This window comes from Nuphar pumila, chromosome 5, assembly GCF_984573655.1.
Source record: "Nuphar pumila chromosome 5, dmNupPumi1.hap1.1, whole genome shotgun sequence".
Taxonomy (NCBI): Eukaryota; Viridiplantae; Streptophyta; class Magnoliopsida; order Nymphaeales; family Nymphaeaceae; genus Nuphar; species Nuphar pumila.
In genome coordinates this window covers 132,288,817-132,360,905 of record NC_143253.1, presented here as the reverse complement: position 1 = coordinate 132,360,905, position 72,089 = coordinate 132,288,817, and the positions used below count along the sequence as shown (strand labels likewise).

Genomic DNA, 72,089 nt, shown 5'->3' with positions numbered 1-72,089 from the left:
TAGAATGCATTGTAATACTTGATGTGAATGATTTCAATTATCTGAATGTATTATAATTTATGCAATTAACGAATGATTTGAATTAGTGCAATACTTGATGTCAATGATTTGAATTATTTGAATGCATTGCAATGCTTGATGTGAATGACTTGAATGCATTGTAATACTTGATGTGAATTATTTGAATGTATTGTATGACATATGTTATTTGTTAGAATATGGTTCGTGGAGGTTATAGTGGTCGCTCATCCAGTAGTAGCCAGGCTCAACCTTCATCTTCACGGGCTCCTGTGATAGGTATATCATATAACTAATTAGATGCTTGATTAGTTCAAATGCACATTCTGAGAATTTCTAATGTATTTTTTTACAGATGATGTTGTGCCTGTACACGACCCACCTACACCAGTTGATCGCACAAGTCAACAGCCAACACAGGAAACAGGGTCTTCTCAGGCTGGCACAAGAAGACTCATTCGAATAGTGTATATCGATAATCGACCGTAAGTATTTTGTTTTCAATTATTGCATATCTTTTAAATATTTTATATTGATATTTACTGTGTAACAATTCATGTGCAGCACGAGGTTTGAGCCACAAGAAGTAGTACAGGAGATTAGGAATTCACTTCTTCAACATCTACCAGGACCAGTTGCTCAATGGAAAGAGTACCCAAAGGAGGTGTTAGACAGATTGTGGTCCTCATTCATGGTATACAGTTGTTGCTCATAGTTAATGTGTTTCATATTTAATTTATTTAAGCAATGTCTACTAACTTTCTGAAAATATTTGTAGGCTTCGAATCGCTTTGCAACTACGATGGAAGAAAATGATGCAAGGAAGGTGTGGCAGAAGGTGGCTGCCAATCGATTTGCAGACATGTTGCACACTATGAAGACTGCAGCAAAAAAAGCATCTGGCGTAGTAGATGATCCATTACTGTGGAAGGGCCACGGTCCTATTACTATCAGGAGAGATTACTGGGATGAAATGTGCGATAAGTGGGCGGGAGATGCATTTAAAAATCGCTCTGCGAAGGCTTCACAAAATCGATCGAAGATGCCCGAAGCCCATCTACACACAGGTGGATCTAAGACATTTGGGAGCCACCTAAAGAAAATGGTAACTCATCAATATATAATATTAATTTTATAAGTATTGTTGCAAACTTGTGTACTAAATCTTTTGTCATTTAACTTCGCAGGAAGCAGAAAAAGGAGGCAGTGTACCATATAAGGATGTGTTTGTAGAAACACATAAACGGAAGACCACGGGAGTCTTCGTATCAGAGAAGGCGAGAACGACAACGGTATGTATTAATTCTATTAATAATCATTGCAATATATATGCAAGTTATCATAATGTTATCATTAATTATTAATGAATACTTTAAACATTATTTTGTAGGAGGCATATGAGCAACAGATGGTAGAGCGATATGGCGAAGACGCTACTCAGCATCCATCATTTGATCCTACAGCATGGGTGACTGCAGCAGGTGAACCCAAAAAAGGTCGCGTGTTCGGGTTTGGGAGTAATATGAACACTTCACCAGTTATTGGTTCTTCCAGTTACGGCTCACCGACTTCTTGCGCCGACATAAGCTCCAAGCAGCCGACTATTCTTTCCGATGATGATGTACGCGAGATCATTAATGAATCACTGAATAACTACTTCCAATACACTGTCGCCCCCTTTCTCCGAAATGAGATCAAGGCTGCTGTTCAGGATAGGGGATCTTCGATTCCAGGTCCCTCTCAGGTATAATCACATATATAGTTTTTTTGACTGTCTTAAAGCACATCTGAGCATGGTAGAATCACATATAGAGTTTTTCTAGATGCCTTAGAACACATATGAACATGCTATAATCACATATTCAATTTTTTTACTGCCTTAGCACACATATGAGCATGATAGAATCACATATAAAGTTGTTTTGCCTGCCTTAGAGCACGTATGAGCATGCTATATTCACATATTCAATTTTTTTATCGCCTTAGCACACATACAAGCATGATCGAATCACATATATAGTTTTTTGCCTGCCTTAAAGCACATCTGAGCATGGTAGAATCACATATAGAGTTTTTTTATATGCCTTAGAACACATATGAACATGCTATAATCACATATTCAATTTTTTGACTGCCTTAGCACACATATGAGCATGATAGAATCATATATATATATATATAACTTTTTGTCTGCCTTAGAACACATATGAGCATGATAGAATCACATATAAAGTTTTTTTGATTGCATTAGAACACATATGAGCATGCTATAATCACATATTCAGTTTTTTGACTGCCTAAGAACACATATGAGCATATTATAATCACATATTCAGTTTTTTGACTGCCTTAGCACACATATGAGCATGCTATAATAACATATAGAGTTTTTTAACTGCCTTAGAACACATATGAACATGTTATATATAATTTATGATAGAATCACATATAAAATTTTTGGCTTTGCCTGCCTTAGAGCACATATGAGCATACTATATTCATATATTCAATTTTTTTACTGCCTTAGCACACATACGAGCATGATCGAATCACATATATAGTTTTTTGTCTGCCTTAAAGCACATCTGAGCATGGTAGAATCACATATAGAGTTTTTTTAGATGCCTTAGAACACATATGAACATGCTATAATCACATATTCAATTTTTTGACTGCCTTAGCACACATATGAGCATGATAGAATCACATATAGAGTTTTTTTATTGCCTTAGATCACACATGAGCACATGATAGAATCACATATAGTGTGTAATTTATTTTATTATATTTTGTTTATCAATACTGACTGTTCTTTTCTTGTGTAGGCTGCTAGCGATAATCAGGGTAGTGGAGCTGAAGGGACAGATAAAGACAATGAACAAGAAGACGCACAAAATCTTGGCGATGATTAGAGGACTGTGTTGAAGAAGTTCTATTTTTTTATTTTTCCTAAATGTAATTGTTGAATTGTAAATAATTAAACTTCTTAATTTTAAGGTGGAACGATTAATTATTGTAGATACTTGTTATATGAATTTTTTTGTGTGGTTTGTTTTTTATTTACAGGAAATATAAATTATACAGGAAATAGAAATTGTACAGTTCTCGGTAATTAATTTTTAAATAATTTTTTTTGATTTTTTTTCGTGTTTGCGATGGATTAGCGACGGATGATTCCGTCGCTATTCATATTAATCTAGCGACGGCATAACGACGGAATTAAATCCGTCGCCAAGCCGTGGTCGCCGTTTAGTACCGGCGGATTGGCGACGGAATATAGCGCTCGTTATTCTGTCGCAATTAGCGACGGACCTGGCGACGAAATAATTCCGTCGCCAGTTAGCGTCGAAATATTCGCGACGTAAGCATACTGTCGCCTCGTTGTCGCTAATCCGTCGCTAACATGGTCGCTAACCATGTTAGCGACGGAATGTGGTTGTCGCTAATCTACTGCTTTGTTGTAGTGTTGCCCATAACCAGAACCGGACCCAGTCCCTTGTCCATAACCAGACCCCGAGTCAGAACCTTAGCCATAGCCTGATCCAGAACCAGAGCCTTGCCCGGATCCTGAACCATAACCAGACCCTTGTCCTAGCCCAAACCCTGAGCCAGAACCTTGGTCATAGTCTATTCCAGACCCAGAGCCTTGCCCATAACCTGAACCAGAACCAGAACCTTGTCCTAAACCAGACCCTGAGGCAGAACCTTGGCCATAGCCTGATCCAGATCCAGAGCCTTGACCATAACCAGAACCTTGTCCTAAACCAGACCCTGAGAGCCAAAACCCTGGTTATAGCCTGATCCAGACCCTGAGCCTTGACCATACCCTGAACCCGAACCCGAACCCGAACCTTGCCCAGTACCAACACCTGAACCATACCCAGAGCCCTGCCCATAACCTGACCCCGACCCAGACCCTTGTCCATGACCCAAAGCCGAACTTGAACCCTGCCCAGAACCTGAGCCGCTTTTGTAACCACTTCCTTCACCATAACCTGGACTAGAGCCCCGGCTGTGACCTGAGCAACAACCAAATCCAGTTCCAGAACCAGAACCAGAACCGCCTGCACCTAGACCTAGCCCTAAACCAGCACCTACGCCAACACCCACACCACCCAAGTTCAGGCCCAACTCCTTTCTTGCAATGCGGCTGTGTGTGTGTGGATGGCTGACAAAGAAAGGGTAAGCACACACAGTAGGGCCCTCAAGCACCTCATCTTGCTTGACAAGGAAATTGAAAGAGAAGCGAATGAACAACTTTTAAGAGTTGAGAGTGAGAGTGTGAAACGCTCGTGTTGGTGAGAGAATGCATTAGGTTAGAGGGAGTATGTGCTATTTATAGTTTCGAGTGTTCGTTGGAGAAATTTTGTCACCATTTATCAAGGTACGTGGCAACCTCAGCTTTTTTTCAGGAGTGCTCTTATTTTATTCAAGGGAGGGATTTGGTTCAGTCTGGCCGGTGCAGTTTGGTTGTGGCTTGGTTGGTTTGGTTCCAAGTGGGAGAATCTTCTTTATTTGGTATGCAGCCACGTTTGCCTTCAACAATTTTTTGAGGTTAAAGTAAATCTCTCTCTCTCTCTCTCTCTCTCTCTCTATATATATATATATATATATATATATATATATATATATATATATATATATCCTCAATATCACATTTTGTCTAAACCATACTTTAACCACACATGAAAATAATGTTTTCATCCCAACACGAGGTTTCCAAGCAGAGCCTTAATGTTTTTACTAGCTTCCTCCAGTAAGGGCTACTTCAGAGTCTCTGACTTCATGCACGAAAGAGGACCATGAGTTGATAGGTGATGACCATGATACTATCAGTGGACTCTGATGGAAGAGGTGACTGTCTTCACACTAGTTGCAGTGGTGGAACAAGAATGAGCTGGAGTATGATGCTGATGATGCATGCACTTTTTTTTTTTTGAGATAATCCAAAGGATAAACCCCCCCATCGACCGCACATCGGCTGGCCTCTGGTTGGTAAAACTCTTGAGGTCTCCCTATCCACGGGGAATATATCTGGCCTTAACCTTATGGCAAGGGATGCCACCTGTGGGTTTCGAACTTGTGATGTTTCAGCGACTCAATGACATTCACAAGTTGCCCCTATCAGATGAGCGGAGCCCCTGTGGGCATGCATGGTATATACATACAGTTGATAGTGATGATGGATGATAACGAGGCATACCATGCATTTCTGATACATAACAAACATGCAACAAATTGATGGGACACTAGTGATAAATAGGGATGGCAGTGGGGCGGGGCGGGGGACAAGGTTTCCACCCCCGCCCCGCCTCAAAATTTTATCCTCCACCCCCATCCCGCCTCCGCGGCGGGGATGGATTTTATCCTCCACCCCCGCCTCCATCCCCGTTTCATACCCTTCATCCCCGGTCCAAACGGGGATGAGGCGGGGCGGGGCGGGGATATTGCGGGGAAAAGTGGTCGGGGTGGGGCGGGGATCGTGGCGGGGACGGGGCGGGGAAAAGTGCACGTCCACCCCCGCCCCGCCTCCGTGGCGGGGATGGATTTTATCCTCCACCCCCGCCTCCATCCCCGTTTCATACCCTTCATCCCCGCCCCAAATGGGGCGAGGCGGGGCCCCGCTTTCCCCCGGTCCACTGCCATCCCTAGTGATAAACTTTGCACTGAGATATCAATCTCAGGCATTTCCTGTAACAACCACAATTTTTTACTTTTTTTGTGATATATTAAATAAAAATGTTTCTTAGTTAAAATTTTATAAAACAGGTTTTGGATGATTTTCTTGAAAACTATGTTCAATTTCAAGGAATACAATAGGGTTAAGGGAAAAATCATAATTTTAAAAGCTCATTTTATAAGTTTCAAAACTGTGGTTGCACTCGTATAAAAAAAATGAGAAAGATGGTCTTTATTTCAATAAAAACGTTGAAACAAATTCGACGCTCAGCAAGATTTAGAGGTAAAAATGGTAATTTCAGGAAAGTTTTAGGGTCATTTTTGACCTAAAGTTCATATTGGTCTAAGTTCAGCACTGACTGTCTCAGGGATATACAAGTCATTACATTTGACCTAAGGATATATTGATAAATTTTTTTTTTTTTAGAAAGTAATTAAACTAAACCTAACTAGCTAGGACCAAGTAATGATTTGGGTTTGAACTAGGTCGCATAGGACCCAGCCCAAACCCAAAACCCACAATACATAAGCCTTATAAGTGTTACCCCTTTCACCAAGTGTTGACTTCATTGAACACTTGGTAAAAGCAAGTCACCATGTGTTGAATAAAAATAAACACATGGTACCCCCTTGCCACCTCACTCCCCTACTCTCCCTTTATAAATAGCGTTAAGCCCCCCTCTTTTAACCCTCATTATCTCATACGAGCTCTCCCACTCCCCCCCTCTCTAATTCTCTTTCTCACTCTCAGCTGCATCGTCACCAAGCCCTAGCCACCTTGCTATCTTCACCATTGCAGCTACATCAATGTACAAAACTCGAGTTTTTGCACAAACATCTAAGCACCCGCATACACAGATCCTTTTCATATGCAAATACATGCATATAAGGTAGATTTTTATACCAAAGGCTTGTAATTCTACATGTTATTTTATAAACTAGATTAAAAATTTTGATTTTGCAAAATTAGTTGGTATTACATTTCTCAAAAATCGACTCGTACCCACAATGGATTGATTCCCTATTTATAGCAAGGGTCGACACCTGTAATAGGGAGTTAACCCCTGTTTCTTTCCCTTTTGAAACTGGCAGGGTCAACTTATGCTTTGTAGGAGTTGACCACTGCAGTTCAAAACTCTCCTTCCTTCTGCAACTCAGACTCACTGCAAGAGTCGACACCTGCTTTCCAGAGGTCGACCCCTACAGTTAACATAACATGCAAGAGTCGACCCTTGCTCTGCAGGAGTCGACACCTACATGTTCTGATCTTTTGGCAGTGTCGACCTTTTCTCTGCATGAATCAATACCTGCAAGTTTGTATCATCTTCTGGCAAGTGTCGATCCCTGCTCTGCAGAAGTCGACACCTACAACTTTTCTAACTCACTGGCAAGTGTCGACCCCTACTGTGCAGGAGTTGATACCTGTATTTTGCTTGACTTTCTGGTATTGTCAACCTCTGCTCTGCAGGAGTTGACACCAACAAATTTTTTAAACTTCGAGCAGTGTTGACCCCTACTCTGTAGGAGTCAACACTTGCAAACTTTTTTACTTTCTGGTAGTGTTGACCCCTACTCTTCAGGAGTCAACACTTTACTCCTGCTCTATAGGACCTCTATAGGACTCGACACCTGTAAGTTCAGATCTTCTGGCAGTGTCAACTCCTGTGGGTATTGACCTTCTTGCAGTGTTGACCCCTGCTATGTTAGGAGTCGACCCCTGCAAATCTTGATCTTTTGAAAAGGGTTGACTCCTGCGAACAAGGGTCGACCCCTTGAAATTCTGACCTTCAAGAGGGTCAACTCCTGTAATGATAAGTTGACTCCTACTCCATCAAATATTCGTATAACACGCCCTCTTTTGAAAAATTAAGTGTGATGAATTGTATGTCTTACTTCATCTGCAATAGCCCACATAAAATCATGAATTCCCATATTATATTTCATGCTTGTATATAATTGTTTATCAGTTTTCACAATTATCATTCCATGCTTGCATAAATGATGAGATCAACCATCAAGTTAGGGTTCACGAAATCCCAAGGGCCATATGAATACTTATATACGTAAAGCCCAAGAATTATGATATGCAAATATATGTTTGGCTTAAGACATATCTAAGGTTAAAAAAAACACAATAATGTCAATTGAATATTATATTGTGTGCATGACATATGATTTGTATTTTGTTCACTCGTATACATGATATATGTATCCGCCTTCATATGCAAAATGCTCGAAAAAGAGCTTATGACGCATGATCAATTATGAATGATAAATAAGGCATACATACACACACAAGCACTTAAAGTGATTTGCCTTCGCAGGTGAAGTGCTTATAGTTACCAGATCAATTACTGAATGGGCGGGTGTATATCCTAAACATTTGATTACCTAGAAGAGGTATGCGGGCTATTAAGCCCTAGAATGCTTACGAGAGACATTTGTAATGAAAAGTTTCATATTAAAGAAAAAACCATGTTACCCATTTAGCTTTGTGTTTACCTTAGATATGTTAAGTTACAACTCAGATCGACATTATTGTCAATGAAAACATGCTTCTTGAGTGACAATAACTCGATGTCCCTGGTCATCGGTGGTAGGGGACATGATCTACCACAAGTATAATATTAGGTTAGTAGTTTTCACATTTCTGCAGAAGGGTGCATTCTTATTAAAACACGCATTGGAAAAATCTCGCTCGATCATTATAATGTCTCCTATGACTTTTGTAGCAGGTTAGTTATATGGGTGACTAAAATATATAGAATAATAAACTCTTGTATAGTCTTGGTCCTGAATCGAAACCAATTCTGTGAGTACCCATAGGAGGTTAAGTATTGAAACAAATACTTTCATTCTCACAACGATTATTATTGTAAATACCTACTTGATGAAATGTGATTCCTGACTTGCATGTTTTAACTATATTCATGTTTTTATGCTTTAACTGTACTCATATTTCTTTGTAATCATGCTTTATTTGAAATGACGTACCAGGTTTTCACCAATCTAACCCTTTAAAGGAAATTTTTAGGTGGTTAGCTCATGGGCAATGGATGACATGAGACAGAGGAAAGTATCATGGGTTAGCTCAAGGTGTTTTTTATTTATATATTGCTTTGACCCTACATTTTTGTAAAATGAATTCTATTATAAATAATATTTTAGACTTTTTAACTTATCTGATTTTCGTGAATGATTCTCACCTCAGAGTTTGTTTAACTCCAAGGTTAAAATAATTGTTTTTTCATAGATTAAAGGTTAAAAAAAATCAAACTTTTAGATACCCTTCAGCCATCTTCACTTTATGATAATTCTATATATATATATATATATATATATATATATATATATATATATATATATATATATATATATATATATATATATATATATATTACTAATTAACGAGCCTATATGAGCAGGGCGGAGACGAACATTGGTTGATCATGCCAAAGTTTGCCGATTCTATTTCACTAGCAGCCTTAATTACGTGTCAACATTCATCTGATAGGCATCATTTATGCTCCACCATACTCCCATCAAGCCCATGAAGTGAGAATCATTGACGTGCTGTCAAAAGCTGACAGTAGTGTGTTAGTACATGAGAAGGTTCAGGGAAAATAACTGAACCATACACGTGTCACGTACCAACCAAAATGTAGTAGTGCTCACACATGCAGCCATGCATTCTCAGCCACAAATTTCACGAATTTGTGTCATACTAGTAAGAAAAGTCCAACCACCCACTTAAGACTGCCCTAGCAATATTGGGAACATGGTGCAAGGACACTTTCTACGTGTTACTTCCTTTAACCTAACATTTTTTATTTCCAATATGAATCATTAAGCCTATCAAAAGAATATGAATCTACAAACGTCTCGTCCCATTTGATTCCTTGTCCAAAGCAGTCGGTCATATACAACACAATCTCATTTAGTTAGTATTCAATACTTAGGTGAAGCCTTTTCTGTGCCTCTCTGTCAACTTTCTTGTGGCTCCTCTCAACTCAACAGTGCTTGAATCCCACTTTTTTAGAAAGATCCAGTCCTGTAGTTCGGTGGTCTTGGGGTGGGACCGGCTGCAGGTATAGGTTACGTCACAGGGATACGTTACTTTGATCATGTGTCCCCGTTGACACCGGTGGGCGAGATGATTCGGACATTGACACATACTGATATTATTTTAATACATTCTTATAATTGTTAATATTTTTTAGTAATATAGCCATAAAACATATTTTAAACACTAAAATATCAAAAAATAATATTTAGTTGATAAAAAAAATCATATCTCCATCTTTTTCTTCTATGAAGGACAGAGGAACCTTACTTAGAATCAGATACCTAGTCGTGTCGTGTCGTGACGATGTAAGCCCGTAACACACCCATTGCCTCGCAAAGAGTCACGATGAGCAAGAACTTTTTGCTTGCCCTCATTAATGCAAGGGGCGAGGACACTCATGAAAATGAAACCCTGGTTCACGGTCTAGTGGCCAAGGCCCACTCCACTGCAGCAAACCCCTTGGAGGGTAGGGCTGAGAAATCAGATGAGCCATTCGTGGCTCAACTCATGTTCGGCTTGTAAAGAGCTCGTTTAAAGTCATAAATATTCTTGGCAAGCTCGATCATGAACCACCAATGTTCAGCTTGTTAATTAATAATAAATATATTTTACATGTATTATTGTATATCATATGGCGAAGATGGTCGAAGTGTTTTGGCTTGCACGTAAATAAGTTTAAAATTCAAATCCAATTATAAGTTTGAAACAATTATTTGTTTTGTGAATGAATCAGTTGGCGCTTAGCTTAGTAGGTTTAGGGACTAAATTTATTATTTTTAATTTTCAAGTATATATATTGTAAATGAGTTAGCTTGTGCTCGGTTGGTTTAGTTCAAATTAACTTTTCATGAGACAAAGTTCTGCTCCGCTCGACATAAGAAATAAGCCAAGTCTCACCCTCTATTCGGTTCATTTATCAGCCCTAGATGAAAGTTCAGGCTCAAGTTTGGGTTAGGTTAAGGTTCGAGCTCAAACTTGGCTTCTGATCGATTCTGGCTCCACTTTCTGGCTGAGGTTCAAGTGTTGGTAGGGCTGCCAATGGATTAGGTATCTTAAACATCAAGATGCACCTCCCAAATAACTTGTTGTTAGACTTGGGTAATGTCTGGTCGAGAAAAATGAAATTCCATTACAAGAAAAATACTAATTAGCGATGAAAATTTGTGATGGATTTTTTTCGTCGCAAATTTGCGACAGATTAGCGAGAGAAAACTATCTGTCGCTAACATACAAAATATTTGCAAAATTAGCGACGAAAATATCTTTCTCGCTAAATCCGTTGCTAATTAGCGATGGATTAGCGACAATATTTTTTCAGCACCAAAACACTACAAAAAAATGCTAATTAGCGACGGAATTAGCGAGAGAATTTTTCTGTGGCTAATCTGTCGCTAATTAGCGATGGAAAAATTCACTCGCTAATTTCGTCGCTATTTTTTTATTTAAACCGTCCCACCTGAGGCGCAAAATTTTCCCTCCCCCCGTTCGAAATTTACACCAGCTGAGATTTAAACCGTTCCACTTACCAGACTGGAGGGCTTCCTTGACTTCTCGAACGAGGATGACTATGTGGCGGAGGAACGCGAGGAAGAAGAGGAGTCGAAGTCGCCCGCCGACGCTGGAGGATGAGGTCGGCCCGATCTCTCCGGTTCGGTATGTGGTTTTTTTTTCGAGCATGGTTTTCCGTTTTTGGCCTAATGATTTTGTTGAAAGTTATGGTTGCAGGTTGACGAACAAGCATTGCGGACATCACAGACGACCCCGCAATGGCAGGCTGGGCCGAAAAAGCAGAGAACTAAGTCGGGAGGGCACTGGAGAGTGCACCGGAGAACATGCCCGAGAACACGTCGATTTTGTGCAAATGACCATGCCGGAGAATGAGCTAGCAGGGAGAACCCATCGGTTTTGTGCAAAAGACCACGTCAGAGTACACACCAATTCTATGCAAAAGACCACGTCAGAGAACACGTTGGAGACCATGTCGGTTCTGTGAAAAAAAATTACTCCCTGCTGGAGAACGCGCTGACAGGGAGCAAATTTTTTTTTTTTTTTTTTTAAAAGTTAGCGATGGATATTATCCATCGCTAATTTAAAATAGCAAAGGACTCACGACGGATCATGTCAGTCGCTAATCCATCATAAATTTGTGACAAAAGTAGCGATGTATAAGTTTTGTCGCTACTTAGCATCAAAAATTCTGCGATGAAATCTATCCGTCTCTAATCCGACGCTAATCCGTCGCTAAACTGTTTAGCGACGGATTAGCATCGAATTAGCGACGAATTTAGGTTGTCGCTAATCCACAGGTTTCTTGTAGTGTCCCAAACCTGACTCATTTACTCATCTAACGAGCATTTAAGCTAGGAGTGTCAATGGGTAGGATTTGGTTTAGACCCAGGTGAAACCAGACTTGGACCCGAATTTTGGGTATGGTATTGGGTCTAGACCTGGGTCTAATTGGGTCCACTATAAGAAAAACCATACCCGGACCCGAAAAGAACACCATGAACCAGATCCAGTCCATACCCAAAAAAAATAATTTTTATCATTTTTACATCGAAAAAATATGGGTTTTAATCAAAACTTGGTTCGGGTTCGAGTCTGGTTCATGGACTTTTCAGGTCCATGTATTACACTACAAGGATGATAAAGCAATAATGTCAAAAGTGGTGACTCGTTTCTAACAAGACAAAATCTCATTGTTATTGATAAAACAATAACGACAAGATTGTTGTCCTCACTAATTGATAGATAATAATAGGGACATAAATATCTCACCATTATTACTCTATTACGTCCATGAATCTCGTTGTTATTAGCTTATTAATAACGGTGAGCTAGATATCTCCTGGAATGCCTTGTCTTTGCACACGTCTCATTGTTATAGGTTTTACTCTATAACAACAGTAGTTATATCATCGCTATAAGATTTCAGTGATAATTATGTTATCGTTATAGAGTTTATAAATAACAACGAGATTACTTGACCGTTAGATGTTGTTATTAAAACACTTTATGACTATATTTAACAACCAGAAGATTTCACTATTATAGATCAATAACGGCAACAATTATGTTGCCGTTATAGTCTTTCAATCTATAACGACAATAGTTATATTGCCATTACAGAGTTTATAAAAGGGGCCCTATGGTCTCTTTTCATATTTCTCTCTTTGCGATCACTCTTTCTCTCTTTCTCTTTAATCTATCTCTAACCCTCCACCCTTCGGATCACCATCAGACCACTGGCTGCCTCTACTCGATGTCGAATTTCAGTCACCCTCCATGGAGTCATCGTCAACCATCTCCTTCCTCCAGCTCTCTCTCTAACCCTCTACCCATCGGACCACCGCCAACCATCTCCTCCCTCCAGTTTGCTACCTCCCACACTTGAATCTCTCTCTCTCTCTCTCTCTCTCTCTCTCTCTCTCTATATATATATATATATATATATATATATATATATATATATATATATATATATAACCCTCCACCCGTTGGGCCACCATTATAAGTAATTTTTTTGTTTCTTTCTCAATCAACATTAAACATGATTTCAGGCTTGATTTTAGTTAGAAATTTAAGGTTTTATTTTTTTTAATTAGTATATCTATGAGTGATATTACTAGGATTTAAGAATTTGGTTTGTTTTTTTTTAATGACATTAATGTTGATCTATGGTTTTAGTTTTTTTATTGTGTTTTTTTAATTATTATTAAACATGAATTCATAAGTAATGAATGCTTGATTTTACTTAGAATATTAGTATTCAGGTGAATCAACCCAATGTTGTCAATGTTGTATCCAACTTTCAATCATTTTTTGAAAACTATTTAGGTGAATCAACCAATTTCGATTTGAAGCTATTTTTTTATAGTAAAGTTGGGGTTATGCAAACCACTACCCATTTATTGATGAGAAGAGAAAACGTTACAAGTCTTGAAAGGAGGGAGACCAATTAGGAGGTTTGTCTTTCCAACATCGATCATCTCCAAGAACAACCATCCGATATAAAAGTCTTGGAATGTAAAGAGTTGTACTCTTTGGGAACAAAAGATTTTGAAATATCTAGACCAATACAAAGACTTGAGGAGTGTCTCCTTTGTGGAACCTAGATGTCCTTGCCCTTCAACATGGTTATTCAAAATCCAAACCAAATCACATTTTTATTATTATTTTTCTAGCATAATGTATGATATGGTTTTTTTAGTCTATTTTTAAATAACATAAATGTTTAATTAGGCTTTTAAGGTTTTTTATTTTTTTAATTAGCATTAGGCATGCAATGAGTGTTTGATTTTAGTCAGAATATTAATGTTTTTTAATGAATGTAAATCCATGATTTTTTAGATATTAGGGTATTGGTTTGCATTCTTTCAAATGATGTAAATGTTTAATTATAATTTTTTGGTTTTTTGTGTTATTTTTTCTTTTTATATACCAATAAGTAAGATTCCATTTATGAATAAATGATTTTGGTTATTACTTATCAAACCCCTAAATCTATAATTTTTGTTATAATTTAAGTTTTTTATTTGGTTCTTAAATACCATGAATATATAATTAGGTATATTTGTATTTTTTAATCAACATTAAACATGAATCTATGAATGCATGTTTGATGTTGGTTAAAATTTTAGAGGTTTTATATTTATTTTTCAAAGTATTCAAATATATGCTCATTTATCATATGCAATTGAGGAAGGGCATATAAATTAAGAAACTCTAACTAAATAATAGAAGTTGGTTGCTGAAACTGGGAAGGAGGATAAGGAACCTATTTGATCACTATGGTTAGAGAGTGTAAATCTCCTTTGGCTTGGACACTCCTACTCTCTCTCTCTCTTTATATATACATGTATATATCCACTAGAATATGTTAACTGAAATATGTGTATCATAGTGTGAACTTGGCATTTCGACACCTTTTCAAATAACATTTTTTGTTATGTTTTATTCTAGATTTTTTGATGTTACCTTCATGAGATGATCCTGCAAGAGAATACTGTACAATGGCCGATAATGTACCATTATGACGGTTAGGATTGTGATGTGTGTTATGTGAACATATTCTTGGAGGTGCACTGCATAGATTTAAAGAACATATTTCAGGTCTTCATCACGATATACATCCATGTCCTTCTCCATCCATTCCTAACATTTTTCATGATGGTGTTATTATTAGATTATAATCAATTAGAAGAAAAAGAATATTGCAATAATGCAAAGAAGAACTTTCAACCATTGTTTCAGATTCTAAAGATGATGATGATGGCCCACTTGTCATAAGAATGACTCAAGATAAAGAGATCATCACAAAATGGTTGGATGCAACAATGAGCAAATATGTTCTTAATATTTTGCAAATAGACTATAAAAGATAGTTTAGTTTTAGGATCTTTATAGTTTAGAGATGAAGATCAACATTTAAGACATTCGTTAAATGAATTTTTTTTGTTATCATGAACTCTTAGTAGTTTAGTTATGACTTATGATATTTTAGTATGACTTGGATGCATATTTAATATTGTTAAGGCTTTAATTGTGTTTAAATTATGTAGTTGCCTACTTGCCTTTTATTTGCATTGTAATCTTAGCTTAAGTGAAAACTGGAAAAAAATAAAACCTCACACAAAGGTAATTGGGAATAGTAATCTAATATAAGTTTTAAAGGACAGTAAACTAATATAAGTTCTTATCTAGATTTGTTGTATTTTCAAATCATTTTTTTCGTCTTTATTTTTTTTTAGTTTTCTTGGTCTTTCTTGTGCATGCATGTGTTTATCCATATCTAAACTCTATTTATTTACTTATTTGTGATCTAATGGTTTTGATTCTCCTGTGATGGGTGTATACATTTTTTAAACTTTCTTTGTTTACTTGTTTATGTGAATATTAGAAGTGTATATATGTTTGTTACAGGCTTGGAGAGGATATATGGGTTTGGATTTGAAGTGTGTTTGTTTTTAAACAATTTAAATTCGCTTTGTTTACTTGTTTATGTGAATATTAGAAGTGTATATGTTTATTGTTGGCTTAAAGAGGATGTAGGGAGTTTGTATTTGAAGTGTGTGTTTTTAAAGTGTGTTTGTTTTTAGAATTTCTAAATTATCTTTGTTTACTTGTTTATGTGAATTTTAGAAGTGTATATGTTTGTTGCAAGCTTGGAGAGGATGTTGGGGGTGTAGGGGGTTTGCATTTGAAGCGTGTTTATTTTTAGAATTTATAAACTCTCTTTGTTTACTTAGTTATATGAATATTAGAAGTGTATATGTTTGTTGCAAGCTTGGAGAAGATGTAGGAGGTTTGTATTTAAAGTGTGCTTGTTTTTAGAATTTTAAACTATCTTTGTTTACTTGTTTATATGAATATTAGAAGTGTATATGTTTGTTGCAGACTTAGAGAGGATGTAGAGGGTTTGTATTTAAAGTATTTATTTTTAGAATTTCTAAACTCTCTTTGTTTACTTGTTTATGTGAATATTAGAAGTGTATATGTTTCGTGTAGGTTTAAAGATGACGTAGGGGGCGTAGGGGTTTCTAGTTGAAATGTTTTTGTTTTTAGAATTTCTAAACTCTCTTTATTTACTTGTTTATATAAATATTATAGGTGTATATGTTTGTTGCAGGCTTGGAGAGGATGTAAGGGGTGTAGGGAGTTTGTATTTGAAGTGTTTATTTTTAGAATTTCTAAACTCTTTTTGTCTACTTATTTATGTGAATATTAGAATGTAAAAAAAAATTGATAACCAATATTTAATTTTGTAGTTTGCAAGTTTATAGTCTATAACAACGAGATCTCTGTCTCCCCGTTATGGTCTATAACAATGAGGTACTCTCGTCATTATAGCTTATAACGACGAAAGTATCTCGCTATTATAACATACAAGTAGCATATAATGGATATTGCCATTATATCTTATCTTATCGTTAAAACAACCTTGACATTAAAGATTGTCACACTATTATTGGTGTTCCCAGTTTTGGCCAGATTCTTCACATGTGTTGGTTCACCCTTTAGCGATGAACTATAAATGTCAATGTTATTACTCAACAAAGGCCAGTTTTTTTTTTATAACTTATCAGCAAGAATTATCACTGTAATAGGTCTATAGCGAAGAGAAATAGGGCAATAGAGGCCAAATATGTTGACACTATTGACCTGCATCCTTGTAGTGTTAATCAGACCTTTGGATCAGAATTCAGGTCTTAAATTGAGTCTCATTATTTATCACCATACCAAGACCCTATAGGGTTTGGTTCGGGTCAGGTCAGGGTAAACGCAACCCGTTGACACCCCTAATTGAAACTGCATATGTCGGTAGCAAAAATCAAAGCTCTCATACCTAACCCACATTACCCGGTTGTTCAGGTCGACTTGTATAACATTCTATTCGGCATTTTTATGCCCATGCCCTATTAATTGGATTCAGGTGAGGTTGGGTGCTATCAACACAGTTTTGGACCAATGCTTCTTGGACATGCCAGGCAGCATTTGTCCAGGAACCTTGAGTTGCATCCCGACTCATAGGTTCTACCATGACCTGATGAAAACAAGCAGGTGGGACGTTGTTTGTCCTGTCTGGGACACGCCCTGCATTGCATATCAAACATATGACATCGCCTGGGCAGGGACCAGTCTGTCCCCGCCCAGTGTGTCCTGCCATTCAAACACGCCCTAAGTAAATGTACGCGGGGTCATTGGCTCACAAGTTGGTTTGCATTCAAGCTCATGCTAAGCTCAAGGGCAAGGTTAAAACCCAGTAGGCTTACCCTTTTGGCTTGCACAAGGAGTGATCTGGATACGGTCATGATTGATTCTCGTCCGAGTCTGAATCCGATTGGGTTAGACTCTATGATGCCTATATCGAGTCTATGACAATGTGGATGGACATGACTCAGGCTATGACTCGGGGTTATCGGAGCGGACATGGGCCACATGGTCAGAGAGAGAGAGAGAGAGAGAGAGAGAGAGAGAGAGAGAGAGAGAGAGAGAGAGAGAGAAGAATTCCGTGTGCACCCCACTGTATGAGGTACTGGATTTGAGAAATAGGAAGGGTGAAGAGAGGAGTTGGATCCCCTCTTATTACCCTTACTATCTCTCCACCCCTCTTTTCCCAGCCCATCTTCCTCCCAACATTGGCTTCTAAACGGAGCCTAAATCTCTTTATGTTCTCACTTGATCTTTAAGAGTTCAAATTATAAAAAGGGTTAAAATTGATGGTAAAAGTGGGGTTACAAAACTAAAAACTTTACCATTTGAATTAGGGCTGGACAATGAGCAGGGCCGGGTCAGCCCAGCCCGTTTGGGCTGGTCGTTGACGGTCAGGGCCTGGGTTTGATACAAAATACACAACTTTCCCATTAGGCTCATGGGCCCAATTGAGATCAATCGGGTAGGATTGCAAGTCATCATATATCCACAATATTTCTCATTCATTTTCTTGAATTCATAGGTTCTTTAAAAAAAAATTGAAAATTACAAAAGAAAAGATGGGATCAAAGATGGATTCAATTTTTGAATCACATATTTTTGATCATATATATATATCCATGATTAATATGGCACGGTGCTAAATGACATTTTAGGGTTTTTTCAAAATGCTGACCGTACAGATGTGATCTATATATGTTTATTTTTATAAGAATTACTTCTTAGAGCATTTGATTATGATGCATGGATAGGTTTATATGAGGTTTCAAAATTCAATTTTTGAGGCTCTAAATACCATTTTCTCATCCAAAATGCATGATCCAAATGTCGGTCTCCATCTATACTATCAGAATTTTCAAAAAACACAGAAAATCCAATAAAATGATTCATTCAGCACCATGCCATATTTAGCACATGTACACACACAGTGTATCATCGGACACGCTGGGGCATCCAACGCTGGTCGAACACACACTGATCATGTCCATTTTTTTATTAAAACACGATCACGACCGCTACTAAAGGTCACTGTTTATACAAAACACATGTTCCCGCAGCTGATCTTGCGCAATCAGCAGCGACAACACGTCTGATGTATATCATCAGACACTAAAGTGTGATGATACACTCTTCTATATATATATATATATATATATATATATATATATAAAGCCCACGGCCCATTAGCCTGAGGTGAGGGCTGGCCTGACCCGACCCGACCCTTGATTTTGTCAGGTTCAGGTCATACCCTCTTCTGAAAACTAGGCCCAAGCCCGACCCATTTGGGCTGGTCCATAGGACACCCGCGGGCCGCCCAACTCATTGTCCAGCCCTAATTTGAAGAACTACCTCTGGTTTCCCTTAAAATACCACTCCGAGATAGAAAAAAGACCAAAGAAAGTTGACTTCGTCTCTAAATGAACTATCTTTTTAATGATTTTTACATAAAAAAAGTAAAAATGGCTGATTCAGTTCGATTTGCTTCAAAGTCCGAATCAACTGATTCTTTGAAATGTTTTGAAAAATCGATTCAGATCTGATACCAATACTGACAACATTGTACAAAATGATGATTGCTTGAGTGTTCTTTCCAGTATCCCGTGTTTGAATACTTGGAGCAAGCAACCCATACATAAGTAGTAATGGAGGTTGCTACCTTAAGTGGGTCAGGACCCAAACATTATTGATTCAAGTGTCAAACCCTAACAAGTAGACCATATTGAACACATCTCTGATATCAGATTGTGTGAAAACAACTTCCACCTGTAAGATCTCAATTTGAAACTTATAGTAAAACTAGGCCCATGTTTAGGTTTGACAATGGGTTAGGTATGTTCGGGTTTGATTCTTGTGAGCTAAACTCATGATGCCTTGGCCTGATTCAGGTTCAGTTGCGTTCAGGTATTTAAAACCTATCTCTGAACACGAACCAACTGGATCTAGGCCGGTTTTAATACTGACTCGAGTTATCTCATAAAACCCACATATTTGTGCATCCCTTGCTGCCAAGCTGAATATCTGGGTGTTCATTTTTTGTTTTTTAAAGGCAAGCTGGGTTAGGCAGACCCCTACCAGATATCTCTTAAGCCCCATGTGGCAGAGGGATTCGAACCTGGGCCTTCAGCTTGGCAGGACCCTGCTTACCACATGGGATACCACCTTGGTGGTTTGAAGCTGGGTGTTTTTCTTGGTGGGCAAGGGGGACATGGGGTTTTGTGTTAATGAATACGATGAGAAAGGTGTTTTTTTTTTCTTTTCGTTATTAAAAAAGAAAAGCCCAAAATTGTGTAAAAATATAAAAAGAAAATATTTAAAAAACTCATAACAAACCATATATTTCATTTATTAGCAATTTATTTGATAGATTAATTATCCTAAAAAATGCATCATTATATCACATATACATAAAACTACAGATATATGTAACAAATAGATAAAAAGTCATCGGATTTTGGGATAGTTTGGGTTGGACTGTGTTTAGAACAGCTAGGGATATAATGGTTCGGGTTTGGGTCAGATAGTCAACCAATTACGAGCCATTTGATTGGATTCGACATACAAAACTTCATCCAACTTGGATTCAATTTTAGTTTTTCTAAACTTGAATCGAATCTGTCCAAGTCAAAGTCCTATAAAATCCGATCTGTATCATTTTGTGCTGTGGGATGGGTCGGGTCTGGAACTATTAAAGTTAATTCAAAAAGTCTGTCGAAAAAAAAAGTTCATTAAAAAAGTGCCTTTTAAACTTTTTTGTTCAAGTATATATATATATATATATATATATATATATATATATATATATATATATATATATATATTTATAATGAATGTGTCGCCAACATTATGAAAAAACTGACGCTTTTTCCTTTAAATTTATAAGTCTTGTTGAAAAAGTTATCTTATGGTCGTTGTCTTGCCAGTGTAAAACCAGTGGGCTTACCCTTGCATTTTTTGCTAACATTTTTTTAATTCTGATCATTGCTGTTGTGAAATGTGATTGCACCCGATTGGCCACAAATCTCATTCTCAAGAAAATCTGGACAGAAAAAGAAAAATCATGCAATATGTTCTTAACAAAACTTTGTTTTTCTCGAGCAAATCTCAAGAAAATGTCAGCATATATAAAAGTATTATAAATCGAGAAATGTTAAGGAAAATAGAAATACTACTAAAACATTTTAACGTCTTATCGCATTAATATCGTGATAGCAAGAGCGATAATTTTTTTTCAGGAATAGTGACATTTGGAAAATACCGTATTTATAACACCACAACGGATTTTAACTGACCACAATAAAAAAGTTCGTTATGTTGAAAATATCTCCGATATTTCTTGCGCAGATCACCTGACATATAACGCGTTCCTTCCATCGCTTCTATTTATGTTCTTCTATTTATTCATTTTCTGTTTTGACGATTTTGTCCCAACCCGTCGCGTTTTCTTTCCGCCACCCATTCTCTCTCTTTCCGCATAAACCCTACGACCGCTCTCTCTCCAATCGTTAGTGTTCTTTGCAACTTCTTCGGAGTGCTCGCCGACGAATTTTGTCCACCGTAAGATCTCTCTCTCTCTCTCTCGCGCGCGCGCGCATGATTAGAATATGTGTATTGGTTTCATATAATCGAAAATAAGAACATCAGGAAACCCTCTGATTCCGAAGAAGCCACGCATCAGAATGTTATCAGTTTCCCCAATATGTTGTTTTCCCTCTGCCCCTTTTGATGTAGCTCTTCTGTAGTTTCGTGTACTCGATTGGTGAGTTTTCTACTGATAAAGTCACCTTGTTGTGGGAGTTGTTTGTTGAGGCAAGTTGGTATTGGACACCCATCCACCTTTATTTTTTTACATTGATGAGATGACTTCATAGAAGTTGATGTGTAGTTGGTCATTTGTAATTCTCCTTTACTATGGCTACTCGATTGATTTGTTGTATGCTTAAGGTTTAGCGGTGAAAAGGGAGTTGCAGTCTGCAATGTTAGATTGAGATTAGCTGAGAGTTTTGAAGCAAAAACTTTTGCTTTAGATTATGGTCAATACTTATTGGTTAATCACTTTGTCTAATGACCATGTGGTGTCATGTTAGTGGGGTGTACCTGGACTGCATACACTTTGAATGCTTCAGTATACATTTGTTTCTTGGTGTTGATTTGGTATTATTCATCATGTCAAGCAGTACAGTATCCTAGCCATTGACACCATGCTGTGTGAGTGTACCGATTGGGAGATGCACTTTTGGAGGAGGTGGGGGAACTATTATGAGCCACTAATTGAGTTGACACGGAGACATTCACTGCCCTCTTCTTTAGTTTCTTAAGGCCAGTTACAGTTAGGACTATATAAAACAGAGGTTGCGACAAAAGGGCTGTTAGCCATCCATTTTAATAAAATAGGGGCAGCAACTCCATCTTTAACATAAATAACCCTCTCTTCTCGACAAGGCAAATGCCGTAGATACAGTTACTCACAATGTAACCAGTGGTACTGGAGTCTGTGATCCTTTTATAATTGTGATGGGCACAAAAAGAAAGACTAGCATATAACTCTGGAAGTGGTCCACATCATGGCTTACACACATCTTCACATCTAGAAGGCACTCCTGTATAATGCATAATAGGATTTCTTTTTATGGTTAGGCTTAATTTTAGCCGTACATCCATTCCCTAGTCTGAACAAAGAAGCTATGTTTGTACTGTGGTGGACATCTAGAGTAGTGAAAATGTGGGTGTCTACTCTGAGTTATGGCAAAAAGCTTATGAACATTTTTATTTTTGAGAAGTTTGAACTTTCCATGATAACCTAGAGATCACCTCTATGAAGAGGTGGTTTCATACAAGTTGAAGAAGCATAGGGAAGGGTGACACCAATTAAGAGTTGGAGAGAGACAAAACGTGACAACACAGAGGTCAGAGTAATATTGGATGATGAGGAACTTAACCTTGAAAATGAACAAAGCCGAGACTTAATTGCCAACCCAGCATAAATGGAGTAAGGATGGTGATGATGTTAATAATGCACACACACACACATACACATACATCTATGTATGTACATATGCTTGTATGTATGTACATGCATAACATATGTATATATTTCAACTTATCTCTTCATGTTCATATGGCTATTTGGTATTGAATCACATGCAGATAACATTTGCTATAGGTCTTTTGCCTGTATAGAATTTTAGGTGTTGCTTCATCTGCAACCACTGCGAAGATTGGGTTTGAGGATTCCCCATTGATATTGCTCACCTCAAGATAGGAAACATAGGTTCTACCATTATATTTTTAAAGAATAAAAAAGCCTTCGATCACAAGCAAAAGTCCACCAAAACACCAAAATGGACAAGCACCAAAGTGGTCACTAAGGACACACTCACAAATCCCACAAGGTCACACACTATGAAGGCTCAAATATTAAAAAAACAATATTTTATATTGTATCACAAATTCATGCAAAAAGCATTTTTTAAATGAGGGGGTTCACCCCTATGTCACATGGGTGCGGGTGCGACACGGGTGCGGCACAATTTCAAAAATTTTAGACACGGGGACTCGACTATATATATGTGTATATATTTAAAATATATATATAACAATAATAAGACTCAGTCAAAGTTGTGCCCATTAGGGGACACGGCTATAGCACAGTCTGCAGTTGCACAGTCTGGCTATATATATATTTTAAAAAAATATATAAAAAATTATTTTTTTAGTTTTTTGTCTTAAAAAATAAACCAAAATAGACTTGGTCAAAGTTGACCGAGTCCAAAATGTGGACAGACTCGGCCCCGATGCATTGACCGAGTCCGACACTTGGTTGACCGTGTTCGCCCCGTGTCCGTGTCCGCACCCGTGTTGGGGCGTGTCGACGCGGGTGCGTCGACCCCCTAGCCGAGTCTGTGTGACATAGGTTCACCCCCTTTTATATACACACAAGAGGTCAAGAGAGTCATTGGAGCTAGCCCAACAACCATATTTATAGCCATTGGACTAGCCCCAAAGGCTAGTCAAACCTAGTCAACTCTAGGTTGACAATTAAAAAAAGAAAAATAAACAAAAGTAAAATGTTTACAAATACATTACAAAATATATATACAATACATGTATATATATTTATATACATATACATATATAGGTATATATACATATATATATATATATATTATACATTATATGTATTTACAATTTAACAATTCCCTTGAAACTTACAGTAAAATAACCAAAAGGTTTGGTAAAGAAGTTTGCCAATTGATACTCTGATGTAAGGTTGTATTTATCATATCATAACCCGTATTGTTTGGGCCCAAAATAAGACACATCGTATCGTAAAAAATCATAATTTTTGAAAAAAAAAATTTAATTCTAAAAAAACATAAATAATTAGCAAAAATTCTAAAAAATCATAACACAAAAAACAATGATGAAATGCACAAATGCAACCATAAAAACACATGTGAAGCATTTATGTTTCTATGAGCTACATAACACATCATCAATCATCAAATCTCATAAGAACAATGCAAAATAGTAATATCTTCAATTAAGAACATGCATCAAAATTCATTAAAAAACAAGTTCATGAATACTTAACAGTTAACTTATAAATTACAATACATAACCTAGTTTTTAAGAAGTATACTATTAATAATCATTATCATCATTATGTTCTTCTCCTCCTTCGACATTCAAATAATCTCCAATATATGTGGGGTCTTAGTCATCTACGTCGTGAGCTTCCTCCTTGTTTATCCATTGAATGTCCTCTTCATTCAGGAGGTTTACTTTTTCTTTAACCCATTCATCCAATACATCGAAGTTCTCTAAACTAATGGGATCAAACTGTTCTTTGTGCCTCCTTGATGATAACTTTTATATTTGCCTAAAAAGATAACGTGAAAAATTAAAATTAGTTGTTTTGTATGCATATAAAAGCATTGACACATGAATATCACAAAAAAACTTTATAATTTTAAAATTATCTTTGCCTCAGTCGTAGATTGTAGCGAATGTACATGAGGTTATTGAGCCTTTTGTGCTCTAATATGTTTCTTCGCTTTATATAAATCTGCTCAAAGATGCTTCAATTTCTTTTGCATCCACTTGCACTGCATGTTTGACTTAGGATGCCAATAGCAAAAGCTCTTAGGTTTGAAACATCACTTTCAAACCTAGTTCACTACATGTCTGGAAAAAAAAAAAGAAAATGAGAAATCAATAAGACAATAACTGATATAAATCATACAATCATACAAAACATCACAACTAAATAACAATATGAATTAAAATTGAAATAGGAAAATAAATTACTTGGGCGCATTGTAGTACGATTTCACATTGCTGCTAGTCTCCCCATATCATACAATGTATAGTTATAAATTTTCATTTTCTTATGAATTTGATCTTAAATACCATAATTAGGGTTTAACCTTTCAATGCAATCCAAGAGACCCTTGTTGACTTCCCTGTCTATCTTAAATGTAGGGGAGTATCTAAATGCATGATTTAAATTATAGGTTGTAACATGAAGATGTTGATGAAGCTGTCGAGTCCACCTATGGTCAATGATGTTCTATATAGGAAAATACAATTTTTTCTTTCCATTTAAATTATCTCTAATGACCTCTTTTGCCTTATCCATGGCCTTATAGAGATAATTCATAGTTGGTCTGTCTTCACCAAGGTTTTAAAACCCGTGACTCGGAACTCGACTCGTTCTTTATTGACTCGTGACTCGGCGGGTCAACTCGGTGACTCGGACCGGGTTTTGTTAACTTTTGATTTTAAAAGAAAAACAATATATAATTTGTCTGAAACCATGTTTTTGAGTAAACACAGTCTCCAAATGTCTGTAAGAATATAAAAACAACTGCAAAGAGCTATAGAGGTTTGCTTGAATAATTGAATTTGATATCTATACAAGCACTTTGACTAATTCATGACTTGAATTAGAGGATTTGGTCACCATGAGTTCAGTCTGCTACTACCTAAGGTTCCTAAAATGGCCAATCATATATGCTAGCTTGTTTTAAAAGTTTTAATTCCCTCTCTAACAAATCCATAAATGTAAAACAGGGATATATGTGCATATTGAAAGTTTACAGAATGCCCAATATCAACATAAATAAGCAATTTTCTCATGTATAAAACTATGCAGGAAATATATTAATGGCACAACTATAAAAAGACTACTAATATTTGAATATGTACAATGCTTGTTCACATAACAAATGGATGATGAAACCTAAATGTGACTTCCCATAGGCACAATTGACCCGCCATATATAGTGAGAATCATTTCTTAAAAATATTTTGCTAGAATAAGTTGATAACACAAGGTGAACAGTAGTTCGAACAACATGGTGATTTTATTCTATGGATTTAAATGCTTTTTTATCTTTAAATGATTTTTATTTTCTTTTTTATACAAAATCTGGGGGTAACCCTTGTTAAAATATATGTACTTATATATTTCGAAACTGTAATTTGAAACTTAAAAAACAAATTTCAAACATCCCAAAACTCGCCCGAGTCAGGCCGAGTCAAGCCCGAGTTTTGGCAAACCGAGTTTGCCTTGCCGGGTTGACTCGCTGGAGGGGCGAGCTGAGTCAACGAGTTTTAAAACACTGGTCTTCACTATCAACCAATCGAAACACTTTCACCAAAGGTATAGTGATTCTTAACAACTTCATGCATGAATTTCAGAATTCACTTCTGAATACAATATCTATAATTTCTCTTGGCTTTCTTTTATGGGAATGGGGATATGTATTCTACTCATCGGAAGAAAACATCTTTTTAAGTGTACTTTTATTCTTTACAAGACTTTGCATTGTTAAAAAATTTGTAGCAAATCTAGTAACTGCACTACAATCAACTCAACACCATTAATATACTTCATTAGGTTTAAAACACATGCATGATTATAAATAAATTTTGTAATTTCTTGGCAGTATTCAACTGTATGTCTATCTCATCCATGCTGCCAATGTCCTCAAGCATGAGGTCTATACAATAGACAACACATGGGGTCCAAAATAATGACCTATAATTTTTTGCCAATTCTTTTCCTGCTGCCCTATAATTTGTTGCATTATCAGTAATGAATTGTACAATATTTTGAGATTAAACCTCTTCCACAAATTGATTGATTTTAAAAGCATAGTTTCAATAGAGAAAGAAATTTATCAAAGTCTTGACTTTCTGCCTGTCCACCCATCTGCCATAATGCTACACCCAGTCTCTCTCTATGATTGCCTCATCTCTGTTGAGAGTATTAGGCATGTGCCTTTTATATTCTCGTTACTTTAAACGTAGACAGGGGTAGTTTGTTATTTTCTATTGTTCCCCAGGTCTCTATTGTAACTTAGGTTATTTTGGCTAATCTCTATTTAAAGGAGATTAGACCTAATGTTAATGTGAGTTCTTTTCCAGCGTCAAAGTGCTCTTCGCACACTGCTCTTCACGCCTCACGCAACATGGTATCAAAGCCCTTCTCGATTCTGGACGCCTGAGTCTCCTGCATCTTCGTCTTCATCTTGAAATCGATCTGGTCGACATCTCAAGGTTGTTTCATCGACTGATTCTGGTGGACGTGGACAAAGGGGACATAAATCAGATCTGGCCTCAGATCCTTGGTCTGGTTTTATCACCATGAAAAGGATATGATCTGGTGACCAGACTTGGATCCAAAGTCAGATCTTGTTGTTCCTTGTCGAAGAAAAAAATTTATCTACAATCTGTTGAAGATGGGTCATCGTGGTTTGGCACGTTGGATGCAGCGAGTTGATATCGTTGGGGTGAAGTCGTGGCGTCGATGTTGTTGCAGTTGGTGATTTAGGGCCTGTTGCATGGGTCATCGTGGTTTGGCAAGTTGGATGCAACTAGTCGATATCGTTGGGGTGAAGTTATGGGGTCGATGCTGTTGCAGTTGGCGATTTAGGGTGTAACGACCCCAACTCATACCCTTTGAAAATGCAGATATATATATATATATATATTTTTAACAGTGCGGAAAACTTCCCAGAGACCCGGGGTCCTCATAGTTCCAATTCCAACTGGATAACCCAAACACCACAAACAAACTTACAACCATCATCCATACGAACCAAAACAATTTCTTTATTTATGAATACGAGTAAATTTCAGAGACAATGTTTTATTTAACTGAAAATAAAGCAGCAACTGAAAAAGCAAGAAAGATTGAAACAAAAGAAAGAGCCACTCTGTCTCCTGCTGAAGCTGTCAAGCCCAAGTATGACTCTCATCCATTCCTATTAGCCAGTTGTACGTCACTGTTCACCATTTTTTGTGAAAAATCAACAAAGTAGGGTGTCAGAACCGAAATTCTGAGCACAACTACTTCTAAAGAAACCAGGTGAAACAAAGAACATGGATAAGATTTTATGTAATAATTTGAGTGAGTGCAGATATAACAATTTGCAGAATTTAAATAACCATACATACAACCAGTTACATATGCTAAGCAGGAAGAAACAATAACACATAAGCATATACAAGAACTAAGTAGCAAGATTTTTCAGCATGCTTTTTAGGAAGTAAATAACATACACCCACCATTCTATTATGATTTATAGAACAATTCAATTATGCATGATCTAATGCATAACAGGAAGATGCATGACTTCTTTTCAATGCATGAGTCATTTTATTATCTTACCTTTATGTTTTTTTTTCTTTTGTATATGCATGCCCTATTAAATGCATACAACTTTAAGTTCTTTTTAATTACCGTTGCCTGCAGATACACCAAACAGGTACAATCCCCGAGGTCAAGTAGGTTCCTAGGGTAGCTTAGCACACAATTTGTATTTTATTATTCGGTTCCAACTTAGCCCTCGACCGAATCACCTTCGGAATATTAGACCTCCACATCTAATGTCGGGGACACAAGAGACACCCCACACTCACAAGTGTCACTTCTTTGGTACCAAACAAACTCACAGCTGTGACCAACACAACACTCCCGGGTAAAGTGACGGACTCTCTCTAAAACCGTGACTAGGAGAAAGAACCTCAATATCGGGTTCAGGGGACCAAATTTACACACACGAAGTTTTTGTATCCTCACAGTCTCTCCAAGACCGTATCTCTAAGATTTCCATTCTCCAGATGGAAGATCCCAGAACATATGTTACACTGTTCTTTATTATGTTTTTATTAAATTCAATTCTTTAAGTTTGCAACACCATATGCAAAAGTAAAGTGAAAAAGCTCGCATCCACCTCTGCGAGAATTCTTACAGGACTCCAGCCCGCAAAGACCACATGAACAGTGTAGTAGTGTGCCATATCAACTTATGTAGTGTAAGTGACACAATCAAATTATATGTGAAAAGAAACAAACCCACAACTCTCCAGGCCGATGATGGTCCATTTAGGCCATCGGTGCATCACATAATAAAACCAAGTAGTGTTTATCCATAACACTATGCCAATAATGCCAAAAGCACGTGCACTCATGCAATCATAACCCAACCATATACATGTCATTTATCAATGATATGCATTTTCACTATATGTGTGTTACCTACATCACACACGGGTATTAACCAGTACATGTCTTCTTTGAGTGTGTGAGTGTACATGTACCATTTCACATAATAAATCAAGCATTCATGCCCAAGAAGAAAATCAATAACCGAGTCATGCTCACATTCATGATTGCACAACCAGTATCATGTAATGCAAAAAAAATAACATTTACACAATTACCGACAGAAGTGTAAGCTTTGGCATATGCTAGGGAAGATGGTCGGGCTTACCTATCCCAGACCCCCATCCTCCTAACTAAACAGTCCATTCAATTCAACCGACTGCGTATCACCCAATCATATGAATTTACATGGACTTCCATGAAAGAAGAATGCAGTTTACATAATACCAGAAACCGGTACCACGAACAACATTCCCATTTGAAAACACAAGGATCGACTAATCATGACCCAGGGCCTACGATTTCAAGTAGCCTTTATATGGGGCTTGTGCATAACTTATATGATAAACCTGTCTAACAGAATCAACAACATATATGCTATAAAGACAGAGCTGATAAATCTCATGCATAAGCAAATATTTCAATCTATCATGTATGAATAGAATTAGCATTATGGATAACACTAACCATCACAAACATAGTTAGCTTAATGCACGTGTCCCAACACGCATTCAAGCTACTTATCTCACGATTACAACGTCAGTACAATCCACATACATAGTTTTATAACAGAAGTTTTATTTTCTGTTCAGCACTGAAACAACCCACGCACATACAATTTTATAACAGGAGTTTTATTTTCTATTTCGGAACTGATTTCCCTTTTCTTAATTCTGGACAGAGAAGTCGATTTTGTTAAGAAAAGCAGTTACACAGAATTAGTCTCAACTGTAGTGTCGCTTCTGAATGTGTACATCAATCTTATTATGACCATCGATAATGTGTAAAACAGTTTTATTATGATCATGGTTGCCGTTCCACTCGAATCAAGCTTCACTCAATGTGAAACTTCATTATGAAAAGGACACGAACTATAACTATCAGTCCAGTGTGATCTTAGCCCGAGAAAACAAAGAAACACGCAGACATATATACCCAGTTTACATACAGAACACGAGTTGGACTGTGTAATGGCAGTCCAACTCAGGTACACGTTCACCCGTTACTTGGGGAAAACAAAAAAATCAGCATGAACCCCCACGACTAAAGATTTGTGCTCTGACGTAAGTCCCGTCCAAGAACACGGATCCAAACCAAGAATGTGAGAATCCGACCCAAGACACGATGCCCCAAATTAAACTATGAAATTAATCTACACAGAAACTAAGATCCCAATAAATCAATTCTTTTAGATTTGTTATTATACACAAAATTTCTTTTTTTTTCAAGAAAAGATAAAGGGGAAGGTAGACGAACGAGCAAGAACAAAAATCGGGCCATGGGGAAACGATCCATGGTTCGCCCCCATGGTTCTTGCAGAAATCGGCCATCCAGAGGGTTCCCATGGACCCTCATCTCAAAAGATTACACGGGATCGAACCCATGTTCGATCCCTCACCTAGATTCGAGAGGAGCACCGTACCTTTTCGGCGATTTTTCGCTGGTTTCTCGGCGATCGGAGGCTATAATCGTGAGGGCAGAGCCGACTGGTGTCGCTCCACTCACTGTCGTGACAGGGGGTGCTCGAGGAGGCCGGTGATGGCTGCTGGTAGTCGGAGTTCGCCAGCGACAGAGCCCCTTTCTCCAGCGTGCACACTGAGAGAGAGAGAGAGAGAGAGAGAGAGAGAGAAAGACCGAGTGAAGAGGAGCGAAAGCCCTCTCCACTCCCCTATATAGCTTCAGAACCCCCCCCTCCCCCCCCCCACCCTTTTCTCCTCCTTCTGTGAGATGCGGGGTTGGTTACGCTCTGCGTAATCCCCCCACCCCTCTCTCTTTCTGGTTCTTGAAGGCAAGAATCATGCCCTAGGCACGATTCCTGTTTAACGCCCTTTAAAAACTGAACGCGGGTTCGGGTCCGAGCCCGCGACCCGCGGCTCCGAATCCAGCATTCGCCCGGATCTGTATTGCCTGAACTTGTGGATCCACAGTTGGATCCTCGTGGGTCCAACCCTGTATTAGATTTATTTTATTTTTTTCTTATAAAGACTATTAATTATTTTTTTAATTAAAAATTAATATTATAAGTATAATTTAACACCCCATTGTGGGTTATTTACGGATTCTTTTATGGATCTGATAGCGGTAACAGATCCGAGGCCCAAATCCCCTAAAATTCATTAATTCTATTTTCCATGTATTGGGTCCGAACTCTGCTACTCGGGATCCAAATCCCAATTTGGATCCGAGCTGGTTATAAGAGTGGATCCATCTAAAACTATTTACTACATTCTTTATTTTATTATGATTTTATATATATATATTAAAATATATATACAGGTATATGGATCCAGAAGGTGGATCCCAAACCCATCTACGCACCATCGTAAACAATGATCCCTCAAATTATTTAATTAATTAAAATTATTGCACTTATATACACATATAAGATTATACGAGGTAAATTTATTCGTGAAAATCCCTTTATGGGTCTTGGATCCAAAATTTGGATCCCAGGCCCAAATCACATAGAATCACTTAAATTTTTCGGGTATTACATAGGGCCTGTTGCATGATGCAGATCATATCGGTCTTCATTGCAGGCCTGTTAATGTTGTTGCTGTGATCTGGTATGATTTGTTGTGTCGTGAGTAGGGGTGGCAATTTCTGACACGACCCGCCAACCCGCTTCTTAGGCGGGTTGGGGTTTGGCTTAAACGGGTTCGTGTCGTAAACGGGTCAACCCGCCTAACCCGTTTATTAAACGGGTTGGGTTCGTGTTAGTGGTATGCCAACCCGCCAACTTGTTTAATAAACAGGTTAGGCGGGCGGGTCAACCTGTTTACCCGAACCATACCCGCCAACCCACCCGTTAACCTGCCAAATCATAAACTTTTCAATGTAAAACGGTTTTGGCGGGTTAAAAATTTTAATGCCTGGGGGGTCCACTGATCCCTTACCCCCGCCAAAGTTTTGAAATCACGTTGTTTATGATTTAATGCGACAAGTTAAAAATTTTAATGCTTGTGGGGTCCACCAATCACCTCCCATAAAAAAATGGGACAAGTTAATTCAGCCACGTTATGTGGCTATCAAGATTCCTGTGTGTGGTCCGCAAATTCCAAGGGAAAATGATAGGACACCCCCTCCAACTTTTCAAAATTGATAGGGTTAAACCGTTAAGGCCGTCAAAACCCTGAACCCGACCCGCCAACCTGTTTACCCGACCCGTTTATTAAACGGGTTAACCGTGTCGTGTCGGGTTACCCGTTTAATAAATGGGTCGGGTTCGTGTTTGCCATAGCCAACCCGTTTAATAAACGGGTCGGGTTCGTGTTGAGGTATGCTAACCTGCCAACCCGCCGACACGACCCGATTGTCACCCCTAGTCGTGAGTTGCTGCTGTTAATGTTGCTGTGGTGTTGGTGATCAGCGGTCTTTGAATTCACGTGGGTTGTTGTGGTGCTGTTAAGTTAGTCGTAACTCCTGAAAGTTGCTGCTGTTAATGTTGTTGTGGTGTTGGTGATCCACCGTCTTTGAATTGACGTGGGTTGTTGTGGTGCTGTTAAGTTAGTCGTAACTCCTGGAAGTAACGCAACCCAGAGAAAGTTTTTTTTTCGGCAATGTTGATCAGTTTTTTTTTGCTTAAATGGCTGAGTCTCAAAACTACGGCCAGAAGGTGGAGTCATTGCATGAATACAAAGCATTTGCAAATCCTTTTTCTTATGGATCATCTGTCAAATTAGACAAGACAAATTATGCTAGATGGTCTTGTACTTTTATGATGTCTGTTTCAGGCCATCATAGGAAGTATATCTTATTAGAATCTGAACCAAAGGAGAAGACGGGTAAATATGCTACATGGGAAGAAGACAATGACATTGTTATGTCATGGATTATGAATAGCATTCAACCACATATTGTTGATGGTCTCATTTATTACACTACTGCAAAACAAATGTGGGATAACCTTCGAGATACATATTCTCAGGAAATAAATGTAAGTCGTATTTTGTAGGTTGATCAGAAAATTTATCAACTTCAACAGGGAGACCAAACCTTAGCGCAATATTATGCTTCAGTAAAGGCTGCTTTTGAGAGGTTGAATGCTCATAGAGCTCTATGTTTTGACAAACAGAGAGTTCATCAAGAACAGACCATGGTGGCACGATTTCTCACAGTTTTTTCATCAGAATATTCCGTAGCAAAGGTCTAGATGTTGACGAGTTCTGATGTTCCTACTTTGGCTGAAGCATACAGTTGTCTTAGTAGACTCTCTATGTCATTCTCTCAGTCCCAATCTGAATCCCAAACCTCTGCTCTTTTTGTGTCATCTAGTCGTGGACGGGGCTCTATGTTTAACCTTAGAGGGAGAGGTCGTGGTAGAAGTACTGGTGGTAGAGGCAGACTTCAATGTACCTACTGTGACAGACTTGGACATCTGGAAGATAGATGCTTTGACAAACACGGACGCCCTCCTGTTCCTTCATCTAAGGTTTTTCCTAAAGCCCAAGCTGTCAATGCTAGTGCAGATGCTCCTGCAGATTCTTCAAAGGATACCATTACTCTTAGTCGTGCTGAATATGATGAACTAGTTGCTTGTCGTCCAACCAGTTCCAGCTCTCCCATGGCAGATTGCATGTTCAGCAGGTGATGATCTACCTTGCCAAGGTAGTAGATGGATCATTGACTCTGGAGCGTCTAGACATCTGTGTGGAAACTCTCATGATTTTTCAAACTTAAAACCCATTTCAGATCATCGAAAGGTGGTTCTGGCTGATGGTAGCTCCTCTCCTATTGTTGGTCAGGGAAACATTTCCTTATCTTTCGCTCTTCAGTTGACAAATATGTTCCATGTTCCCTCTTTTCCACAAAATTTAATGTCAGTTAGCCGTATCACCAAGGAACTAAATTGTAGGGTGATATTTGATCTTGTGTGTTGTATGTTTCAGGACTTGCTGATGGGGAAGAGGATTGGTGGAGGGTATGAGGAAGGTGATGTCTATTATATGCGTTAACCAGGCGGAGTAGCCCATGCTGCAGTAGAGTCTTCTTCCAGTCCCTTGCTGTGGCATCAACGTCTTGGTCATCTTCCTTTACCTAAACTTCATAGAGTTATTCCTCAAATTTCTTCATCAGCTATCTTACAGTGTTAAGCTTGTCAACTTGGCAAACACCACAGAAGTTCCTTTCCATCTTGTCAGAGTTGGTCTAGTAATAAATTGTTTGATCTTCTTCATGTAGATGTGTGGGGTCCTAGTCGGATTCCGAGTCGGTCTAAATGTCGTTATTATCTGGTCATTGTGGATGATTTTTCAAGATTGTCTTGGTTATTCTTAATAAAAGAAAGATATGAAGTTTCCAATATTCTCCAGTCTTTGATTATTGAAATTCAAACCCAGTTCGATTCATGTGTCAAAATTGTTCGCACTGATAATGCTCTTTAATTTAAGACTAAAGTCTTGTTGCAGTTTTACAAAGACTGTGGGATTAAGCCTCAAACATCTTGTGCCCATACTTCTCAGCAAAATGGGGTGGTTGAACGAAAGCATAGACAAATTTTAAATGTAGCCTGATGTCCATCATATTGGGGAGATGTAGTGTTAACTGCTGGTTTTCTCATAAACCGCATGCCTTCAACCTCTGTAGGGGATCATATACCTATCCAAATTCTTCATTCAGAGGCTTTTCTTTTCCATATTCCACCTAAAGTGTTCGGGTGTGTGTGCTTTGTGCATAGATTGGAACAAAATCGGGACAAGCTGACTGCTCGGTCTACCAAATGTGTTTTCCTTGGGTATCCTCAAAACCAAAAGGGGTATCGTTGTTATGACCCAATATCCAAAAAGGAGTATATTAATGCAGATGTTTCTTTCTTTGAGTCAAATCCCTATTTCTCAAGTGGTCCTCCTCGATTGCAAGTAAGTCAAGGTGATATTTTTCCTCTACCTATTCCTCTTTTTCTTTTGGAGTCAGTTCCCCAAGAGTCTCCTGTTGAGTATCCTTCTGTGCAACGATACCGGGATCCTCCACTGGTGTACACACATCTATCACCACTTGATTGCATGCCTCTATCTTCCCTCTCTCCTGAGGTGAGTATTCCTGATCATCCTGAAACATCTGTTGTAGATGATGATTTGCCTATTGCTTTACGCAAAGGAAAAAGACAATGCACTCTTCATCTTATTTCTAAGTATGTCACAAATGTGCGCCTTGGAAGGAACATGCAGAATTTCATCTCAGCGTTGTCTGCGATATCTGTTCCCGTCAATCATCATCAAGCTCTTCTGGATCCTAATTGGAAGTAGGCAATGCAAGACGAGATGGATGCCTTATTGTCACGTGGTACATGGGATCTAGTTGTTCCGCCCAATGATGCAGATATTGTTTGTAGTAAGTGGGTCTTCTCTCTTAAGTATAATTCAGATGGCTCTCTTGAGTGGTATAAAGCTAGACTGGTAGCCAAAGGTTATACTCAAACTTATGGTATTGATTTCTTTGAAACTTTTTCGCCTGTGGCTCGTCTTGGCACCATCCGATTGGTTTTATCTGTTGCTGTACACTATGGTTGGAGCCTTTCTCAGCTTGATGTAAAAAATGCTTTTTTATATGGTGATTTAATGGAAACTGTCTACATGCAACAACCTCCTGGATTCGAGGTTGAGGGAGAGTGTAAGATTGAAGAAAGCCATTTATGGTCTTAAACAAAGCCCTCGTGTGTGGTTCCAGAAGCTTTTTGAGATAATGTCGTCATTTGGCTTTGTCAGGTCAGCCTCAGATCATTCTCTGCTTATTAAAACATCTTGCTCTGGGATTGTTGTGATGGTGGTATATATAGATGATATCATACTAACATACAACAATGCCAAAGAAATTTTAGATACAAAGGCCCATCTTCAAACTCATTTTGTTACTAAAGATCTTAGTCCTCTCAGATATTTCTTGGGAATAGAAGTTTCAAGGAACCATGAGGGTTTGGTATTGTCCCAACGAAAGTATGTTTTAGATCTTCTTAAGGAAACCAGAATGCTAGGGGCTAAGCCTGCAAGTATTCCTATAGACCCTAAGGGTCATATGTATGATGAGGAATCAGAATCTATAGACAGTATATGTTTTCGTTCTCTTGTTGGCAAGTTGTTATATGTGACAGTGACCAGACCTGACATTTCATTAGCAGTGAGCAAGATAAATCAATTTATGGACAAACCTAATAAGGATCACTGACAAACCACTATGATAGTTCTTAGGTATTTGAAAGCCTCTCCAGGAAAAGGGTTGTTCAACCAGACCCCGTCATTAGAAATTATTGCTTATTCGGATGCTGACTATGCTGGGTCTGTTAATGACAGAAAGTCGACAACTGGGTTTTGTGTATTTGTGGGAGGAAATCTGACTACTTGGAGAAGCAAAAAACAGACAGTGGTAGCCAAGTCAAGTGCAGAATCAGAATACAGAGCTATGACTCAAACTGCTGCAGAAATGATGTGGATCAAATCAGTTCTAACTGATCTTCAAGTGAAAGTGTCATGTCCTATGGCGATGATGTGTGACAACAAGGCTGCTACCTATATTGCCAATAATTCTGTGTTCTATGATAGAACAAAACATATTGAAGTTGATTGTCATTATGTATGGGACTTAGTGCAGACTGGGTGGGTACATCTGTACTAAACATATTTCATCTGAAGATCAAGTAGCTGATGTCTTTATCAAGCCACTTGCTAGTTCCAGTTTCCTTAGATGTTGTGACAAGCTGAGCATGATTGATATCTATGCTCCAGCTTGAGGGGGAGTGTTGAGAGTATTAGGCATGTGCCTTTTATATTCTCGTTACTTTAAACGTAGATAGGGGTAGTTTGTTATTTTCTATTGTTCCCAGGTCTCTATTGTAACTTAGGTTATTTTGGATAATCTCTATTTAAAGGAGATTAGACCTAATGTTAATGTGAGTTCTTTTCCAGCATCAAACTGCTCAAGAATGCATGCATTATAAATCTATCTTTCAACTGCGATATTCGCCTGCTCAACTAAATATTGAGTAGTCATAGCAGTACGAATATTGGGTTGCGCCTTAGGGGCAGTCCTAGGAGGGAAAAAGTGCCTAATAGAACCTCTAGCTACCTCCTCTCTAAGAACTCCTTCCTGATCTTTCTTCTCCTCTTCTTTTTGTGTTCGCGACACTACTACTAGCACCAACCACACCTTTCTCTTTCATTGCAAAACTTTCTACTTCTGATGCTATGCTAGGGGGCTATAGGATCAGAAGTAGGGATCTCATCTTTATCCTTCCAGGGCTGCACATACCCCATTTCTGCCTCACTCATTTCTTTTTCTTGTTTTTTTTTCTCAAACCAGTAAGTAATTATTGGCATTTCCATTTTATGGCATCTGACAGAGTCCTTGACATGCAAGCTGCAACATTTAGATGTGTCCCAGCTAAATGATGCTTCAACTTAGAGATACCACCTGAAATAACGGTATGACCTATATCACATGGGTGCGGGTGCGACACGGGTGCAGTGCAATTTTAAATTTTTTGGACACAGGGACTCGACTATATATATTATTATTATTATTATTTTTTAAAAAAGTCCACAGACACAACACAGTCTGAGACTGTGTCTGTGTCTGTGACTGTGCACAGTCTCAGTCTGTGACTGCAGCACAGTCCACCGTGCACAACAGTGTGCACAACACTGTGCAGTGTGCACTGTGACTGTGCATAACACTGTGCACTGTGCATTGTGACTCTTTTTATATATATATTTTTAAATAAAAAATATAAAAAATTCATTTTTAGGGACAAATGAACATTTTTTGACTCGGTCAAAGTTGACCGAGTCCAAAATGTGGACGGACTCGGCCTTGACTCGTTGACCGAGTCCGACTCGGCGTTGATCGAGTCCGAAGCCGCACCTGTGTCGGGGCGTGTCGACTCGGGTGCGGCACCTCCCTAGCCGAGTCCGTGTGACTTAGGGTATGACAATAGTTGCACTAGATTTTCAATAGGTTTTCGCTCATTATTCGAGTGCCCTATTGTCGTGTCGGATCATTTGTTGCCATTTCCCCCCCAAAAAAGCTTAATAAGAAGCAAAAAATAAGTTTTTTTTACGTTATTCCACTTGAGTGGAAAAATGGTAGAAATGCACTCTTATTTGATGAAAGCACAAAATCCCTCTCTCTTGCGCACAGATCAACTCCCAAATCACTCTCACGAGTCTTAGGGTGCGTGAATACTGCTCTAATGGCCTTTACACAAATGAGGGAGTCGACCTTCAAGGGGTCTTTAAAACCCAAAAATGAAAAAATTAGTTTTTGACCCTTTTTAAGTGTGCCACACTCGTATTGTACGATACAGGCTGATATCATACGATACATATGATAGAGATACGATACACACTCGTATCGTGATACGAGTGTGTATCATATCATTTTTTTATATAATAATGATACATATTGTATCATATCGTACGATATAGTACAAACAACCTTGCTTTGATATGACATAAGGCAGGTCAATGGTGCCTTGAAGATATTCCTCTCGTATATAATGACAATCCATTTCGATGTCTTTGTTCTCTCATGAAATGTATGGTTGTTGGCGATGTAGATAGCATTTTTATTGTTACAACACATTTTTTGAAGCTCCTTGTATTTGAATTCTCATATCAACAAATAGTTTTCTCAGCTGTACCACCTCCATTGTAATAGTGGCCATGACCTGGTATTCAGCTTCCATTGAAGAAAGAGCGAATTTATGTTGCTTTTTGCATTGCCACGAGATTGGAGATTCACTTAAGAAAACACTGAAACCCTTGGTTGAGTGTCTTTTGTTGAGATCACTCCCCAATCTGTATCAGTATAAACAATTAAGCCTAATGTAGACGAAAAAAACATAAATAAGCTTCTAGAAATAAATTTTTTAAGATATCTAATGATTACATAAAACAACTCCCATATGAACATATGTGGGAGCATGCTGAAATTGACTAGCTGTGTGAACATGTGCTATGTTAGGTATAATAATTGACATATAAGAGATAGCTCCAATAACGTGTTGGGTCATCAAGAGGTCCCTTATTATCAAATTTCATTTTGGCAATTGTAACTTCAGGAGTATCAACCCTCTTATCATCCTTGATTTTAGACCTAAGAATAATATCAGAAGAAAATTTAGACTCAGACAATATATACTCTCTAGGGGAATAAGCAACCTACTTATCTTAGAAAACCTAAATCAGTCATTTCAAAATTAATTTTAAGAATCTTTTTAATATTTTCAGCTCCTTGTTTGTCCCCTCTAGTGATAATCATGTCCTCAACGTAGATGAGTAAAATGATTGTACCTGCATCAGATTTCTTAACAAATAGAACAATGATCTAAAACCAAAATCAAGCACAACTCTGCTAAATCTATCATACCAAGCTTTTGGTGTCTGTTTCAAACCATACAATGCCTTTTGTAGGCGAAGAGCCTTCTTTTGAGGAATAATCATACCAAGGGGTGCTTCCATATATATTTATTCCACAAGATTTTCATTAAGAAAAATATTTTTAACATCCATTTGGTATATGAGCCAATTTTTAAGAGAATCAACTGCTATAAAGGTTCTAATAGTGGTCATACGAACAACATGGGCAAAAGTTTTTTCATAGTCTATGCCATATTCTTGTGAGTACCTTTTGACAACTAATCTAGCCTTATATCTCTCAAGGGTCTCATCACTCTTAGTTTTAACCTTGTATACTCATCTACTTCTTATGAGTTTCTTTCCTTATGAGATTTTGAAGAATCCAAGTTTGAGCATTTTCTAATGCTTTTAATTATATTTTCATGGCTTTTACCCATTCAAAGTTTTCTTTGGCTTGGGCATAAGATAAAAGTTCTATGTAAGAATGAACTTTGTATGCTTGATATTTTAAAGAAAAAGAATTATAGGATATAAATTTTGATGAAGGTTTTGATATTCTAGATGATTTATTTGCGGTTCATCTTCACTTTCGAATTTCGAAAACTTTTCAAGTGCACATAGAGGTTTTTGATCCTTACGCCTAGAATATTGCACATAGGTTTGATCATCATGGGATTGTTCTTCAAAAGATACTATGTCTCTTGATTCAATAACATTCTCAAGACCATACTCACAATCACAATCATCAGTATTATGCTTAGAAACAAAATCAAGCAAAAAAGAATACTCAATTGTTTAGATTTTTCATTATTAAATCAATTTTTTTTTCCAAAAAAGTCATATTTCTTGAAATGTATAAATTTTCAGTATTAGTATCATAACACCTATAACCTTTTTGGTTGTTAGCATAACCAAGAAAAGCACAAGAGATAACTCTAGGTAAAAACTTGTCATTTTTATTGGTTAAAACTTGTCACATAGGTGCGGGTGCGCATCCGGATACGGGTGCGAATTCGGCGACACGGCACTTTAGAAAAACTTGGGTGTGGGGGTGACAATTTTAAGTTAACACTACATGTATGTGTGTTCATTTATGTATTTATATATAATGTAGATAAAACTGGACTTGGTTAGGGTTAACTGAATCTACTTTTGGACAGAAATGAACCTCACAATGGTTGACTTCACTTGACACAAAGGAAGCCGTGTCCAAGTGTACGGTGCCCTGTTAGTGTTACATATGTTAAAATAAAACATTTGCAACAAAGAACACTTAATCTATAATAATCAGGAGTAAGTTTAAAGAGTTTTTCAACGGGAGAGACATTTTGTAAAGATGATAATGACATAATGAACAACATTCAAAACGGCTTTGCCAAAAAAAGCCTTAGGCACATTGCTGGTAATACGCAAAGTTCTTGAAGTTTTCACAATGTGCTTATGTTTTCTTTTAGCTAAGTCATTCTATTGCGGTGTGTGTGGGCAAGATCTTTGATGTATAATGCCATGTAAATTGAGATAATTTTTGAATTCATTGGACAAGAACTCTCTCCTGAGTCAGTATGAAAGATAAAAATATCATTATTAAATATATATTTAACTAAGTTATGAAAGTTATGAAAATGTAAGAAAACTTTATATTTATGTTTAAGTAAATCCAAGTATATCTAGTAAAGTCATCCACAAATATCACATAATATGCATATCCACCTTTTGACATAATTGGTGTTGGACCCTAAACATCCGAATAAACTAACTCAAGTGATCTAGATGAAATAAAAGTTCTATCATTAAATAGTAATCTTTTTAGTTTTTCAAAAATACAATAATTACAAGTAAAATCATCAATGTTATAAGATTTTTTCAAATTTGAAAAATATTGAATTTTGAATACATTTGGATGTCTTAATCTTTGATACTTTCAAATCTATATCTAATTTTTTGACTTAACAAAAAGTATCTTAGAGTATCTCCGAAAAATCCATATAATAAAGACCTCCTTTATGATGCTACCCAATCAGTATCCTTGACTGACGATCCTTCACCCAACATTCGTTTTAAGATGAGACATTACAACCATAGTTTGATATTTCATATTTGTGAAACAAATAGAAGATTTAAATTTAATCTGATAATCTATCTAATTTTTGATTTTTTTTGTTTGAAAGATTTTTCTCAAAATTTTCTATTCATTTAATTTCAAGAGAGGTACTGTCAACAATGAAAACATTTGACATACTTGAGTTAGTATGACATACAAATAAAATATCATGGTTTGGAGTCATGTAAAAAGATGCATCAGAATCGAGAAGCCAAAGAGATTTACCATGGGTGGAATATGATGAAATCACAACTCCAATTGAAGGAGGTGAACCTCTAAGAAAAGGTTGAAGAACTTCCACCAATTGAGACAGGGACATAGCTCCAATAGATGAGTCTTGAGAGTCGTAAACATCCTTGGTCTCTTGAAGTGGTTCAATCGAAGCCACCTTCCTTTCCTCCCTTCTCAACTTATGGCACATAGGTTTTATGTGTCCCGATTCATGACAATAATGACAAATAATTTTCTTTTTATTGTCATACTCATTTCCTTGTTTCCCAAAATTAGGTTGGCCTATATGTGTGAGTATAGATTCTGGGCATAAAATTGGCCAACACGGATTCTTCATCATTTTTGAGTGAATGCTTCTTCAACATATTCCCTTCCATACTTGGTTCCTCTATTGTTGATACAGTAGAGGAAACTTTTTCTCTATGTAAAAGGGCCGATTTGATGGATTCAAATTTGGGCTTTAATCCATTCATGAATTGATAAAAGTGCTCAATGTCTATTTGCCTTTGCCTAAGGGCAATGTCACTTTGGTTCAAAGAGAACCAATTCTTCTCAAAGTTCTGAAAGTTAATTGTATACTCTTTAATTCTTTTGTTGCCTTGGGTTATTGTTCTAACTTTATCTTGCAAATTTCATACATGTAATATCCTTAAAAGAATATATGTTTTTGAGGTACTCTCAAGCATTGTTAGCATGCTCAAACTTCGCAAAATTAGATCATTTTTTGATATCCACACTATTAATGAGCCAAAACGTAATATTGACTTGACTCATTTTCCACTTTTTCCATTTCTTCTCATACTCGGATATGACTTTAGTTATTTACCCATCTAAAAGTGGATCTTCCTTCTTGTTCTCAACCTTGGTGACAATTAGTTTAGGCTCTAGATCCAATCCATCCACTAATCTCCATAGCCCCTTTCTCCAAATATGGTTCTTCATAATAGAAGACCACATTACATTGTTGAAATCATTAACCTTGATGGGCATAATGGTGACAATTTCCTTGTCATAAAATTTTTACAAAGAGAAAGGGTGAGCGAGAGAGATAGATGAAGAGGGAGAGGAGGAGATCAAGAGCGCCACACTACGAACTTTGAGTTGAATCCACAACCACCCGAACCACTGGAATCAAGTCAGTCTTCAGGAGACAATATGCGTGCATACAAAACTTGAATAACAATCACCAACAAGCAAGAGTCACCTCGCTCTCCCACGAACATTTGATGACCAATCTCCAAAAGTCCAAGAGCATTATGGCTATGATACCATGTAAAGAATAAAAAAGCCTCTATCACAAGCAAAAGTCCATCAAAACACCAAAATGGACAAGCACCAAAGTGGTCACTAAGGACACACTCACAAATCCCATAAGGGCACACACAATGAAGGCTCAAATATAAAAAAAGTAATATTTTATTGTATCACAAATTCATGCAAGAAGCATTTTTCAAATGAAGGGGTTCACCCCCTTTTATATACACACAAGAGGTCCCAAGAGAGTCGTTGGAGCTAGTCCAATGGCTATATTTGTAGCTGTTGGACTGACCCCCAACGGCTAGTCAAACCTAGTCAACTCTACGTAGACAATTAGAAAAAGAAAAATAAACAAAAATAAAATCTTTACAAATACATTAAAAATATGTATATATATATATACACACAATATATGTATATATATACATTATATATATATACATTATATGTATATACAATTTAACAAGATTATACTATGAGCCCAATGATTCTTTTCTCTTTCATCTTTCTTGCTGCAATTTCAACTATTATTTTGGAAATTGGACCTCACCAATATTGGCATCAAGTATCATTGCCTATTAGGGTAATTTCTTGGGAGAACTTAGATTAGTTGTTTGATTGAAATTTGTAAATAAACGAAGTTTGGAAAAGAAAAATAAGGAAACAAAACTATTTCATAATCATTTGAAAATAAATAGCATCACATGACTATAAAATATGTAATTAAAAAAGACTATCTAAGTTGAGATTTTCTTTTATCATAATATCATGATATAATGAAAATCTACCAATGTGTTCTAATTTTCACAATTGATACCTTCAAAAAATCTCAACTGTGGTTCATAATATAAGAGACGTTTCTGACATGGTTCAACCATGAGGGAACATCCTATTTTGATGTAGACCTGTTTTTTATCCAAAAACCATATGAATCTCTTGAATTCTTAGTTCCTCATGCAAGTCACCGAATCCTTTGAACCATAAAACTTCAGTGGTAGTGTTATTATTGTATTATAACTTTTTACTGCTGACTTATTTATTTGTTTAGTTTTTATTATTTGTCTAAAAAATGTGTAGTAGAATTTGTTTAATAAACGGGTTTGTTTTTGCCCAACCCGAACCCGCCTAAGAGGCGGGTTGGCGGGTCGTGTCAGGTTTTGCTACCCCTACTCCCACCCATATTTATAGAGAAAAGTAGAGGAGAGAAGAAGAGAAGAAGTTGAATGGAGAGGGAAGTCCTCTCCCATTAAAGAATGAGAGAGAGCTCCAATGGCTAGAGTTCTAGCCGTTGGGAGCTAGTCAAACTAGCTTTGACTTGACTCCCATATATATTATATATATTTAGAATATCTATAATATATATTATTATAATATATACATAACATATATATCTATATCTATATATATATATATATACTTATATTACATTAATCTTAAGAGTGTGTGCATGCCCTCATGTCCTAATTTTTGAGAATTGCCGTGTTGTACCAAGTATATCCACATTGTGTCCCATTCTTGCAATTCATATCCATGTGACAGTCCACCAGCATGTTTCTTGGAAGTTCACTTTTCTGATATCTCGTTTGGGTTGTTTCATATTTTTAAACAAGATAGTCGTCATAAGTCTTTGGTTTTAGGATAGTTTATGACTATTTTCTCTCTACAGGCCATACCCGGTAAGTCATGGCTGGTCGCTCAATTCCACCCCCAGGGATGATGCGTCATGGTCCATTTCCTGGGCGAGGTCCAGTTGCCCATCGTCCATTGGAACCGGCGCCTCATCTTGAACTTCTGGAAAATAAGGTGGCAGTTCAAGCAGCAGAAATGGAGAGACTGGCTAGAGAAAATCAGGGGTTGGCGGGAACACATATCATCTTGAGACAGGAGCTTGCGGTTTGCCAGAAGGAACTACAGAGATTACTGGCACATGTTAGTGATATTCAAGCAGAAAGAGAACACCGGATTAAGGGCATGTTGGATAAGATGATGAAAATTGAAACAGATCTTCGGGAAGGGGAGTCTATAAAATCTGAGCTAAAACAAGCACACCTAGAAGCTCAAAGCTTGATTGGTGTGAGACAAGAGCTGAATGCCAAAATTCAGCAGATGAATCAGGAGTTACAGAGAGCTCATGCAGATATCCAACAGATACCGGCAATGCACAAAGAACTGGAGGGTTTGAAGCAAGAGCATCAACGATTACGGTATGGATATTTATGGATTCTGAGTTTGATGTTGTTGGTCACCTTATAGGAAGACACTCTTATGCTTTGTATTATGTGGGGTGTAAGGTCTGCTTTTGAGTACGAGAAAGGTTTAAATATAACGCAAGTAGAACAGATGCATGCCATGGAGAAGAACCTGGTGTCTATGGCAAGGGAAGCAGAAAAATTGCGTGCTGAGGTGTTGAGTGCAGAGAAGAGATCGCGCGGTAATGTTTATGATATTGCAAATTCATGGTTAGGTTTCTTGTTTTGTTTCCTAGTCATACTTCCCCTGCTGGTGTTTTCCTTTGTTTTTAACTAATTATTAAAAAAAAACCCTGATGCCCTTGTGATTCCATTTGTAGCACCAAATATATATGGAGGCATGTACAGCAGCCCTGATCCAACATATGCACCTAACCAAGGCAGTGGATACGTAGATGGATATGGGAGACAACATGTGCACTTGGGCGTTGGCGTAAACATGGGTCCCTATGTTGCTATTGGTGGGAGTGGTGCTGGGGGTGGATCTGCTGCCATTGCTTCTGGTGCTGTTAGTGGAAGTGGAACTATTAGCAATTGGGGTGGACCCTATGATGCTGCCAGAGGGGCACCCGCATCAGGTCCCTATGATTCTGTTAGAGGGGCATCTGCATCAGGTCTGATATGAAGTTTTGGTATTCTGAACTTGATGCACTTTATGCTTAACCAGCACGCTTTGGGGATTCCATATCTGGTATCTGTTGGTTATCATGATTGATGTATAAAGGTGTAATGATGAAGGAATGCTGAAGATTACTTTCGTTGTCTGGCGTTGGATAGAAATATTATCATCTTCTGAATGGATTTTGTCATTGAAAAGTTACTTCTGCAACAATTCTGAATGCTGCAACATTTCTGAGTCCATAATGAATTGCATACCTGAGTAATAGTTTTTCAAGTAATTAATTGAGCGAATTGTGGCTTAACTTAATCTTCGATGCTTTTTTTAGTACAACTGTTGGTTTTATTTTCATTCAGTTGTAGCAGCAAAGACTGTGGTTCAACCAAGTATTTCTAGTTTGATGGAGTTCTTGTGAGAACTAGAATTATACTTCAGTTTTGATGTAAAAAGTTTAAATTTTAAACATGATTAAGGTAGCCCTTTGGTCCACTGGATATGCAGGCTGTTTTGACACACGTTTGCTTACATTTTCATGTGATTTGAAGTCATATGATTCTAAACCCTGGGTGGGCAATGTGACTTGGAATCATGTGAGAAGTGAGTAAAACAGCCCTAAATGTAATTTCAAATCTCACTATCCAATTCTCTTGGAATTAAGATCAGGTGCAATGTCATTGCCTACTTCAAGTGGGTTGCTGTACCTGATTACCCACTATCTGTTGCTGGGCCCCACAGCTGACAGGATGTATCTCAAAGATGGTGGGTGATCACTTGCAGCAGCACACTAAAAGTGCGCAATCACATTGCACCTGATCCTCCCTCGTTTTCTCCCGTGCTTGCAGCTCAGCAAGCGTACTTGAAGTCTGAACTTGTCAGCTCATTGTTTTTTTTTTCCATTTTTTTTGTTTTTAAGTTTTTTTTTATTCACTGTACAAATTTCCATATAGGTTATGTTTGGGAGTACTGCATCGGTGGGTGTTGGAGTGGTTTCGTGGAAACAAGGATGCCCGTGGACAATTGGGATCCCAGTAATGGCAACACAGTGGAGATAAGAATGTATTTGGCGGCTCCAAATCCCTCTCTTTTTCAGATTTGGGGACCCATCATGATTAGGTAGTATTTGTGTAATTCACAAATCAACGCCCTTCGCCGCCTTTCTGTTGATTGCATTTATTCAGGCAAATTTGGTTTGTCCATATTGGCGCTTGCAACCCATAGGATCACTTGTGAGTAGGGGTGGCAATTTCTGACACAACCCGCCTCTTAGGCGGGTTCGGGTTGGGCTTAAGCCAACCCGTTTAATAAACGGGTCGACCCGTGTAACCCGTTTATTAAACAGGTCGGGTTCGGGTTGGGGGTATGGCAACCTGCCAACCTGGCTGACCCGTTTAATAAACGGGTTAGGCGGGTGGGTCAACCCGCCAACCTGCCTACCTGATCCGTCAACCCGACCCGCCAACCTGAAAACCCGTTTACCCGACCCAACCCATTTATTAAATGGGTTGGCGTCGGGTTACCCGTTTATTAAACAGGTCGGGTTCGGGTTGAGGTATGCTGACCCGCCAACCCGCCAACCCGACCCGATTGCCACCCCTACTTGTGAGTGTTCTGTACACTGTATATGGGTGGTAGTGTCACTGGATTCTGGCATCATTCCGGTGAGGAGACATTTATCCCTCAGGAATTAGTTGGCTGCTTCCAAACACATGGTGGATTTCTCAAAACCATCTATTACGACACCATGCTTTCTCAAAACATGGAAACAGCAAAATGGTATCCGACTGACTCCCGGCTCCCAAACATGGTCTTAGTTGCACTAAGCTCTGTTTAGGAACTGTCCATTGGAGGTTGCAGGAGAGGAGCTGGGGAACCCCCAGCGTCAAAAATTGTTTGGGAGAATGGAAAACAGAGAATTTAAGGTGTTAGGGTAAACTGCCTGACTACTGTTGCTGGAAGGTGGTAGTTAGCAACTATCGTACCGTGCTCGGACAGTACTCTAACGATGCATTCCGCTCGCTCACAAGTGAGCTGGAGAATGGTCCTTCTATCTCAAACAGCATTCCAGTGGAAATGGCAAAGGTATGACCAGACTTCAAACAAACCCAGCAGGAAGTCCCAAATCCATAGTTTCTCCTTAATGTGCGAGATCCACAAATGCATCCCCACAGTCCGGCTCCCAAACAAAGCCCATGGCTCTAATAGGCTCTGTTTGGAGGCCTTCAACCAGATGTGCATTGCGGTTCCTCCAACTTTTTTTTTTGACAGAGAAAGCTGAGGCTAGTCCAACCTCTACCAGTTATACAACCATATATCATTGGGATTCGAACTTGCAACATCCCAGCACAAGGTGACGTGCACTAACAGCTCCTGCCAGACAAGCGGAGCCCCCGTTGGCGGTTCCTCCAACACTTCTGTTGTGTGGTGTCCCCAATGACCTTTGTCCTTTGAGTGTAGCGGTATTGCTAACAGTGTTGGAGAAGGAGTTGACAACTCCAACACCTCATTTAAACACCATTCACAGGAGGATGTTTTTGGCAACTCCATCCACAATACCACATTTTGGCAACACAATAATTTGGTAAAACTATATATTGGCTACACGTTTCCATCTCAATGCCGATGCCTATATGGTGAAGAAAAATGATGAGAAGATAAAACAAAATGCAGCTCTTACAGGTGCTCTCAAGGCTGGGGCTGTTAGTAGAACTGCAGTTGGCTATTGGCTTGACTAATGGTGAACTTGGTGGCATTCGTCTAGGGATCCAGTTTGGGTCTAGGTATACTTGAATCTGACATAATTGAATATTCACTTATTAGATTTGGATTTGAGCACACTGAATTGGGTTAACAGTTGTTGCTAGCACTGCTCCCAAATTTCGATCTGGTCCTTTTTCACCATACAAAGTTAGGAGTGGGCATTGGTTGGGCTCGAGTCAAGCCCATTGGAGCATGATGGGTGGGAGAAAAGGCCTCGGCTGCTTCTGGCTCAGCTTGGCTTATCAAGCTAAGACTCTAGACCCAGGCCAATGTGCATACATTTTAGGGCTGGGTTCAGCTCGGGTCGGCTTAGGCTCATTGAATTTTTTTTTTAAATTGAGGCTTGGGTCAGCTTGACTTACTGTTTGGGAAGAGGCAGATCTGCGTCTAATCAGCCTGGTGCATCATCCATTGTAGTAAAGGAATACTTGGTTGTAAGCTTTCAACAATCAGATGTTGTACAGCTGTAGGTCTTGAAGTCTGTAGTTTTGGTCTGAGCTTGACATGGAGCACTGTGGGATCTGTTGTTTTCTTGTGTTATACTGGGGAACATTGACCCTAAATCATAACAACCAATTTATGTGTCTGACCCAGTTGATTAGCTAGCCTGTATTGGGGCGGACTGACATAGTTGGATGTGTCAAAGGGTTGATTACAACCCAATATTGGCCTGTACCAGATCTGGCAGGGTCAAGGTTTGGTGATGAAGGAAGGGATCCAATTAACTATCCAGGTCAGACTTGTGAGGACCGGTTAGTATGCAGAGCTGGGTATGCAGTTTATGAACTTTCATACCAATCCTGGGTCCAACGCAAGCCCCGATAAAGATCTGCAATTTTTCAACGTAGAAATCATAACAAATATTATTTTATCAGCTGGGTCTGGTTGATGTAATCCTAAATAGACCCAGGTGTGGTTTTTCCTATGATAGATCTGGTCAGACTCAGGTCTGAATCACCCAATTCTAGTTAAGGTCGGACCCATTGACACCTCTTTTCATAACCGAGGGGTCTTGGGTTCTATTCCCATGGGAATTATCTATCAGCTTGTCTATTGAAGAAATGAAAGGTGGGTTTTATGCTTAGACCAAAGTGGGTCCAACAACATGATTCAATCTAATTGCATATCTGCATACACTACATATAAGTCCCACTTTTCTTTTTCTTTTTTCTCTTTTGTTTTAGTTGGAAATTTCTCTTATTGGTTAATGACCAAATCAGTTTTAAAATCATCGTTGCTTCAAATGGCTGTTTGGCCCAATCTGACGTGGAAAGATAAATAAACAATCGGTATTATTATAATATTGCTGCGATATTTTCTTTTTGTCTGGGAAGGTGGCCCCACAACAAATGTTTCACTCATCCTCAAAGTCATCCCTATCTTCACACCCCTCCTTGGGATTTCATTGATGCAAATTGTCTTCATCAAATCTGACTCCATAGATGTGATCTACGACATTCATTTAGTGAATATCGATATTTAAATTGCCGAAATCCAACTTGGGTGCATAACTAACTTTGTGGCGATTAAAAAATCAACGTCAGCAAAACACAACATTTTGTAATTTTAAAAACTCAGTTTTTTGTTCAAAAAATGTGATCCAAGGGTTGATTCTAATTAAATCAACCATGTTGAATCCATCTATAAGGCCAAATTTGATTAAAACAACTTACATTATAAGATTTAAGAGGGGTATGAAGAAGGGGGATGGCATTGAGGACGAGTGAAACCCAACTAGGCCTCACATAAGATGGTGGTAACCCAATTTTTTTGTCCTTCACTTTTGTTTGGTTTGATTATTCTGTCTTTTTTTTAATAGGCAAGCTGTGGTTAGTTTGATTATTCTCTCTCTTTTTTTCTTGGTAGGCAAGCTGGGGTTAGTCCAACTTTGATCATGAGTCGGACCATTATACAACCATACCATTGACATTTGAACTTGCAACGTCCCAACACAAGGTGAGGTGCACTCACTGCTCCAACCAGACAACAGGAGCCCCCGTTGGTGATTATTCTCTCTTATGGCATGGAGGCTCTAAGAGCATGGGCTTTGCCCCCACCTTGCCCGTAAAAAAGAGGCTTTGAAAGATAAATCGAATGGCTTCAATCTCGTGTATGAGCATGCAATTGCTTTATTTGGTGGCTTTGGATATAACCCAATGTGGAAAGGTGAACTGCCCGGTTTAGGTAAACCACCACTCGATTGACTTTCAACTACTAGTTATTTTTATGTCATTCCTTGGTTTTTTTAATAATTAAATGATAACAAACCTCATCCTCAAAATGAAGAATTATATATATATATATATATATATATATATATATATATATATATATATATATATATATATATATATATATATATATATATATATGAGTTAATATTTGGTGCCTTGGAAGGCACAAAATTATATGAAATTATTGAGTTGAGAATCATACTTTTTATTTTTTGTAAATTAAATCTTATGGATGTGACTTATGCTGTTTATTCAGTAGAAAAATAGTTTTCAATCATATGTTAGTGACACATAAGCTGATTTTTTAAGGGCTTCAAAAATGAAGGATCTACAATGCACTAAAATTTCATGACTCAAAAAATCCTATTTCTGAATTTAAACAATACAATCCAAGGTTTGGTTTTGGGATGAAGGCGTAGTTGTTGTTGTTGTTGTTGTAATCCAAGGTTTGGTCCTTAGCAAACAAACCTTACTCAACATATGTAGTTAGATTGATTTGACAAAGCTTCAGCTCAATAGTTTCATATAATTTGGTGCCTTGAAAGACACCAAACATTAACCCCATATATATATATATATATATATATATATATATATATATATATATATAGAGAGAGAGAGAGAGAGAGAGAGAGAGAGAGAGAGAGAGAGAGAGAGAGGAAACTTGGTAGCTTCAAAGCAGTTTTATCCCCTAACCATTTTAACTACTTAAAAAAATAGTTGCATGTATCTTTTGCTTAATCTAAAATGTTTTGGATATATTCATCATTGCTTATTTACTAAAGAATAATAATTTGGATCGAATATATGCAACTCGACAATTTGACCTTTTATCATCAGGTTATGGTGCAATATGAATATGTTGATTTTTGGTTGCTCTAAAAACACATCTAATTAAACATAAAAAGCATCTCATCTAATGCATGTTTGCTACTAAATGAGTTCCATAATTAAATTATGATTATAAACATGTATGAATATGCTTTTTTAAGCCGTTTAGGATGGTTAATAAATAAGGTTGCTTTGGAAATATATTTGAGGCTGATGCTTTTTTTACCATTTCACTCATGAGAGAGAGAGAGAGAGATGTCATGCATTTTGATGGGTGTTTGTAGTTAAAGAGTAATCCCACCAAGTGGAAAGTAGCTATCCTGAGTTATAGGTAGGATGAGGGTAGTATTACCTCCCATAGTTCTAGACTAGAAAGTAGGCCATGAAAGGGACATGCTTTATTTATTTGTCTTCATTCTTAGTATTTCTCTTGTGACCGGCATCTTTCTGATAGGTTTGCAAACAAGTTTGGTCAGGATCGACCTGAAAGTAGGGCTCCACAAAGGGCGAGCCCGGCCTGTTTTGTGGACGGAAGCCCAAACCATTGACCAACTGGCTCGAGCCCAGGCTTGGTTTTGTTCAAGCTCGGGTCTAATACAAAACCCACGACCTGCCCGTTAGGCCCATGGGCCTAATTCAGACCAGATCGGGCCGGATTACAAGCCATTGTATATTCACAATATTTCTCATTCATTTCCTTGAATTCATATGTTCTTTTAGCTTAAATTTAAAAAGTGCAAAATAGTAGACTAGATCCAAGATGGATCCATTTTTCAAACCACATGCTTGACTCTTTTTTGAATATATATATATATATATATATATATATATATATATATATATATATATATATATATATATATATATATATATATATATATATATATATATATATATATATATATATATATTGAAAAAAGAGTCAAGCATGTGGTTTGAAAAATGGATCCATCTTGGATCTAGTCTACTAATTTTATTTTCGCAGCTATTAGGTGAAAAAAATTGATCTGTCTTCCCCAATACTATTTTCTCATAAAGGTATTTTTCTCAATTTCAAACATTGAGTTATATATTTTTTTCATGACAATAATAACAAAATCTTAACTAACAGCACACAACATGAGAACATTAAATCAAGAAATCTAACTAAATTTTTTTACAAGAACTTGATATATGCTACTCTATTGTATTTCAAAAACTGTTTTTTATGTCTGAAAAGCCCATAAATAGTAGATTACATCAAAGATGGATCCATTTTTCAAATCACATGGTTGACTCTATTTGAATATATATATATATATATAGCCTGTGGGCTGGCTTGACTTACCCATGATTTTGTCAGGTCGGATTTAAGCCTGATTTAGGTTGGGCCTTCTTTCAAAAATTAGGCCCAAGCCTGACCCATTATGGCTGGGCTAAGGGCCACTTGCTGGTCGCTGGGCCTGTTGTCCAGCCCTACTTGAAGGTGTATCCGACTTTCAATGAGTGGATCTGAATCTGACTCAAAATATATGATAGAGTTTCAGACCCTGATCTGATTTGACCCTGTTTGGGTTCATAATAATGGATCCGCAGAAAAAGGGTCAGGTATGTCTGTTTTCCTGTGACATAGCCCGAAATTTGTTCCTCAACTCTTATTGTGCAGATTGCATAGTTAATATTTGTAACAGCAGAAAACAAAGCAGATGGAAACTAGCTTGTTAACCTTCAAAAATCAGTATTCCAACAACCATTAAAAGAGAAAGAAAAAGTGATGGAAATAGAGTGAAAGATAAAAAGGGAGTTCTTCAATCATCTGCCGACATAATTCCGGTCAAATGTCCTTGTTTGAAGAGCGTTCAACCACTAAATTCAAACACCCACAAAAGATTGTGGGCCGCGTATCATTTCACCTTCTTTTTTTCGATGGTCAAGCTGGGGTTAGGCTGACCCCTACCAGTTCATTAAAATAAAATAAGATCTGCATATGATTTCACTTTCACTTTGGTTAACCTTGACTCATGGTGAAAAAATGGCATTCATGGCGTCGGTAGAACATTGATTTTTTTTTAGACAGGGCAAGGGAATATCCCCGGGCTCCGCTTGTCTGGTAGGACCAACTAGTGCATGTCACCTTGTGTTGAGATGTTGCAGGTTCAAAATCCAATGGTATAGTTGTATAACTGGTAGAGGTCTGCCTAACCCCAGCTTGCCTATCACAACAAAAAAAAAAAAGTGGAGCCCCCCCCCCCCCACACACACACATTGGTAGGCCTGCCATTGATAAAATCCCCAGCTTCAATTTTATGTCAATTGATGATCTCCCTATGGGTTTCGAATTATGATCATCCTAAACTACCGTTGCCCCTAACTAAGAAGGCAAAGCCCTTGCAGAAGGAACGTTTGAATTAGCATTAGCAACCTCAGACTTTTTTTTTTTGTTACCTTCTTTAGAGAACAACATCAATAAATCTGCTGATTGATCTTTCCCGATTATAGGGAAGGGAGGGAAGGAATACAACACGACTTGTGGACAAACCAAGTGACACGTTATAACATGTATGGACAATGTTTTGTTATTTTTTAATAATTTTTGTACATTAATATATCATAAAAAAATATTTCTTAATCACCTAAAATATCCGTGTCCTCGTATCTTATTTTTCAAAAAATATGCCAACATGCATCTTATATTCCTAGTGTCACAGTTCATGCCCGTGTCTCTGTGACACTACATCCATAACTAGACTTTTCAAACTAAAACATGACTGGGACTGAGTCAAGGAATCAATTTCTTTTTGTGCTAAGTACCACATAGAAAGTGTGCCCCTTTGACAGTACAACCCAATGGTGGTAAGGATAGTGTAGTAATTTTGGAGACATGGCTGATTTTCTCTGTGTACTACACTGTGTTATGGTGACCAAAATACATACAAATTTGCCGCATTCAGGTGCCAAATCATTAAGTTGGAAGTCACCATTCCATAACTTGACATTTTGATGTTGAATCATCCAAACATCTATACTTGTTCTTTAGTTAATCTTGTGTCATTTCTCCTTGGTTATTTGTTCAACGGTGCTAAATGAATCATGCTATTAGATTTTTGGTATTTTTTTTGAAATTCTAACCCGATAGATGTGTTCAACATGATTGATTTACTAAAAATCAACACTTGAATCAAGCATTTTGGATGAAAAAATGATATTTGAAGCATAGAAAACTTATGAAAATTGTAAGCTGTCCAGATAAACACCCATTTCTGCATTAGAATCAAATGCTTCAAGAAGTTATTCTTATAAAAACAAGCACATAGATCACATCTGTATGGTCAAAATTTCAAACAAACATGGAAAATCCAATAGCATGCTTCATTTAGCATCGTGCCCATTTAGTAGGTTCTCGTTTCTCTTGTTTGTTATTTAGAAACTTAAAATATGGGTCATCTTTATCCGATACCTAACTCTCATCTTAACTAGCTTGAAACAAGATCTAACTAGACATAAAACTCGCAAACATAACAAAACAGAGCTCTTGGTTGACTGATCAAGATTGAGCACTATTTCTTTACAAAAGTGCAAATAAAGTAAATCTTGATCAGACTTGGCTAATTTTTTTTTCGATAACATAGAGAAACCACTGTTATGGTTCAAGTGTCACATTATGGCCTGTTTTGATGTCCATGGTGTAAAACTTCATGACTACTCCCCATCCTGCCTAATGGGTGGGAATAGTTTTCCATTATCGAGGTGGTATCCCATGTGGTAAGCGAGGTCCTGTGCCAAGCTGAAGGCCCAGGTTCGAATCCCTCTACCACATGGGGCTTAAGAGATATCTGGTAGGGGTCTCCTTAACCCCAGCTTGCCCTTAAAAAAAAAATAGTTTCTCATTGTCTATGATCTTACGGCAAAGGACACACACCCCGGCTATCAAATTCAAGATGTCTTTCAACTTGAACACTTTAAGCTGACCTACCTAGTCAAATGTGCAGAGCCCTTGTGGACACTAGGCTTGGCTCATTTACATCCCTACTTAATACTTGCTAAAGTAGCAGAAGAGAGACTAACCGAGGTTCCATGCTGTTGGTGGGAGCTACATCTCACGTCTCCCTGTGGTGAGACGTTGCAGGTTCAAAACCCAGTGGTATGTTGAATAATAACGGGTGGGGATCGGACTAACCCCAGCTTGCCTTTAAAAAAAAAAAAGAGTAGAAGAAAGCAAGATGCTTATTATTATCCAGCCTCATTTGGCTTTCCCCACATAACAAGTAAGCTCTATTTGCAAGGTAAAAGATTCACCTTAATGCTTCATGGAGAAGTACACATTCTACATTGCCATTATAGAAATAAACTTTATAGTTCCATAAACAGTGGTATGGGACCCATTGAAGGGTGGGGTCCCTACAAAGGCAAACATACTTGCATCTAGTGCCAGTCTTTATTCAAATGAGGGGAAAAAGAGACCATAATCGCTAACGTGCAGACAGAGCTTAGAATTTCTTGTTCAATCTTGATTTTCATGACAGTAAAAAAAAAAAATTGTTTGAGTTTTTGTATTTTGAGAGCAATATATTTGAGTGCAAATCTTTCTTGAGAGGGATTTTTTTTTTTTAAAGATTGTCAATGGGATTGGGTTGAGAATATTGAACTGTTGTTAGATCCATTTAATATAAATGCAGTTATAATTTGGAATGACCATTAAAAGTCCAGTCATTAGTTAAACGAAGTTAAACCAAGTTTTACCAAGGGGGCTCCGCGTGGTGGTCGGTAGGAGCTGTCAGCGCACATCTCCTTGGGGTGGGAGGTTACGCACACACACACACCTGACACACACACACACACACACACACACATATATATATATATATATATATATATATATATATATATATATATATATAGAGAGAGAGAGAGAGAGAGCCGAACTATAACCATCAACATTACGAAACGAAAACAGGTTCAACCAACATTGAACCTATCGGGTAACCAAGCACGGGCCCAAGACATGCCAAGGAGCCCCAAAAAAAGAAAAAAGAAAAGTAGAGATGCAAGGATGAAAATGAAGAAAGAAACAAGAAACAAAAACAGTTAGGCGACGAGCATCACCCTGGATCATGACTGGTCCCTGGAGGCAGATGGAGCTGCAGATCAGGGATGTTGATGCGGAGAATGACGTATACGTCCGCCAAAATAAGGTTTACCATTTTGTTGAACACTGCCAGAATCTGCCGAAAAATAGCGTTGTTACGAGTCATCCATACGGCCCACCATGACGAGAGAAGCCAAGTTCGCCAAATAATACGCCATTTATTGCAATGACGAACTGGTTGAGGACCCCACAACAAATCGTTGGCGAACGATTTCTGGCGCACGCTAACCCCCGGCTTATTCCAAGTCACCTTAAAGATGTTTTGAAAAACAGAGCACTCCCAAAAAAGGTGAAAGGCAGATTCTTCAGCCGCCTCACACAACACACATTTACTCGGCAGATGAAATCCGATGGATTTGAGGAAGTTGTCAGTCTGCACCCGATCGTGTAAGATTAGCCAAGCCAGGAAACATGATCTCGGAGTGGGACCCTTGCCCCAGATCAGGTTCGTCGGGAACCGGTCCACCCCCGACGGAAGGAGAGCAAGGTAGCCTTCTTTGGAGCGAAAAGATTCGTTCAGAGCAAGGTTACGACCAAAGAACTGAGACTGCGAGTCAACATTGCCATTATGAGACAGAACTGCAGACCATGCTTGGATCCATGATCGCCGAAGCTTTGACATAGTTCGTTGATGCACGCTTGTGGCCCCCACAAATGATTCCACTCCACTGTATTTAGCTAGAAGCACGCTTGCACACGGAGACCCAGGTTGGTGTGCAAGCCAGCTCTGCTTCACAACAAGAATCATACTCCTCAGCTGGGGATCCTTGATTCCCACCCCCCCCCTATTTGGGGGTAGTCGAAGAGTGTCCCATCGTATTAGGTGACGCTTGTTTTTGGGACCTCGCTCAGACCACAGGAAGTGCGTCACTACCTGAGCTATCTTCTTACTAACCCCCATAGGCATTAGGAACATAGACATAAAAATTTTTAGCATAGCAGAAAGGACGTGCTTGATGAGAGTTAGTCTACCCGCGATAGAAAGGTAAGACGCTTGCCAACCTGATATTTTTTTCGGAACCCTTTGGATAGTAGTGCTCCAGGCTGTCGTTGATACAATTTGAAGCGGCAGACTCAAATAAGAAAAAGAATTATCCGAAACCAAGCATCCGAATATCCGCTGGCCCATGTCCAACATTGATGGAGGGGCGTTGACCATGGATAGACAACACTTCTCGTAGTTCAAGGATAGACCTGACATCGATTGGAAAAAAAGGAGAGAGAGAGACTAAATGAAAAATGCTATTGGATTTTCAGTGCTTTTTGAAATTCTGACCATTCAGATGTGATCTATATGCGTGTTTTTTTATAGAAATCACTTCTTTAAGCATTTGATTCTGATGCATGGATATAATTTTATAAAGTTTTAAAAAACAACAGTCGATAATTTTCATAAATTTTTGAGGTTCAAAAAATCATTTATTTCATCAAAAATGCAGGATCCAAGTGTTGATTTCTAGTGAATCAATCATGCTGAATACATCTATGAGGTCAGAATTTTGAAAATAAAATAGCAACTCATTTTGTAGGTTTTCATTTCACACACACACACACAAAGCTAAACAAAACCCCCTAGAGATTGTTCATATTAATGTGCTGTTCCATATCAATGAGGCTAGACCTGAAACCCTAATCAATTACTCAGACCCAGATGGATCCTAGGTCCGGTTAATGGGTCATTTCTATGTTGTTTTGGGACCAACCATTGTAGGTGGGGTCCCTATGATGACAACCATGCCTGCATTGAGTGCTACATTTTATTCAAATGGGGAAGTCGGAAAAAGAAGACCATGATTGCTAATGCTACCTTGCCGACAAAGGTTAGAATTTCTTGTTCAATTTGAAGGTGGATTTTTTTTTTCATCAATTTTTTTAAAGAAAATTTTTTTTGATCAATCAACTTAAACGCATAAGGATGTCAACCGGTCAGACCTCCACCAGAATCGGGTTGGATCCGATTTTGAGGCGTTGGTACTGAATCTGAACTTAAATCCGATTGAACTAATCATAAGAAAAACCATACTTAAGTCCAATAATAGGAGGCGTCTGTTAAGTGACCGATGTGAGGAAGCGATTTTCTCAAAAAAAAAAAAAATCCTTCCTTCAAAAAAGAAAGCGATTTTCTTTCCAAAGTCCAGCTTTCAGGCAAAAGTAATTCCTGAGGTGGGGGAGGGAGGATCACGTGCAATGTGATTGCACACTTTTGGTGTGCTGCTGCACCGGATCACCCACCAAAAGTGTGCAATCACGTTGAACCTGATCTCAATTCAGGTGGAGGTGGTGCAACCAGGGGTGTCAACGGGTCGGGTTTGGTTCAGACCCAGGTGGAATCAAACTTGGACCCGATTTTTGGGCATGATATCGGGTTCGGATCTGAGTCTAACCAAGTCCACTATAAGAAAAACCATACTCGGACCCGATAAGAACTACATGAACCAAACCCAGTAAAACCATATTTTTTATTATTTTTACATTAAAAAATTATGAGTCTTAATCGAAACTCAGGTCGGGTTAGGGTCTGATATAAAATTTCACAAACCATACCCGGGTCCATTATTAATCGGACCTTCGCGTCTGAACTCGGATCTTCTTATTTATCAGTATACCCGGACCCTATAAAGTTTGGTTCGGGTCTGGTCTGGGTAAACCTGCCCCGTTGACACCCCTCGGTGCAACCCCATTCCAATGATAAAATAGGGTCAGTACATTTATTTTGTTGGTCCCATGGACCTTTTCCTGTTTGGGCGCTTGTTTCACCCCCAAACAAGAAAAAAAGCCCAATTTTACCGGGATATGAGCCTCATTCCCACTGTTTGGCATGAAACAAATGCTGTCATAAAAATTAAATAATTCAAACCTAGTAAAATACCCACGAGGCGGTGCTTATCTGGTAGGAGTGAATTGTTAAAGTCACCAAGTTGACAGAACATCATGAGTTCGAAACCTACAAGGAGCATCTTTTGCTGCAAGATCAAAACTGGGCCTACCCGGAGTCCGAATACCCGGCCTCGTCTTGACACACCTAATAAATCTTTTATAAGATTTCTTCAATCTGTCACGGTAAAATGCTGCCACGCAGATGCCAACAAAGGAGAGAGAAAGAAGTAGAAAAATTAAGCAACGAGAGAAAAAAAAAATTCTAGAAAGCAAAAAATAGGTGGCGGTTTGGTCCTATCACCAAACTTCCGTTTAAAGAGTTGCGAGTCTTCCTTACCCGGAGATCTCTTTTGGTTTTGATCAGTATTTTTTGTACTCTAAAGATATCACAAAGAAAGCGAGAAAAAGGAGGGTACGAAATCTTGTTTGGTTTGTTCTTGGCTTCTCACCCCTGCCATCTTCTTCTTTATCCAAAGTGTCTTTCCTGCCTTCTTCCCTGCAAATGGAAGTGACCGAAAATCGAAGAAGATTGGAGGAATAGCGGTCTTGTACTGAAACATTTTGTTGGTAATACGTGGAATTATTAGATGGGCAATAGGCTTGCAAGGAAGGTCAGAGTCGAAGAAGAGTACACTAGGCCTCAAGGGATCCATCACCAACCATGCAATATTGACTACAAGAAGCTCAGAAAGCTAATCCGTTCCGGGAAGCTTGCACCCTGTTTTCCTGGAGAAGATGAGCAGTCACCCGATCTTGAGGAATGCCCAATTTGCTTCTGTGTAATTCCTTTTGCATATATTAACTTATTGTGAATGTTGGGTTGGTTTGGTTTGGTTGTATTGGATTTTTTGTGATTTTGGTTTTTGTTGTTTGAAGATGGCCTTTTTTTTTTAGCATTTCTTGATGTGGGTGTTTCATAATTTTAACATTTGTTCTGTTTTTTAATGTGGGTTATCGTTTTGCAGTATTATCCGAGTTTGAATAGATCAAGATGTTGCACCAAAAGTGTCTGCACAGGTGTTTTTTTCTTGTCTTTTCTCTTTTTTTTTCTTTGTGATGACAAGTTTGTTGCAATTGTAACTTTAGGATTTGGATTTATATAGGTTAGCAGCATATTTGCTTTTGAGTTTTGTGAATTTGTGTTTTGGTTGTTATTGTTTGTGAACTTTTGGGGTGCAGAGTGCTTTTTGCAGATGAAGCCTCAAGATGCAACGCGTCCTGCACAGTATCCTTTTTTTTTTAGCTTAAACTTCCATTTATTTGTTTTTTTTAGCATGGTTAGTTTGTTACTCCTAGAGGCCGCTTGAGATTATTCCTTGCTTCCATTTATTTTTTATTTTTGATGCTTATGTGAATGTACTCTGGTTCTTGTTGTCTTCATCTTACTTTTCTTCTGTTTTGGTTCCTTCTGGAATTTGGTTTTGAGAAAGATATTCTGTTAGAAGCGTGAGACGGTGATCCTCAGGTAATGCTAGAGTAAGAGAAACGCTTGAAGAATGAATTGGATAATTGATTGCATCCTCTGATAATCACACCATTTTTTTTCTTCTAGTCTTTCTGGCAAAACATGACTCCATATTTATGAATAACTGAAAAGACTTTGTTGTTTCTTTTGAATTACACAAAAAGATGCCCGTGCTCACAGAGAATTTAACATAACCTTGACATTTGAGATTGTTCTTTTTCAGAATTTTGTTATCTGATTAACAAAAAGACCCACCCCCCCACACACATATATGTGTACATATTCCGTGTTTATAATATGGAATAATCTTCTATATTCATTTTTTTGGTAGATGGCTCTTGTTTTCAATAAACTTTTGTGGATAATTCTTTTATTTTTTTCAATGAGAAAGCTGGGAGATAGATGTCTCTTGAGCTACGGTTGTGTGACAGAAGTTTCACATAAGCAGCAATTTCTAAATTCTGCAAAAATATTGATTTATTCTCCTCTATTTGTATTTCTTTTCCATTTGAATTCCTTCATCTCTTAAAGATGCCCATTCTGCAAATCTGGCTGTTATGCTGTTGAGTATCATGGTGCTAGGACCCAGGAAGAGAAGGGCATTGAAATTGCGGTATGAAATTTGATCTAGCACATCCTTAATTTTGGTTATGGCTTTTATTAGCTCTCATACATGAGAAAACTTTAGTTCATGTTTAAAAATTTCGCTAGAAATCAGTTGGAATTATCTGGCACTACAGTTAATATGTTCTCTCATGTGTTTTAGGAAGAGCAAAAGGTAATTGAGGCAAAAATAAGGATGCAATGTCAGGAACTACAAATTTCAAAACGTCAGGCTCCAATTTCACCTGGTGTGGAGCTGTCTGGTGGTGAACTTTTATAAAGAAATCTTAGTCTTAGTTATAGGATACGTTTCTTTTTTTTACTGAAGTGAACGTGCATAATGAATATTGATATATTTTTTATCTTTGTTATCTCAGTGGCAGGTAGCAGTTTGGAGCAGCCTGTAGTAAGGGATTCACCTGATCCCCTAGAGGCAACATTATCTACAGAGAGTACTCAACTAGTCATACCTGCTTTACACTCATACACCCATGTGTAAGTGAAATTATAGGAACCTTGTCGCCTAATTGGTGACAATGAGTTTACATGGTTAAAGTTTTCATTCCGTTCATGTGCTGTAGGATTGGTGTTTTAAATGTTCCAGAAATGTCAAGTTATATCATTACAATCAATGAAATAGAAGTCCTTTAATTGCTAATCTATTCAAAATTAAAAAGGATTTTTATACATATGAAAAAGAAGATTTTTGCAGCGACTCAGAACTATTCACATATTACATAAGTTAGAGAAGTCTGAGTCAAATACCAGCTCAAGTTGAGCTCTCGTTGTATGGTCCTGTCAATATGCATTTCTGCTAAGTGTATTCATTATGGATGGACCAAATACCAGTCATCACAAGGAGGAAAAGGATTCAAACCTATAGTTTGAAGCCTTTGAAATTTAAGGGATTCCTCGATGGTTGGCCCAAGTTTGTATCTCATTCATGTAGTCTTTGGGTGCTTTGGACAAATTCAGACAGATTTGTCTAGACTTACAGATGAACAGTATGCATTATGGTGACTTTGCCTAAGTTGGCTTGATGTTCAGTTTCATCCATGAAATAGTGCTGTCTGATGAATTAATTAGTCCTGGTCTTTGAGCTTGACTTGGCTAGATTCCTAGATATCTTGGTCCATGATTAACGAATTTTATGCTAATTTATTGAATAGGACATTGTGTATCCAAAAAGATAGCATGCTAGTATGCTACTTGTTCGTCCCATGATCTTATTTGATTCTCTGACGTCCTTCATATAAGTGACTCTTTTTCACTACTATGAAAGTTATCTAATTTCCCTCGTTATGATATCCTCATCTTCCCCCCTGCTCTGATTCATTTGTTGGGTACACGAGCATTTGAACGATCCCAAGTAGAACTTAAACAACATTAATAAAATAATTGATATTTGTAAAAGAAAAAATGCACTTATGGACCTGTTTTATAATTCATCTTTTTTTGCTCGTAGGGGCATTGCAGGGCAATAATATGATATGATCATATTCAAACAATGTATTGAATTCTTAGTTGTCCATAAACGTGGTCCCAGATGATTTCGGGGGAATGAAACATTCTAAATGGTTTCTCCTTTCAAAACTAGAGAAGAAGAGATTGATTTTCCCCTTAAGAAGCTTCACAGACATGTGGCTGAGCCTGGGAGAAGCTAATGTCTCTTTTAGATTTCACGGCTTGTAGTTCTGACATATAGCATCTGTAATTTGTAGATATTGTTCTATGGAAAGTGCCTGTCTGGCCAGTACGCCCTAAATTAATTTTCAGTAATTCTGGTTGGATTTATGATTCAACTTGTAAAACCTATGATGCAGTTCATGCGTGGTTCAAGTCCAAGTGGTGTTTGGAAAATAGTACTAGGAAATGCAGAAATTCTTTCTCATAGCATGAAAACCAGGGGATAGATGCATGGTGAGTTTAATTAACAACTACAACACTTTTTAATTAACAACTACAACACTAGGAAAATGGATTACATGTTTCCTGGAAAAGAAAGGATAAGCTTTAGTTTTTGTTGCACTGACTAGGAAGATGGTATGGTGATCTTGTTGAGCAGGGAGGGCAGGTGAATTTCTTTAATGTGTATAGATGGGAGAAGATATGCCAAAGCTTGAGTTTGACAAAGTTGTGTTCATTGAACTGGTAGGAATACAGGTGTTTGTATGGACATTAGATTTCTGCAAGTGCTCAAGGTTTGGGAAGCTCAAGTGAATGATTAACAATACAACGACTATGAATGCAAAAGGGAAAGATTGTTGGAGGATATTTGCTTGAAAACATTTGCTGTGTACCACAAAACAAGGTCCTTTTGCCACATTCCCCCAAAACAAGCCTTATTGATCTTATGTTGCAAAGTTATGAGTGCATCATGCAATTTCAAATATCTCGGCATATGCAGTTGCGCAGTGTGCTTGACAGCACTTTGTCTACTCAGGATTGTTTTTGCTATTGGGAATTCACAAGACATTGTCTGGCTGCAGGACTCAGATTCCTTACTGATGACATCCTCTCCCAGAAGTTGATATAGTGGAAGGCATTGTTTATCAATTACTCAACATGAATGTGAAGGTCATTGCCCAATTTAGTTATCGAAGATGGTGTGCACACCTTAATGCTTCCTCAAAAGGTAGAGGAAAGCATTCTTAATCAGGTCATTGTGTTTGGACATGCAATTGACTACAATTGTAGTTGCATTTAAGCTTCCTTACCCCACTCTGCACAACTTGTTTTCTCTTGTTAGGGCACAGGGAGAAGTGTTATCTTGGAATACAGGAATCCTAATTGTAACGGCTTTTGTAATTTATGATGTATTATTTGTGAAATGATTAGCGAAAAGAATGGGCCTTGATCCACAGGATTGATTATCAAAGCAAGAAAACTAAAGAAACAAGAATATCTTTTTTGTAACATGGTGCCACATGAAGTTTAAATCATATCAGCATTCACCTGAGCACAAATCATATGGTTCATTTTGCTAGACTGCCTGTCAAAGTTTTGTTTTCCAAGTACACCACTTGTTGACCATTAATTAGTTCAAAATCTTGTGTACACAGTCCAGTTATTGGGACGTTTTCATATAAGCTCGTAGTGGAATTTCTTCTGTGCAGAAACGAAGATTTTGGTACAGATATTGAAGAAATTATGTTCATGGAAGCTATCTGGCTCTCACTCCAGGTTTAGTATTTTGTACCTAATGATCTTTTTCATTTATAGGTTCTTTCTGTATGATTGAAGATTCGGATAATGACAATTAATTTCATAGTTGAATTATTTTATATGCTTTTGTGATGTCTTGGAATAGGAGAACACCTTGTCGGAATCTACAACACACAGATTTGGTTCTTGCAGCAATAGTGAATCAGGAGGATTTGCTCAGTTACCAAATCAAACAAGGCCAACCTTGACATATGGGACCGAAGGACAAGATGCATTAGAAATGTCGGTTACTGTGGAGCATGCGTCTGGCACTGCAACAACAGATGAATGTGCCAAGTTACAACCTGAATCTCTTCTTTTTAACCAACAACCCCTGCATGAAAAAACTGTAAAGGAGAGTTCAGAAGCTGGAGATGATGAAGTGGAATCACAGAATAGTTCACAATCAACCAGGGGTAGTGTTGCTGGTACTGGACCTTTAGAAAGTGAGCAATTTTCAGCAGGAACTGTGGCTGATGAAAGTTCGACTTTAGCTTTTTCCGAGGATGGGTCTATCACTTCATGGAGCCTTCATTCTCTATCTGGCTCAGACACAGCTTGTTCAAGATTGGGTTGCGACAACCATCATTATGTTGGTCTTGATAAGGTTCAGTGTGATTCCTTACAGTCAGTTTGCCTTAACCATCAAAATATAGATGGGAATACCATTGAAGTGGAATCAATGGACCGTCTGTCTTTGGTGAATGAGAGCAAGGCATCTTCCATTTTTGCAGAGGCAGATCAACCGCTAGAATCCGACTTGAACACAGAAACACCATGCCCATGAGTTCTTGCAGCCTCCATTCTCTCTCCAACTCTGAGATGCATAATGGGAATCAACTTGATTCCAAGACAACTGGTGTATAGAAGAGGTAGCGTTTTGAATGCTTGTATGTTGCGCCCATTGTGGACGATGAAGCGTGGAAGAAGCTTTCAAGCTTTGTTGTAGTGAAACTGGACATGGTTCTCATTCGAAGGGAAGCAGTGATGCTTCTACTAGTCTTGCAGGCCAACAATGTTTGGTTTTGGTGTCTACTTTTATAAGAATATCTTTCCAGTAGCAGGTTCTATCAGTTCAAGCAGGAGTCGATTGAGTTACTTCAACAGCATGTCAATATGTGGATACTGCCAAGTGCCAACTGCTTCCATCACTTGATGCATGTAGGCTACAACCATGGGTTTGTATCTATACCTTTGATTTTTCCCTACGATGAAGGACTGTCTTTTGTTGATGCTGCAAAGTTTAAATTATTCTAATGCCAGGCCTACGTATCGTGTATCAAGTCATAGTTTCTTGGACTATGGTTTTCATTAGCTGCTCAGGTGCATTCGACCTGTTAATAAGGCTTGACCTGATATATACCTTGCATGATGTATGGCTAAACCCAATTTACCCATTTGGATATGAAATGAATTAGATACCTAGAACTGAAACAAAACTTTGTTTCATATCGGTTTGGTTTGGGTCTTAATTTTTTGGACCTGATACCGGGTTGGTTTTAATGACACCTGACCTGGACTGTCCCTCTTAATCATTACTCCGATCCTGAAGGCCAACACAATAGGACTGAAATCCTGTGATGTTGTCCCATGATAATGTATGCAGAGCTTAGGCTTGCTTTGAGCACTCTAATTTTTAAGGCCAGGAACACATCGCTTGTATAAGGGATGAAACAACCGTTTCCCACCCAGAGGCAGACCGGTTGGTCCAACCTAAAAATCCAACTACGAGTTTTTTAACTGCAACAACTTAAATATAGGCTATTGGAGATGAAATTACTGTGGCTGCTGGCACTAGACTTTCCCTCCAATGGATATTTGTTAAGGGGTTTAGATTGTACTCGTTGCAATTACCAGACTCGCTAACCGATGGGGAGCACACAATTGATGCAACAACCTATGAGGTGCTGCCACCTCAGTGCAACCAACTTTAAGTGTGGCACACGTGGGTGAGATCAATTCAGTGAGTTGGTGATGACAGTGCAGCCATGCGGGTAAGTCATGCACAGTCATACACAGTCATGCAAGTTAGCCAGAACAGTAGTGCAGGTCTGTAATTACTGTCAACTTTTAGTGTAACGGCCGATCCACCTCAGCAGTCTAGGTTTGATGCATGGGTGCCTCTCGACCACTCGGGCTTGGGCGGTAAGTTGGTTGGAAAATCGGGTGGCTTTCTAACAGCCATCAACAGTATTCATTTTGGTGGGTTTTCACTTTTTGTAACCTATAAATAGGCATAAGCATGAACTCTTATACATCTTTTGAATCATTGAATATTGGAATTGAATTTGAGGGATTTCTCTCTTGTGCCTAGCGGCACTGGATCTCCTTTTGGAGAGTAGGTGGTGTTTGGTGAACCAAACCCTTGGGCTACTTTGTTCAACTTCAGGTTGATCGAATTGGGTAGAGCAAGGTTGAGGTGATCGCCTAGGCTAGCTCATCGCACAATCGGCGAAGGTGGAGTGTATCGGACAAGGTCATCGTTCCGGTGCAACTTCAATGTGCAATCCGTTGCAGTTTGACAAAGCCTCAATGAAACTGTGAAGACGTCAAGTTTCCAGTGCTTATCCGCAGAAATGCCGAGTACTTGGCCTCTTTTACATATTTGAATTCATATCAATCGGTGCACACATTCACAACTTGTGTTTACTATGTTGTGCTGCATGCTTGCTTTGGACTGTATACTTCAGCGCTCACACTATCGATCTTGCAATGTATTCGATCGTAAGACCTTTCATAATTCTGCCAAGCCAAGGGAGGTTTTTCGCTCAAGCGATAGCCGACCTTGCTGCTTAGCATAGGGAAGTTCTCAAACTTCCTTCTCAAGTGTGCACAATCCCGATTGTGGAAGAACAGATCCGTGAGGGTCCAGTTCACCACAGGTCCTAGGATCAAGCCAAATTACTGCAGCAAGAACCTCCTCTGCATGTATATATGAACCAGACCAGTGTCCAATCCGATCTAGAGCGCAATTCAAAAGGATCATTCCAGCCGCAGATGTGTTCAACACAGCAAGAGTCTTGTCACTCCTGCAACAGTGCAAGACAAAAGCATTGATCGCACACGTCTGTCGATGTGCATCAACCACACTTACTCTGTGTTGTGCACTGTAGCACCTCATCGTGCGCTGCACACCTCAGCGGAGTACTCCATGTCGCGCACTGCAATAACTCATGCCGCGCTGCGCACCGAAGTGTAGCTGTTTGTGCTGCGCACGGTAACATGGCGCGCCCATCGCCCGTGCACATCAGAGCGTCGTGTTCATTGCCGCACATTAGAGCACCGTGTCCTCCAGAGACTTCCAATAAAATTCCATACACCTTTGACATCCTTGTCATAGTGGGAGTTAGTGCACCAAAGGGTGTTACCAGTAGGTCTGTCGATATGCTGGCAGCCCTTCGCGAATTTCGTTGCAGAGTCACAGTGATCAATTATGTCTGCATACCTATGCAATAGTGGGCAGGTGGCCAATTTCGACAAGGCATTGTTCAACAGTCAGACCTCAGTCTACCGTGAAAAAAATTGGCAGGTTGCTTCACTTCCATATGGTGCATCTCACACACCTGTTACTTCAGAAAAGACACCTATTGGCAGGTTTGTAGAGCGGTTCAACCAGCAACATTCGGTCAAAATTTGCTGACTGATTCTGCTCTGTGCAAACTGAACAATTGAGCATTCAAGGAATCAGTACATTCTATGAAACTACTTGAAAACAAATTGAAGAAGCTGAAAAATGTATGCTATAGGTTCCGAGAAGAGCACGAGGCAGAAATGGAGGAAATGACTCAGATATCCTCAGTTGAGTAGAGGTAATGCTGAATACAGCAACCTTTATTTAGCAGAGCAAATTGAAGGATGCCAAGCAGTCATTTCTGAAATTCTAGAACTAGTAGTACAGAGTACTCGCATGATGAGGAGTATGTGTGAAACGAACAAAGTCCCAAGCATGCGACAAGTGACTATCTTGAACGACCGATGTGTGAAACGAACGAAGTCCCAAGCATGCGACAAGTGACTATCTTGAACGATCCAATTCAGTGTCACTATGGTATAGTAAATGAGCAAATAGAAGGCACATAGGATTTGTATGAATGATTGTGCCTAAGAGATATTGAAAAAGCACTCGAGAGGCTCGATTGAGAGTTGACTGGAGCCACAATTTTTGAGATAAAATTGGTGGTCCAGATACTTAACCTGTAGTTGCAAAAAGTTGGTAAAGGCAACAACAGCAACCTATGAAAAGGAATGAGTGACATCGCAATATAGTTGGTTGTGCGGATTCAGGCGCCCATTGAAAAGTTACGAGGCTCTATTAGGGAACACAAACCTAGCCACGTTCTTTAAAGAGGAGAACAAACCTCACCCATCGCACACAACTGTGCAAGCCAATTCTTGCAGTTGTAGAGTGCTTCATCAAGATGCTGAGTTGGAGAAGCAACAAATTGATTTTGTTCCAAAAGTCCAACAACTTCTCATGGACTTATTGGATGGAAGAGAGTCTAACACAAGTGTCATCCCGGATGAAGTTGTCGTATATAGAGCAGCTGCTCAAGAAAGCATTCTCAACAGGAAAGAAGGCGAAGAGACCAAGGGTACTCTTCTTTTGGACACACTTACTTTAGATATAGAGACTGTTGGTGGAAAAATGACTAGGCTGAAATCAAGAGACGCCGTCGCCATATACCAATATAGGGGGGCAAAAACATAAAGCAGCAACATCTATGACATATCGGCTACACATCGTTGATATGCATCCTTGCTTGAATGGGAAGGCTCAAAGTACCGGTTTCCCATGTGTGCGATATCAGCGGCTACCAATAGCCCAATACTCAACGGTCAACAAGATGCGGCCAACCAATAAAAGGAAAATCAAGGTAAAAATGCATGAATGGAACGAGTTTCCGTTTGATCCGGGAGATTGAAGAGATGATGGGGAAGGTGAGGGGATGGATGAAAAAATAAGGGACGCCCAACCTTCCCTCTTACATGCACCGAGTCAAGGACTCAAGGTACACAAGCCGTAAGTGCTACTTTGAACTGCGAGCACAGTGTAGGCATGTCAGCAGCTACTAGGCTGCATGCGCATTACAACACAAGCCGCTAGCCGCAGGGCGCAACTCTGCGTGCTGCAGTGGCTATGTTGTTTAGACTGCTAATACAACTTCCGCCAAAGATTTCACTCTCACCACTTGAGCAGACACTTGCCGATGTGCAACATGAGACCGACTTACAAAGAACTTCATTCAGCTGAGATTCATTTCTTGTTAAAAGCATGTCATGCACTCTAGTAGTTTGGTGGAGAAAAATAGTGAAAGGTTCATCATCAACATGGAAGGGTAGTGGATTTTTACTTACATGCTTCGGGGAAGTGGTTCAGCTGCAACAACACGCCTTGTAGAACAGAATCAATTGCTTTAGCAATATCAGAGGAAGCTTGAGATGTTGTAGTGGCAGATTCACATGACCCAGTTCATGGTGGACGACCAATACAAAGATAGTTGCAGAAGAATGTGGTGAACCGATTAAATGCATAGACACGACACTCGGCAGAAAGGAGTAGTATCACAGAGGGATACAAATGGTGTGAGGTATAGTAACACTGCATATATAGTAAAGAGAATGAGGACTCCCAAGGAAGAAGAAATTTTCATAATTTTCCTTTTGAGAACAAAGGAAAGCAGTGGTGGAATGATTTGAACCAATGGGGAGCACAATAGATGCAGCAACCTATGAGGTGCTGCCACCTCAGCGCAACCAACTTTAAGTGTGGCGCACATGTGGGTGAGAACAATTCAGCGAGTTGGTGATGACAGCGCAGCCATGCGGGTAAGTCATGCGCAGTCATACGGGTCAGTCGTACACAGTCATGCGGGCAGTGTAACTGCCGATCCACCTCAGTAGTCCAGGTTCAATGCATGGGCGCGTCTTGGAGAGGGGCCGCTTGGGCTTGGGGGGAAAATCAGGTGGCTTTCTAATAGCCATCAGAGGTATTTATTTTGGCGAGTTTTCACTTCTTGTAGCCTATAAATAGGTATGAGCACGAACTCTTGTACATCTTTTTAATCATTGAATATTGGAATTGAATTTGAGAGATTTCTCTCTTGTGCCTTGCAGCATTGGATCTCCTTTGGGCTACTTCGTTAAACTTCAGGTTGATTGAATTGGATAGAGCACAACTAGGGTGTTCACCTAGGCTAGCTCATCGCACAACCGACAAAGGTGGAGTGTATCAGATAAGTTCATTGTTTCAGCGCAACTTTAACGTGCAATCCATTGTGGTTTGACAAAGCCTCAACGAAGTTGTGAAGACGTCAAGTTTGCAGTGCTCATCTACAGAAACAGTGAGTACTTGGCCTCTTTTACAGATTTGAATTCATATCAACCGAAGTACACAATCACTACTTGTGTTTACTGTTTTGTGTTGCATGCTTGCTTTGGACTGTATACTTCGGTGCTCACACATTATCGATCTTACACCGTACTAGAATGAACTAGAATGTGTTTTGATGCAAAAAATTGTGTTCGGAGATCGTTTCGTGATGATGTGTGTCACGTTGATCCCGGGGATCGATCGGCTCGAAATTGTAATGACCGCGTTGGTTCTATGTCGTTGTTTTGGTTGTTCTTGGGGATTTATTTTGATTCTTGGTGAAACGAGACAGGGAAGGAATTATTGGATGCGACGGATGCATGAGAAACGTCAGATTTATTGGCGAACGGAACTTTGTTCTTCCCTGGGCTTTAGAGGTTTTGATTTTATGTTTCTTTTACCTCTTGTGTTATTCGTTGACGTAGAACTTTTACCCCCTTAGAAAAAAT

The 72,089-nt window shown here is 38.5% G+C and overlaps 2 protein-coding genes and 1 long non-coding RNA gene across 5 annotated transcripts; all 3 read left to right on the top strand.

Annotated features, from left to right (window-relative positions):
• The first annotated feature begins 1,700 nt into the window (after positions 1–1,700).
• On the top strand, positions 1,701–3,053 carry LOC149838786 (uncharacterized). Its single transcript, XR_016432213.1, has 2 exons — positions 1,701–1,762; positions 2,844–3,053. It is a non-coding gene; the product is annotated as an uncharacterized LOC149838786 (long non-coding RNA).
• An 18,063-nt stretch (positions 3,054–21,116) lies between these two features.
• On the top strand, positions 21,117–46,478 carry LOC149838785 (protein FLX-like 4). Its single transcript, XM_090006807.1, has 4 exons — positions 21,117–21,250; positions 44,973–45,510; positions 45,598–45,737; positions 45,876–46,478. The coding sequence occupies exons 2-4, from the start codon at positions 44,990–44,992 to the stop codon at positions 46,178–46,180; spliced, it is 966 nt and encodes a 321-aa protein (XP_089862933.1). The 5' UTR covers positions 21,117–21,250; positions 44,973–44,989; the 3' UTR covers positions 46,181–46,478.
• Positions 46,479–60,447: 13,969 nt separating this feature from the next.
• Positions 60,448–66,527, top strand: LOC149838784 (E3 ubiquitin-protein ligase DA2L-like). Of its 3 annotated transcripts, none has more exons than XM_090006806.1 (8): positions 60,448–60,777; positions 60,964–61,015; positions 61,178–61,223; positions 61,995–62,076; positions 62,230–62,314; positions 62,444–62,561; positions 65,183–65,249; positions 65,377–66,527. In XM_090006806.1, exons 1-8 carry the CDS (start codon positions 60,586–60,588, stop codon positions 66,055–66,057), a joined length of 1,323 nt encoding a protein of 440 aa, XP_089862932.1. In that variant the 5' UTR covers positions 60,448–60,585; the 3' UTR covers positions 66,058–66,527. The 3 variants fall into 3 exon arrangements, with proteins under 3 accessions (XP_089862932.1, XP_089862931.1, XP_089862930.1); XM_090006805.1 differs by having other exon boundaries at positions 62,230–62,329; XM_090006804.1 differs by having other exon boundaries at positions 62,230–62,332.
• The last annotated feature ends 5,562 nt before the right edge of the window (positions 66,528–72,089 follow it).

Bases quoted from the DNA above. Each gene is read 5' to 3' on its own strand.
- LOC149838785 (XM_090006807.1), top strand. From the start codon at position 44,990: ATGGCTGGTCGCTCAATTCCACCCCCAGGGATGATGCGTCATGGTCCA. The intron at 45,511-45,597 runs GTATGGATATTT...GTGGGGTGTAAG, and splicing joins CAAGAGCATCAACGATTACG to GTCTGCTTTTGAGTACGAGA. The intron at 45,738-45,875 runs GTAATGTTTATG...TTCCATTTGTAG, and splicing joins TGCAGAGAAGAGATCGCGCG to CACCAAATATATATGGAGGC.
- LOC149838784 (XM_090006804.1), top strand. From the start codon at position 60,586: ATGGGCAATAGGCTTGCAAGGAAGGTCAGAGTCGAAGAAGAGTACACT. The intron at 61,224-61,994 runs GTATCCTTTTTT...CATCTCTTAAAG, and splicing joins GATGCAACGCGTCCTGCACA to ATGCCCATTCTGCAAATCTG. The intron at 62,077-62,229 runs GTATGAAATTTG...CATGTGTTTTAG, and splicing joins AGAAGGGCATTGAAATTGCG to GAAGAGCAAAAGGTAATTGA.